Below are 64,770 nucleotides of genomic sequence, written 5' to 3'. Positions count from 1 at the left end.
GGCTTCAAGGTGACAGAGGAACGCAGAAAGAATCTTAAATCTTGCTTTTCAACACACGTTGGTACAAAGGTCAAAGTTGAAGTAAGCTTATAGTACAAAGATCAAAATCGCACAAAGAAAAAGACATCACTAAGATTACAAATATATATTCTTCGCCCAGAATACCTTACCTTGGGCTTCCCCAAATCAACGACAGCCTTAAGCGCTGGGATTTCGAGTTTGATTCAAAATGTCAAAGTGTCGCAGTAGAAAATAATACAAGTAAGTCAGTGGTTAGTTCTTGTTTGTATGGTCAACCATATCCGACAAACACATCCTTCACTTCAGCATCGAGTCTGATTTCTACGTCCATCTTGAATCCAAAAACACTCTTCTGACAAAAAAAGAGCACCTTCGTGGTAGAGCTACGGCGTTGCTTCGCATGTAAAAACGTGCGAAGCGAAGTAGTAGACGAAGTACTTCCCAGTAGCTGAGGGTTTTCGGTACAAAGACTTCGCGAAGTCGACTTCGGTCTCAACTAAGGACGGTCTTTAAGGTGACAGAGGAATGCGGAAAGAATCTTAAATCTTGTTTTTCAACACACTTCAGTACTAAGGTCAAAATTAAATGCTCACATACTCTGTTGGCTCTTCTTTCCAAAACGTTCGGTACAAAGATCAAAATCGTGCACAGAAAAAGACATCACTTTGATTACAAAGGGCACTTGGATCTATAGGGTTGAAGGTTTTTTTTCTTTCTCAACAGTTACTTTTAATGAGTAGAAAGAAGTGACGCTTGTGGATAAAAACAAAAAGAAAATAAAAGGATTTTTACCAAGAAGGGGGCGACACTTTAGTACGCAGCGAAAATCGAAGGCAGACGGTAAGAAGAAAAACTCCTTTTCAAGAGACTTAAGTACTGAGAACAAATCGAACTCTGAGCAGACAGTGCTAAGGGAACGAAGGGCAATGGGATTTGGTGTTGTCAAGTTTTCCATTCAATCTTCAAAGTTACTTCTCAAAAGAAAAAAAAGTTGCTTGAAGTGCAATCAAAACATTACTCACTTTGTCGGCCTGAAACTAATAGATCAACACTAATAACAGTCATCAACGAGACTACATGTATTAAGGCTTGGCTAGCAGAAGACCGCCGTGACGGGTCGAAAGTTTGATTTTAATTAGATGTTTTTCGAATTTGAATGAAATGTTTAAATTTTTGTTTCAGTTGCAGCTGAACTCGCTTTTGGAAACAGTTAGTACAGTCTTATGCATGTCGTTTGCAATATATCCTAAATGTTAACAAAGTCGTACTGTGAACAAACCAGAAACAGCGGCGAAATGAAAGGAAAGTGTGCTTTTTTGTCCGGCCAATGGAGGGACGATAACGAGTTTCACTCCGTTCGTGTCTTCTTCTTCGTCCATGGGCTGAAACGCCCACGTTGGTTTTGTTTTACGTGCATGACCGTTTTTACCCCGCCATTTAGGCAGCAATACGCCACTTCCGGAGGATGCCTGCTTGGTATTTTCGCGTTTCTATAACCAACCGAACCCTGACATGGATTACAGAATCTTTTCCGTGCGCACTTGGTCTTGTGTTGCGTGTACACACGAAGGGGGATAATATTAACTGGGAGATCGGAAAAATCTCCACTCTTACCTTAAGACCAGGCGCGGCCGGGATTATAACCCACGACCATCCGCTTTGAAGGCCGGGGTCTTACCCACTGCGTTACCCCGTCCGTGTCAATCTCCACAAGCTTGGTTCATTCAATACGCATCAATCACGCTTTCAAGAGTTTACTGAGGGCGAAGAAGGAAAGCGTGAGACATACTTAGTATCAACACACTTTGCTACTAAGGTGTCAATCCAACAAAGGAGGGAAGACGGGACTCTTTTCTCTTTTAACACATTTGGTACATTGGTCAAACTCGAGTGAAAAAGCAACTATATATATCGTTGCTCTTCTTTCCACAGATTTAAATACTAATGTCAAAATCGAACGCAGAACCAGACAGTAGAAAGGTTACTCATGGCTCTGGGGTTTAGTGTTGTTAACTTTTCCGCCAATCTTTAAAGTTACTTTTTAGTGAGTAGAAAAAGGTTGACGGTTGTGAAGAAAAAACAAAGTATGTTGGGGAGAAGGGGAGGGCTGGAGGGGGGATACCAAGGGAATACTTTGTACTGAGAAGGAAATTAACCGGAGAAGGAAAGGAGGGCAGATAGAAAGAGAGATGGAGGGAATCTTTCTCCTTTCAAGAGAATGACATTTAATACCAAAGGTCAACATCGCATACTGACTTGGACAGTGTTGTGAAGTTTTCCTCCTTTTTATATTTAGTCAAGTTTTGACTAAATATTTTAACATCGAGGGGGAATCGAAACGAGGGTCGTGGTGTATGTGCGTATGTGTGTGCGTGCGTGTGTGTGTGTGTGTGTGTAGAGCGATTCAGACTAAACTACTGGACCGATCTTTATGAAATTTGACATGAGAGTTCCTGGGTATGAAATCCCCGAACGTTTTTTTCATTTTTTTGATAAATGTCTTTGATGACGTCATATCCGGCTTTTCGTGAAAGTTGAGGCGGCACTGTCACGCCCTCATTTTTCAACCAAATTGGTTGAAATTTTGGTCAAGTACTCTTCAACGAAGCCCGGGGTTCGGTATTGCATTTCAGCTTGGTGGCTTAAAAATTAATTAATGACTTTGGTCATTAAAAATCGGAAAATTGTAAAAAAAAATAAAAATTTATAAAACGATCCAAATTTACCTTTATCTTATTCTCCATCATTTGCTGATTCCAAAAACATATAAATATGTTATATTTGGATTAAAAACAAGCTCTGAAAATTAAATATATAAAAATTATTATCAAAATTAAATTGTCCAAATCAATTTAAAAACACTTTCATCTTATTCCTTGTCGGTTCCTGATTCCAAAAATATATAGATATGATATGTTTGGATTAAAAACACGCTCAGAAAGTTAAAACAAAGAGAGGTACAGAAAAGCGTGCTATCCTTCTCAGCGCAACGAATACCCCGCTCTTCTTGTCAATTCCACGTGTTCTGTGAGTTCGACAGCTACTTGACTAAATATTGTATTTTCGCCTTACGCGACTTGTTCACATTTAGTCAAGTTTTGTCTAAATGTTTTAACATAGAGGGGGAATCGAGACGAGGGTCGTGGTGTGGATGTGTGTGTGTGTATGTGTGTTTGTGTGTGTGTGTGTGTCTGTGTGTCTGTGTGTGTGTGTGCGTGTGTGTGTGTGTGTGTGTGTGTGTGTGTGTGTGTGTGTGAGTGTGTGTGTGTGTGTGTGTGTGTGTGTGTGTGTGTGTGTAGAGTAAACTACAAGACCGATCTTAATGAAACTTTACATGAAAGTTTCTGGGAATAATATCCCCAGACATTTTTCATTTTTTCGATAGATATCTTTGATGACGTCATATCCGGCATTTTGTAAAAGTGATTGAAATTTCGGCCAAGCAATTTTCGACGAAGGCCGGACTTTGGTTTTGCATTTCAGCGTTGAGGCTTAGAAATTAATTAATGAGTTTGGTCATTCAAAATCTCAAAATTGTAATTACAATTATGTTTTTTATAAAACGACCCAAAAACAATTTTATGTTATTCTTTATCACTTTCTGATTCCAAAAACATATACATTTGTTACATTCGGATAAAAAAAAATTATGATTAAAATTAAATTTCCGCAATCAATTTAAAAACAATTTCATCCTATTCCTTGTTTGTTCCTGATTTCAAAAACATATAGATATGATATGTTTGGATTAAAAACAAGCTCAGAAAGTTCAAAAGAATAGAGATACAGAAACTGAAGCGTCCTGTCCTTCTCAGCGCAACCACTACCGCGCTATTCTGGCTTGTCAATTTCACTGCCATTGCCACGAGCGGTGGATCGACTAACGATGCTACGAGTATACAGTCTTTGCGAAAAAATGCACTGCGTTCTGTTTCATTCTGTGAGTTCGAGAGCTTGACTAAACGTTGTATTTGTTTTACTTTATAGTTATATATAAAGTTACTTTATAGCGAGTACAGAGTGCAGAAGCTTGTAGAGGAAGAACAGAGGACGTTGAAAAAAGGATATAGGGATGGGACGTTTGTGTGGGTGAGTGGGGGGTAGACGTGGGAGTAAAGAGGTAAATTTTAAGGGGCTTATTGTCCGTCAGGTCTTAATTGCCTATATTGGACATGAATTGGTTTATACGATTCGAGTTTTTACGCCCTCACGGCTTTTGATGTATGCGTGTTTAGGTGGTATCAGCCATCTGCACTTATGGTAGAATGACCAAGATCTTTAACGTGCCATTGTGGTGACACGGGGGTGGGAGATGGAGTAAAGAGGGAGAAGGACAAGCTCTTTATTTCGTGTTTTTCCAAAGTGTGTTTCCTCGTTTATTGTGTTAGTGGCTGGTTTTGTTCTTGTATGTCTTGTGGTAATCTTATTTTCTTCTTGGTTGTTGTGTCGTAGCTTTTATTTGTGTGTCAAGTAGACACAGAAATTGTATTGTGCTTTCATTCTTTTCTTTTTGTTATTTCCCTCTTCCCCTGTCTCTCTCTGATTCTTTGAATTCTCTCTCTCTCTCTCTCTCTCTCTCTCTCTCTCTCTCTCTCTCTCTCTCTCTCTCCCCCCTCTCTCTCTCTCTCTCTCTCTCTCTCTCTCTCTCTCTGTATCTCTCGCAGTATCTTTTTGTATCTCTCTGTCTCTGTCTGTGTGTGTGTGTGTGTGTGTGTGTGTGTGTGTGTGTGTGTGTGTGTGTGTGTGTGTGTGTGTGTGTGTGTGTGTGTGTGTGTGTGTGTGTGTGTGTGTTACAGAGAGAAAAAACAAGAAGGGCAAAGCCCATACGACTCACATGCTTGACCTTTACATGACCTTGACCTTCAGCTAAACCTAGCAATGACATCATACACTAAGAACTGCTTTACACATTTTTCCTACCAAAATACATGTGACCTTGACCCAAGGTCAAGGTCATCCAAGGTCATGCAACACTAAGCTGTTAATTCAAGACATAGGAAGTACAATGGTGCTTATTGGCTCTTTCTACCATGAGATATGGTCACTTTTAGTGGTTCACTACCTTATTTTGGTCACATTTCATAAGGGTCAAAGTGACCTTGACCTTGATCATATGTGACCAAATGTGTCTCATGATGAAAGCATAACATGTGCCCCACATAATTTTTAAGTTTGAAACAGTTATCTTCCATAGTTCAGGGTCAAGGTCACTTCAAAATATGTATACAATCCAACTTTGAAGAGTTCCTGTGACCTTGACCTTGAAGCAAGGTAAACCAAACTGGTATCAAAAGATGGGGCTTACTTTGCCCTATATATCATATATAGGTGAGGTATTAAATCTCAAAAACTTCAGAGAAAATGGGAAAAATGTGAAAAATAGCTGTTTTTTAGACAACATTTATGGCCCCTGCGACCTTGACCTTGAAGCAAGGTCAAGATGCTATGTATGTTTTTTGGGGCCTTGTCATCATACACCATCTTGCCAAATTTGGTACTGATAGACTGAATAGTGTCCAAGAAATATCCAACGTTAAAGTTTTCCGGACGGACGGACGGACGGACGCCAGGACGGACGGACGGACGACTCGGGTGAGTACATAGACTCACTTTTGCTTCGCATGTGAGTCAATAAAAAGCAATCGGAACATTTACCATCAATAATTATAAAACAGCAAATCGCCACACAGTCTGGCTAACATAACAAAAAAAATATCTGCCTCTAAAACCTGTAACATAACTGATTTGCCAAAACGTAGTTAACGAATTTCACAGCATGCTTTTTTAACATCCAGCCCTTGCCCACGAGAGCGGCTAATCTAATGATTGGAGAGACATACAGACAAACACAGAGACACAGAGACTGCGAAAAAAACCCACTCAAACCATTTTTGCAACTGGTCAATGACACCAAAAACAATGGCACTGTGAACACGTAATTGAGCGTAACTAGGCAACAGAAAAAAACCACCTGCAGAACAATGAAAGACAAGTGAGATATTGCTTTCTGGATGACTTCACATTTTGATGTCTGTTGATCTTCTTCTTCTTCTTCGTTCATGGGCTGCAACTCCCATGTTCACTCATGTTTTTGCACGAGTGGTTTTTTTACGTGTATGACGTTTTTTATCCCGCCATTCAGGCAGCCATACGCCGCTTTCGGGGGAGATGTCTGTTGATCACAATGTAAAGCGTCTGCAGGAATATTAAATATGAATGCGGTGATGTAGCACTTAAAGCAATTGTAAGTTTATAATTATGGATTTGTAAAACGCCATGGGACTGTTATCCGGCGGTGAACAGCGCTATAAAAGAATGTGTTATTATTATTTTTATTATTATTACTTCGTTGGACTCACGTAAAAAGCTGAACATCCTCTGAGAATGTGACCACTGACGATCATAGTGTGAGACGTTGTTTTGCATTGTTGGGTTTGTTTCCAAGAGACTTCTTTCTCGACTGAAAACACAGGTACAGATGTTATAGAATTTGCGTTGATTGTTGTACCGTCAAGAAGTTTGTTGTTGTTGATTTGTTTTTGCAAAGTTGGGGGGGGGGGGGGGGGTTTATTTATCACAAAATGATGTTACAGTAAGAGTAAATTTTAAGGGGCTTATTGTCCGTCAGGTCTTAATTGCCTATATTGGACATGAATTGGTTTATACGATTCGAGTTTTACGCCCTCACGGCTTTTTGATGTTTGCGTGTTTAGGTGGTATCAGCCATCTGCACTTATGGTAGAATGACCAAGATCTTTAACGTGCCATTGTGGTGACACGGGGGTGGGAGATGGATACCGTCTCTGGGTCTGCACATAAAGTTGACCCGTGTCCGTCCCGGCCCGGATTCGAACCAGCGACCTCTCGATCACAAGTCCAGTGCTCTACCACCTGAGCTACCCGGGCCCCCTGATGTTACAAACTAAAGCATCCGTTTATGTATTGTCAATCTGCAGAACGTCAATGGCCTACAAAAAGGACTTTGACCGCATAGCGGTGATCCCGCTTACCTCTGAGCCACCTGAGATACAATCGACATCGATAATCGACACGCGACATGGTTCTGTAACCTTTCGCAAAAAAACATTATGTCTTCCGCTCAGGAAGCAGGCTGTCAGCTGGCAGAGGCAATCTTACAACCTTTGGCTTTCATGTCTGGTCACATTTTCGTCCTCTCTGTGTGCAGTTCTTCGGAGTTTTCTGGCGGTATTACTGTGCCCTTCTGTGGAGCTTTCCGTTCGCGATACTGTGTCGTTTTACGGAGCTTTCTGGTTTTGTTAGCGCGCGCTTCTGTTCCAATTTCTGTTTGCCAGCGGTAGAATGACATCAAGACTTGGCTTGAATGGCGGGGCAGATGCGGAACAGTGATAGTGTCCGTCTTGCCAATCCTTGCGGAATCTCACGAATTCACTGGTACATCTGAGGATATTGGCCATAATGTCAAGTGGCATGGTGACCATAAGTTTAGCTCTGGACGAACATTAAAGGGACACCCCTGATCACGAAACGTTCTTGAATCGTCCCAAGAGCTGCGCAGTTCGGGCTGGTATTTGCGAAAATGTAACACACCAGGAATACAACTTCAAGTATTCAAACTGTAAACCCTATATTTGGGTAACTTTTGCAGACTATTATTTCCCATGTAATCTGTCCTTAATGTTTTCACTCCGTCCTGACAGCAGTGAACGTTGCACGTCGCATTTTTCAGATCAGATTTGAGTTTTTCAATTTTCATTGGTTTCCATTGCTGGATGTATGGGTCTTCACCAGCACTGAAAAAATTAAATGACGATGAATTGAATGACTGCAAAGCAGAAGAGCTTGGTAATACCCCGTTCACACAGAGACGCCGCTTCTACTCCGTTGTACAATTTGTGGAGAGCGTGGCCAATCGTGGGCCAAACGTGGGAGGATCTTCATGAGCGTGGTTTGGTCGGTGTAGGATCTGCTAGATCGCGAAGCTGCGCGCTCTTCCTACGCTTATTTTGAACTGCACAAAACAAGCGTAGCCGGGTGGTGGCGCAGTACAGTCGTGATGTAGGTTTTTGTATGGCTCCCGTCACACAGCTCTTCGTTTTTACGACGACCATGCCGATCACTCCGATTTGAAAAAGTTATCAAGTCGGGGCTCGCCGTCAAAATCCAGCAAATGGCAAATCAAAAAACTACATCACGACTGTATTGCGCCACGAACCGGCTACGCTTGTTTTGTGCAGTTCAAAATAAGCGTAGGGATCGCGTGCAGCTTCGCAACCTGGCAGATCCTACCCCGACCAAACCACGCTCATGTAGATCCTGCCACGTTTGGCCCACGATTGGCCACGCTCTCGGACACTTTTTCGTCGTAGCAGAAAGGGCGTCTGTATTATGTGACTGGGGTATTAATGCCATATGCTGAATTTTGACGGCGATATGCCCCGATTTATAACTGTTACAGATCGGCGTGGTCGTGGAAAGGACGTAGCGCTGTGTGAACGGGCCCTAAGAAAGCCGTTCCCTGTTTTCCAGGGATGGTATTACCATAGTTATGGAGCATTTTCCAGTTTATCAGTGCAGGTATGTCTAAACTACAGCATACCGAATGTCCCTTGAACTTCCCTGGCTAAACTCGCAAGAACAATTTTCTAAAATGGATTCTAAAATACTAAATTAATATTTAATAAATTAATGCATGTTTCGGAGCGCAAATCTTGTTCACTTTGTCCCCTTCCTCCCAGTTAGCCTACATTTGCAACGTTCTTGAAACGATGCCTAATCTTTAAATAGCTTTTAAGATCTTCTTTTTGACTGATTTTCTCGTGCTTTTTGGGTCAATTTAGAGGTTTCTGCAAAAAATGTGAGGGATGTTCAGGACAGCCATATCAGATGGTTGGCTATTTCCCCAGGATGTCGAGTAAAGGCGAACGGGGACCAGGGAGTTAAGTAGTTTTCCTTTCGAAAATATGTGACAACGTTTGGGAAAAAGGGACATACGTCGCAGGACATTCTTTCGAGTTAGAGCTCTAAACCGCCGGGAGGTAACAAAGATCATACCGAACGGTTTTGCAAAATTACAAAAACTGAATAGGTTAAAGTCGCTTACAGCTCCCCATGCGAGTATTGTGCGAATGAAGCTTGGCATTTTTTAAGTAAGAAATATAGAATATTTTGGACGTTGTTTAGCACCCTTTGCTTCAGCTCATCACACTAAAACGCATGTCACACGTACAACCACATCCCGTGTGACCCTTTTTCTCATCATCAAAATAGTCATTTGTTTTACAATCGGAATGGCCTGGCCTTGCTTATGTGGTGTCAACACGGTCCTCTTTCTCTTCTGTCTCCATCGTTTCTCCCATCATCATCATCATCATCATCATCATCATCGTCGTCGTCGTCGTCGTTCATCATCATTGTCGTCGTCAACATCATCATCAGCAGCAGCAGCAGCATCATTAGCATTGTCGTCGTCGTTATTATCATCATCGTCATTATCATCGTCGTTGTCGTCATCGTCATCATCATTATCATCATCGTCGTCATCACCAGCATCATCAAAACCACCACTGTTGTTGTCGTCGATGCCGTCCTGAAGACACACAAACAGACACACAGACAGAAAGACACACAAATAGACACACAGACAGAAAGACTGAGCAAAGTCCGACTCTTCCACAACCGACTGGTAACGCCAGACAAACTGTCAGACAAACAGACAAACAGAAAGACAAGACAGACACACTGAAAGACTTATTAAGTCCCACTCTTCGATTCCACCACAACTGACTGGTAATGCCAGACAGCCAAACAGTCAGACAAACAGACAGACAGACAAACGGACAGACCGATAGACAGTAAAGTGTCACTCTTCCAACCCGTTCAGTCCCACACCAGACTGGTACCACAAGGCTGGCCCGCATCAGTCACAAAAGTCAGTACAATCACTCCTCACCACACATCTAATGACCCTCCCTCCCACCCACCTACAGTAATCCCCGCCTCCCAAGGTGAGAGAGTTTGAAGAACAAAGGGGAGACTAAGCCGCTCATTTCTCGATCAAAGCTTTCACCCGGTGCTCGCTGTGGTCACACATTTCTCCTCTATTTCTTTATAATTGGCTTTCAGTGTTCTGTGGTCAAAGACTGTTTTTACATTTAGTCAAGTTTTGACTAAATGTTTTAACGTAGAGGGGGAATCGAGACGAGGGTCGTGGTGTATGTGTGTGTGTGTGTGTGTGTGTGTGTGTCTGTCTGTGCGTGTGTGTGTGTGTGTGTAGAGCGATTCAGACCAAACTACTGGACCGAGCTTTATGAAATTTGACATGAGAGTTCTTGGGAATGATATCCCCGGGCGTTTTTTTTCGTTTTTTCGACAAATACCTCTGATGACGTCATATCTGGCTTTTTGTAAAAGTTGAGGCGGCACTGTCACACCCTCATTTTTTAATCAAATTGATTGAAATTTTGGCCAAGCAATCTTCGACGAAGGCCGAACTTCGGTATTGCATTTCAGCGTTGTGGCTTAAAAATGTATTAATGACTTTGGTCATTAAAAATCTGAAAATTGTAAAAAAAATAATTTGTTTTTAAAACGATCCAAATTTACGTTCATCTTATTCTTCATCATTTTCTGATTCCAAAAACATATAAATATGTTATATTTGGATTAAAAACAAACTCTGAAAATTAAAAATATAAAAACTATTATTAAAATAAAATTTCCGAAATCGATTTAAAAACAATTTCATCTTATTCCTTGTGGGTTCCTGATTCCAAAAACATATAGATGTGATATGTTTGGATTAAAAACACGCTCAGAAAGTTAAAAAGAATAGAGATAAAGAAAAGCGTGCTATCCTTCTCAGCGCAACTACTACCCTGCTCTTCTTGTCAATTTCACTGCCTTTGCATCGAGCGGTGGACTGACGATGCTTCGAGTATACGCTCTTGCTGTAAAAATGCAGTGAGTTCAGTTTTATTCTGTTAGTTCGACAGCTTGACTAAATGTTGTAATTTCGCCTTACGCGACTTGTTTGGTTGTAGTTTTTACACTCAGCCAGTATGTGTCTCTCTAGGTGTGAGCAGTGTGTGTGTGTGTGTGTGCGCGTGTGTGTGTGTGTGTGTGCTTGCTTTTATTAAGGGGACTGATATACCGCTCCGATTTGATTCTCAACGTAGCTGCTGTCCAGCTATTGTCCATCGGAGTAGCGTCCAGCGAAATGTTTTCCCTCTTTATTGGCACGATAACGGTTGTGGTGAACCAGTGTTTGCGTGTTACAATGACTTTGACCGCTGGTACTGTGGTCCTAACGGTTTTTTATTGACGTTTTTTTTTTTATACGATCTCTTTCCTGTGTGGCTTTATTGCCAAAAAGAAGCTTTTTTGTGAGCAACGGGTTGCGTGTTGCTGTCGACTAGAACGATTTAGTCCAGTCAAAGATTTTGAGTCTTGTAGTTTTGCTATCTGTTCCCTCTGTGGTTTAAGGGTTTAAATACACCACACAGCTTTTGTTGCATGCGACTGGTTACGCTGCTCTCGTTTGAAAACAAAAAGCCTAGGGCCGAAGAGCATGCAATATTGTTGAATGCAACTCGTAGCACGGACAGTAAAGTAGGAGTTGTAGATCGGGTTGTTCTCCATTTGTTCCACGTGACTAGGGCAGTTAAGACCCTGTTGCATGGTGGGTAAAGTGTACTCTTATTGTCGGCCTTGAAGATACCATCGTTAACCATTAAAGAATTGTCCGGGTTTTGACGTTGACTAGAAGCACCCCTTCATTTTGATGTTGGCTTGGAGCACCCCTTCATTTTAATGTTGGCTAGGAGTACCCCTTTATTTTGATGTTGGCTAGGAGCACCCCTTTATTTTGATGTTGGCTAGGAGCACCCCTTCATTTTGATGTTGGCTAGGAGCACCCCTTCATTTTGATGTTGGCTAAAAGCACTCCTTCATTTTGATGTTGGCTAGAAGCACCCCTTTATTTTGATGTTGGCTAGGATCACCCCTTTATTTTGATGTTGGTAAGAAGCACCCCTTTATTTTGATGTTGGCTAGGAGCACCCCTTTATTTTGATGTTGGCCAGAAGCACTCCTTTATTTTGATGTTGGCTAGAAGCACCGCTTCATTTTGATGTTGGCTAGGAGCACCGCTTCATTTTGATGTTGGCCAGAAGCACGCCTTTATTTTGATGTTGGCTAGAAGCACCGCTTCATTTTGATGTTGGCTAGAAGCACCGCTTCATTTTGATGTTGGCTAGAAGCACCGCTTCATTTTGATGTTGGCTAGGAGCACCCCTTCATTTTGATGTTGGCTAGGAGCACCCCTTTATTTTGATGTTGGCTAGAAGCACCCCTTTATTTTGATGTTGGCTAGAAGCACCCCTTCATTTTGATGTTGGCTAGAAGCACCCCTTTATTTTGATGTTGGCTAGAAGCACCCCTTTATTTTGATGTTGGCTAGGAGCACCCCTTTATTTTGATGTTGGCTAGGAGCACCCCTTCATTTTGATGTTGGCTAGGAGCACCCCTTTATTTTGATGTTGGCTTGGAGCACCCTTTCATTTTGATATTGGCTAGGAGCACCCCTTTATTTTGATGTTGACTTGGAGCACCCCTTTATTTTGATGTTGGCTAGGAGCACCCCTTTATTTTGATGTTGGCTAGGAGCACCCCTTTATTATGTTGACTTGGAACACCCCTTCATTTTGATGTTGGCTTGGAGCACCCCATTATTTTGATGTTGGCTAGGAGCACCCCTTTATTTTGATGTTAGCAAGAAGCACCCCTTTATTTTGATGTTGTCTAGGAGCACCCCTTTATTTTGATGTTGGCTAGAAGCACCCCTTTATTTTGATGTTGGCTAGGAGCACCCCTTTATTTTGATGTTGGCTAGAAGCACCCATTTATTTTGATGTTGGCTAGAAGCACCCCTTTATTTTGACGTTGGCTAGGAGCACCCCTTCATTTTGATGTTGGCTAGGAGCACTCCTTTATTTTGATGTTGGCTTGGAGCACCCCTTCATTTTGATGTTGGCTATGAGCACACATTCATTTTGATGTTGGCTAGGAGCACTCCTTTATTTTGATGTTGGCTAGGAGCACCCCTTCATTTTGATGTTGGCTATGAGCACACATTCATTTTGATGTTGGCTAGGAGCACTCCTTTATTTTGATGTTGGCTAGGAGCACCCCTTTATTTTGATGTTGGCTAGGAGCACCCCTTTATTTTGATGTTGGCTAGAAGCACCCCTTTATTTTGATGTTGGCTAGAAGCACCCCTTCATTTTGACGTTGGCTTGGAACACCCCTTTATTTTGATGTTGGCTAGAAGCACCCCTTCATTTTGATGTTGGCTAGAGGCACCCCTTCATTTTGATGTTGGCTAGGAGCACCCCTTTATTTTGATGTTGGCTATGAGCACCCCTTTATTTTGATGTTGGCTAGAAGCACCCCTTTATTTTGATGTTGGCTAGGAGCACCCCTTTATTTTGATGTTGGCTAGAAGCACCCCTTTATTTTGATGTTGGCTAGGAGCACCCCTTTATTTTGATGTTGGCTATGATCATGAGCACCCCTTCATTTTGATGTTGGCTAGAAGCACCCCTTTATTTTGATGTTGGCTAGAAGCACTCCTTCATTTTGATGTTGGCTAGGAGCACCCTTTCATTTTGATGTTCGCTAGGAGCACTCCTTCATTCTGATGCTGGCTAGGAGCACCGCTTCATTTTGACACTGATACGCCAAACATTTCCACACTGACTTCTTCCTGCGTTTTCCTCAATCTATTTCAAAGATAAGCATAAACGTCAGTTACGTGTGTGTCAGTGTATGTTTGTGTGTCAGTGTGTGTGTGTGTGCGTGTGTGTGTGTGTGTGTGCCTGTGTGTGTGTGTCTGTGTGAGTGTGCGTGCCTGTGTGAGTGTGTGCCGTGCGTGCATATACGTTTGTGTGCGTGTGTGTGTGCCGAGTGTGCCTGTGTGGTGTTGTTGAAGTCATCAGCTGCTGTCAGCACAGTGTTGAAAGTGTTCAGTACTGTGATGTTTTATTGAGCTGGTCACAAAGCGGTACGGTGAACGATCCAACGAGGTGAACAACCTTTGTATCGCATTCTGACATTGTTGGCCTGCCATAGCCTGCCCGGAAGTAGAAAAATGAGCGACTGAGGGGAGAGTAACTTATTACCAATCGGTGCAAAATGGAGAGAAGAGCAAAAAGAAATAGATATTGCACTGTTCTTTAGTCAATCTGTTCCTTACATTCAGTATGACAATCTTTATAGCAATGTATTTTTTTTTCAACGATAAAGTGTACTTAGTTTGGTATAAAAACTGGTAGCAGCCACCTTGTAGAGTCCTACTTTGGGTGTAATCCACCCTTAAAAACACGCGATGAAGTTGCGGCACTGATGGCTGACAATCAATGTGGCAGGCCACTTCCGTTTTCTGCCGCCAATGTTTTGGTTTTTGAGAGCAGACGCATCCCATGATTTGACACGTCATTACAACGCTCATGTAGGGAAATGTCACTCATCAGTCAGCTGTTGTGTGGATAACACACACGACTCCTGCCAAAGCAAGGTTAGAATGGAAAAACAGAGCAGTGTAGCGATATTCTGTCGCGATTCGAGCGCGTGCTTTGCCGTCACGTACACCGCTTGACTGCCGAACCCATGTCGCCGAGTGAAAAAGTATGGTACGCGACTTTTGACATATTGAGAAGAGAGCAAGGTCACAAAACAGCTTCGTTTTTTTTGGTAAGGATAGCATATTATACTGAAAAAACAGTTGGTTTTGCTTCCCAGACTCTACGGCTTTCAGTGTCAACGTTCGTCTTTCATTGTTTATTTATTTATTTTTGTTTTTCTGTTTTTAGGAGCAGTTCTATAAACGGAGTGCGTTTGAAAAAAAAATCTTGTCTATATATTTTTGTTTATTTGTTTGTTTAAAGACCCTTTTGCTCTCAGAAAAGGCTTACACCATATTTGAGAAATACTATTAATTAGTTACGTTAACTTTTTTTTCTGGCGAAAGACTACAAAGATGTTGATCCATTTTGTGAACCCTCAACTTCACAGTCACCTGTTTTTTCTGTCAGAACAAGACAACAGAACATCTGAACTGCCCAGCAGTGGGTACAAGGAGTGGCGAAGGATACACTTTGTTTGCTGAAAATGTCCAACAGTTTCTTGCATGCGGTTTTGACCTTCCTGTAATTGTGGGGGTATCTCAACTAAATGATGGATCTGGGATTAAAGAGACTGTTCAGAAAAATAGTGCATCGTGGCGTAAGTCTTGCAGAGAAAAAATGGACAAGCGAAGTTTGGAAAGACTTCAAAAGAAAGCTGAGAAACGGCAGGCAGAGGACAGAGCAGCCACCTGCAGCTCAGCCAAAACAAGACGATCTGCTGGCACTCCGGCGTCATCCAAAGATAGTTGTTTCTTTTGTAATGAGAGCTCTGGCAAGTTGTACAGCGCAGCAACATTTGGACTGGACTATAAGGTGAGACATGCAGCTAACCTTCTTCAAGACAAGGACTTGCTTAAAAAGCTTGCTGCTGGAGATATGATTGCTACAGATTCACAATATCATCTGAAATGTTTGATTTCCCTGTACAATCGTGCCAATAAATACGAAAAGGAACTGAACTGTGACCAGAGCAACAGTTCTGTTTGTCATGGCATTGCTTTTGCTGAGCTGGTGTCATATATCCAGAGTTTTGAACATGACGAAACAACAGCCCCTGTGTTCCGTATGTCAAAACTTTGCACACTGTACAAAACTCGACTACAGGAACTTGGAGTTAGTTGCAGTCTGCATACCACAAGACTCAGACAGAAACTACTGGATGCATGCCCTGAGCTTCAAGAATGCAATACAGGTCGCGGAAGAGATGCTACTCTTGTCTTCAAACGTGACCTGGGATATGCAGTGAGCAAGGTTGTTGATCATGATTCTGACGCCTTGCTGCTTGCAAGATTGTCCGCAGAGAGATTTTCTCGAAGCAGCAAAACTTCAATGGGGATTTCCTTGAAAACTGCCAAGAAAATGCAACACCATCTTCGTTGAAAGCTCTCGTCAGTATGATTTTGGATGGGCCAGGAAACTCCATCAAAACAAGCAATCCATCACAAGAGGAGGCTGCATTAGGACAAAAGCAGTCAGTCACAGGCAGCGCTTACCATTTCTCAGCTCCTCGTATTTAACAGCAGAAAACATGCACCAAGAGATCCCTTGAAGGACACCCGTCGTAACCATGCAAAAGAGAAGGAAACTCTGCTTCCTGTTTACCTTGGACTGAAAATACACGCCGAGACCAGGAAGTATGGTATTATTGATATTCTGTACAATCTGGGTCTGTCAGTGTCCTATGATAGGGTTATAAGCATGTCCAATGACCTAGCCAACAGTGTGTGCACAAAGTTTGAGAGAGAGGGTGTGGTTGTCCCCCCACAGCTTGTAGGAGGTGTTTTCACAGTTGCTATGGTCGATAACATAGACCACAATCCAAGCTCCACTACAGCTACAGAGTCCTTTCACGGAACAAGCATTTCTATGGTTCAACACCCCTCTGATTGTGACGGAAAGCCAGAGTTTCTGTCTATCGACAAAGCAGTTCAAGGCCGAAGGTCTGTTGTACCCTTGCCCATCACCTACACACTTGTGTCACCTGTGGAACTGAATCGAGAAGCTGAAGTCCCTGTTGTGTTCGGACCTTGCAGGCCTCCTGTTTCTTCCGACACAACATGTAAGGCCGAACAGTATCGTTGGCTGGAAACGGTGAAAAAACGTGTTGATACCTCTGAAGAATATGATGGAAGGCAAGCAGTATCTTGGGGAGCTTACCACGTATAGGTGTGAAGCAGCAAGGAGACGAAAGGGTTGCCCAGATTGCACTGTTGCCACTTCTGATGGACAATGCACACTCTCCAGCACTCATAAAACATGTGATGCAAGTGATAAAGAACGGCATTACTCACCTCAATCCAGGTCAAACACCTGTCTTGGCAATGGACCAGCCGCTGTATGCACTGGCTAAAGAAATTCAGTGCTCATTTCCTGAGGAACTTGGAGAAGACAAATTTGTAGTCATGCTTGGAGGACTCCACATTGAAATGGCTGCACTGCGACTTCTCGGCGACTGGCTCGAGGGAAGTGGTTGGACCGCCATGCTTGAACCAGCAGGTATTGTCAGAGGAGGTGTTGCTGACTCACTTCTCAAGGTTTCCCATGTCCTAAGAACACGACTTGCCCACCAAACAACTGCTGCAGCACTCTACATTCTCCAACACAAAGCATTTGAGAAACAGAAAGCCACAGAAAATGCCAGATCAGACTTTGAACAGTGGTGCCTTGAGACAAGTAAAGAACAACCAATGTTTGCCTTTTGGGGGTTGGTCCTAGATCTGGAACTCTCTGTGCTGCAGGTCATCCACGCACTCAGAACATCAGACTTCGAACAGTTCAGTCTCATGCCATGGTTTTTTTCTCTTGACCATGTGCACTATGCACGCTGGATCTCTGTGCATCTCCGAGATCTGTTTGAAATGAGGAGGCGACATCCTTGTGTTCATCAAGCTTTCTGTAGTGGAGCTTTCACTGTCAAGAAAACAAAACGCCCTTTCTCTGCAATAACCTTGGATCATGACCATGAACAGTGCAATGTAACAGTGAAGGGTGACGGTGGTGCTGTGGGACTAACCAACAATCCAGGAGCTTTGCGGCGGTGGGTGACAGCAGGTCCTGAAATTGCACGTTTAGTCAGCAATTTTGAGCATGAGATGTCTACCTCAAAGTTGTTTGCTCTAATAACAGTTACACAACCGAAGGATTGGAGCCGTGCACGCATGAGGAGGCAGACACAAGGCTCTTTCTGCATGCTGCGGACTGTGTCAAACAGGGCCAAACAAGGATCATCATCAGGACTGCAGACACTGACGTCATCGTACTTGCCGTCTCCGTTGCACGTTAACTTCAAGCAGAGGAGATGTGGGTGGCGTTTGGAACTGGGAAGCATTTCAGGAACATCCCAGCGCACGAAATTGCGTCAGTTTTAGGCCCGGACAAGTGCACGTCGTTACCAGTATTCCACGCCCTTACAGGGTGTGATACGGTTTCCTTCTTTGCAGGGCACGGAAAAGCTAAGGGATGGCAGACGTGGAGCGTGTATCCTGAAGTCACAAAAGCATTTCTTCGGATCGCATCCTGCAGCGAGCAAGTGACTGCTTCAACCTTTGAAATCATAGAACGTTTTGTGGTCTTGATGTATGACCGCAGCAGCTCTTGTTTGAAAGTGAACGAGGCACGAGAAAAACTCTTTTCTCAGCGGAACAGATCCATCGAGTTCATTCCACCAACATCTGATGCTCTCAGGCAACATGTCCTCCGAGCAGCTTTTCAAGGACGCGTCTGGAGCTAGTGCCTTGAAAAAACTCCGGAGCTTCCTTCTCCTTCTGAGTATGGATGGAAAAAGGAAGGCCAGCTCTGGCAGCCTGTGTGGATGACACTGTGTCAGGCCCAGGATGCCTGCTACGAACTCATAAAGTGTGGTTGCAAGAAAGTGTGCAGAGGCCGCTGTAAGTGTGCATCAGTGCATCTGAAGTGTACTGCGCTTTGTGGCTGTGGTGGGGGATTGTCATCAGGATTAAGTGCATACTCGGGTGAGTGAAAACAGATGTACGTCATGCTCAGTCATTGTAGAGTTAAGAGAGATCTGACTGGGTAAGAGCTATAACATATTTCATTTTGTCCTAACGAGTGTGAAAATTCATACTCAACTTGTTTGTGAAAGCCGAACTCACGAAAAAAAAAAAAAAAAAATTGGTTTTTGTTTGGGGGGGGGGGGGGTAGATTTTTATGGGGTCAGGCCAGACACTTAAAATTGTATTCTTGAATCTTGTTATCTGTGTGAAGTAAATGTTTACCTCTTATCATTGTTAAGCTGTATTAGCATCAAACGTGTACGAAAAGTAATAACCTGTGCTCTTGATTAGAAATAGGAGCATTCTAAGGGTATTTTATTTGACCTAGATTGCGGACACAGCCCTGTCTAACTTAGAGTGTTGAAGATTGGCTGCTACCATTTTTTATATTCAGCATGGTGTTAGGTATCATCACAGCAAATTTCAGATTGCTATATAAAAATGCCTTCTGATGGCATTTTTTGGTGCTAAACAGATTGACTGAGTCGAAGAAGTCGCGTCTGCACACCGTCTTTTCCTTGCTATTTATATGACACAAAAATAAAACAACTCTTTTGGGCCGTCTCCAGGTCTTCTCATTTTCAATGTGAAAAAAACACGCCGATGATGAATAAGCCTTATCTTTCCTGCTCTCTCTCTCTCTCTCTCTCTCTCTCTCTCTCTCTCTCTCTCTCTCTGTATTTATTTCTTATGATTTTTAGTTGATTTATTTATATAAACATAGCAAGACCGTTGATAAATAACACATTTTAGTTGCAGGGAAGCAACTCCTTTACAAAATTATACGAACGAAAGTTACACCATCTTCTACAGTTACTTCCCTTGCATTGGTTAGGTCTGTCCGTTAGTAGGTTCTAATGCGTGTTGGTGGAAAACTATGGCACCAACAAAATAAGATGAGCTTTCAAAAGGCTATCGATTTCTTGATCTTTGACATATCAGGGTTCTGCTTCATTATGAGAATGAATCGCCGGGTTAATGGTCAAGAATAGTGTCCCAACGTCCATAAAGCTGTTACAAGCTAACAAACTTTAGTGGGCGAAGAGAAGGGCAGAGTGTTTTAAAACTGGGCCAAATCATCTTGTGTGTGTGTGTGTGTGTGTGTGTGTGTGTGTGTCTGTCTGTCTGTGCTGAGTGTGTGTGTGTTATCATTCATCGCGACATCTCAAACAGACACGCTAAAATTGTGTGTTAGTGTGTGTGTGTGTGTGTGTGTGTGTGTGTGTGTGTGTGTGTGCGTGCGTGCGTGCGTGCGTGCGTGCGTGCGTGTGTGTGTGTGTGTGCGTGCGTGCGTGCGTGCGTGCGTGCGTTATATTTCAATATTTGAAAAATGTCTGTTTGTTGCACTCAGATAATAAAGTTGTATGGAACTGAATTGAATTGAATTGAATTGAATATCCGATTCATCGCGACATCTTGCAGGCAGACACACTAAAATTGTCCTTAAACATTTAGCTCAGTGATCAGTGGACATCTGTCTGAATGAAAAACTACGTTTTACGCTTACAACAAAAGATAAGAGACAGTGACAGGTGATGAACAGTTAAGATTCTCACAAAGTGCACCTCGTTTAATCTGAATCGCGATCAAAGAGAGCAACAGTATGTGTTCTGAATATTAGCAAAAATGTACACCATTGGTTATACACAAATGAAACTTCCCGTGAATATTGCTCAAATACGACTTCTTGTTCAAGAAAACTTGCTGTAACAAAAGATATATTTCTGTTATTAGGGTTGCTACTCTATCAGCGAAAATCATATGAATTGTAATATTACACAATGCAGATGACAAGCAAAAAAACCACCACAAAGACAAGATATATACCTTGGGAAGAATCAAACACTCTCTTTCATACTTTAGAACACAACTTTTTGATATATTTACTAGAAGACAGACTGTACTGAAATTTGAGATAGACAATCAATATGGCACAAGATTTCTGAAACATCAGAAGATCAATAGATTCGTTGCTTATGTTCATACAAGGCAAGGTTCTTCTTAGTCTCTGCTTATTTGCTTCCAGTTAATTAAGAAAAAAACTTGCATACTTAATAAAAGAAAAAGCTCATTGTTACTCAAACCCTTTTCGTCCCCTCAAACGCACACATACACACATGCACACAGATAGCAAAACCACTTATACTATGCATTAATAAAAGCTTACAACGAATATGGAAACATACATCAAATAAATGTGTGATATGATCTTCAGACTGATCACAAAGCTCACAGGTGAAAATTTCCTCAATTTCCAAAACAATCTCAACTCTGCACAGCAAAATTACAGCACTGTTCAAGGTATTCACCAGATATTCCGTCAGCAATTAAATGTATGTCTCAAATTATTGTTTCTACTATATAAAATGCATAAAGACAAAAAGACATTAAACATGAAAAGGAAAAAAATTGTCTTAAATATACTGAATGATTTTATGTTCATGTTAACAAAATACTTCATTAGCATAACAAGGCTAACACATTTTTTTAATTATCAAGATAATTGTGACAGGGTGACGCGGTACGCTCTGCAGAGTTGTCTGCCGGCGAAGAGCGCTACAAAGATGAGAGTAGGATATTTCGAGATAAGTTGGGTTTTGTAAAGACGTCGTGATTTTAACCTCCCTAAAGAATGGATTGTGATGCGTAGACAGGTTAGAAGCGATATCATGGGTTTCGTGTGATTCACGAGGAAATGGCCCTAGCTTGACAGTTGTGTTTACGAGTTTAAGCAATATAGCTGGTTTTGAACTAAAAGCTTCACAGCAAAATAAAGCAATTCAATTAAACAATGCAGCACACACACAAAATAACCATCTTCCAGAAAGAATAAATAGAGGGACAAGTTCAAATAAAGATGTGAACATCTGGAAGAATTCCGCATGGGTTGTTACATGCTTATTCATCAGATTGGTCCTCTCTTCTGTTTTCTACCATAGCAATTATGTTATTGATACGGGTTAGTTTTACTTCTCGTACCCTGACTTGAATGATCATGCAAACTACTGTTTTTGCCAAGAAGCCCGCATCCCCTTTCCTCTCCGAGTATTTGCAGGACTAGAGCCCAGGCCCCACTCCCATGAGTCAAATGATCCACCAGAGTGATCTCCCTGCCCATCATCACCGCGTCTCCTTCCGTCCCCAGCAACTTTTTTCCTGGGCTCCTCGGTCTCCACAGGCCCCAGTATGCTGATGATGCCTGTCGCTATCTCCTCAACGGCGGCTTGGCGGCGTTCTTCACTGTCAGAGAAGATGAAGAGTGACACAGCGTCCTGCCTGGTGGGGCCCGGCCTGTATCCTCTTTGCCACACGGTCTCCCATGCTGGTGTTCTTGGACTCAAGTTGTTTTCTTTGAGAAGAAGAGGACCGGGCAAGTATCAAATCATTAATGAAAAAATAACACAAAAGTATTCACAAGCACCCTTGCCTTAGAAAGAACGGTCATTTTCAACAGACCATCAATACAGAGATGAGAGATGAACACATTGTTAAAAGTAGGGGAAAGGCTCCTAATATGGACCGGCTCCTAATATGGACCACCTCCGGTTCTGACAAACTAACGGCGCTAGAGCGCTCAAAACAATTCCATTCGCTTTATTCACCCTCTCTGGATAAGTTGCACATGTCAAAACAGTTGCAGAAACACAAACCTCAAAACCGTTAGGCTTTTTCGCTTTTTTGGACTTTTGGCAGCGTTCACTCTAAATTTGCCGCCTAAAACGGACTCGTTTCTGTCCACAGCCAAAGCTTTTATCACACAAAAATGGCTATATATGACAGCTAAGACCGTATTTGTTACATTTTAGCAGTGTGTACCCCGGGTTTTTACTGCAAACAAAAAATAATAGCAAAACCTCAAAGTATGTGTGAGTCCCCTAATATGGACCACCTTCAACAAATCGAAGAAAATAAAAGCTAAAGGCATTTTTAATTAATTCATTAAGAAGCTTGCTGAAAATAACCTATAACTAGCCCTCGAGATTTCAAAAAAATATAACAAATAGTCTTTTTTTTGTGTGGAAGTTGATAATTTCACTTATTTTCACTCTGTTTTTGATAAGCTTCTTCAGTTTCCTGGTGTGCTTCAAATAATGCTCTCATCAACCCGAAACAGCTAAATCTAAAGCATATTTGAATTTGTCTGACTTGCACACTAAGTTGTATCATGTTATTTTGAAGTATAGGGGGCTTTTTACAGTGATTCGTGAAGGCCGCTTCACTGGTCCATATTGGGCGCCCAGGCTCCTAATATGGACCATTTGTGATTGTTTCTGTATTTAATTTTTGCTGAATGTCTATCAAAGCTATTTCACTCTAATTAGGCCTAACGGTTAAACTAAGAGAGAAGGACTACCAACCACAAAATGAAACTTCTTTGCAAGAAAACAAGCTAGTTATCAGCAATAAACAAAAAGTGGTCCATATTAGGGGCCCTTCCCCTAAATCCCCTCATTTTCATTGTCTGATCAAGAAAACATCAGCTGAAAAGTTTCTTACACAAACATGCTCATCATAACTTTCGGGTCTCTCTCTCTCTCTCTCTCTCTCTCTCTCTCTCTCTCTCTCTCTCTCTCTCTCTCTCTCTCTCTCTCTCTCTCTCTCTCTCTCTCTCTCTCTCTCTCTCTCTCTCTCTCTCTCTCTCTCTCTCTCTCTCTCTCTCTCTCTCTCTCTCTCATGGAAATTTATTTTTAAATTTGTATCTCTATATACAGTTATAATGTGTTCAGTTGTATGTGATAGTTCTTTGGTTATATTGTTTTCTGTTCCTGTTGACCCTGTATTAGGGCGAGGGCTGGATGTAAAAAAAAAAAAAAGCATATATTCTTGCTTATAATCTATTACTCTCGATAATAAAAGTCTCGTCTCGTCTCGTCTCGTCTCGTCTTGTCTTGTCCCTCCCTCCCTCCCTCCCTCCCTCCCTCCCTCCCTCCCTCCCTCCCTCTCTCCCTCTCTCTCTCTCTCTCTCTCTCTCTCTCTCTCTCTCTCTCTCTCTCTCTCTCTCTCTCTCTCTCTCTCTCTCTCTCTCTCTCTCTCTCGCATCCATGATTCTGAAGCCTCCAGATTTGTAGCTGACCCACTGCTGACTCGTCACGTGTATACAGTCTGTCTTCTGTAGCACACGAGAAGTGACAGTGAAGTTCACTTTACTTACTTTACGAACCACTCATACACAATAACAGTAAGTGCGGACTTGTCCATACCTCTTCCTCTTCTCCGACCAAATGCACTTGGTTCTGAATAGTAGCTGTGTCTGTTCACTGTTGGTTGGGTAGCGTTCTGCGGTTGCATTTGACCACCCTTCGCACATACTCTCTGCCGTTGCCATTTGCTCTGTTCTGCTCTGAAGGCCTGAAAAATACATAATGTATATAGTCCGACCAGCACTGGAAAACTAAGTTAATAAACAAAATCGGGACTCTGACAAAGTAGAGTTTGCATTCGGAAACAGTTGCACTATTTACACTCATTAATTAATTAGAACAATTCCGAATCATTTTCGAGTCAGTTTTCATCGCAGGTGTGGCTAAATTATAGCATAGAAAAATACCCTTGGGCTTTTTAAGATTAAATTTTCCAGAAAACGTCTCCAAAACGGGGTTTTCAATACATTGTCCTCAAGTTTCTTTTGTTAAGTTAATATTCTATGTTCGGAAATAACTCTGTCCGGATATTTAAGCAGTGTGGCGGAGGAAGAGCCCCTTTTACTGACCCAAGCTGCTTTTCAACTAGCAAACAGCAACTAGATCGCTACTGGCCGGCTTTAACCTGTCATGGCGACGATCGATTAAGTTCGATGTGTATGTTATGCAGCTTGCGCCTACAATAAAACTTTTCTCCTTCGAAAAATGTATTCAGAGTTCACGATTCATTGCGGCAATGATTGCTGGCCCGCAGTGATCACTGACAACGTGTCTTGACAGAGGTCACGTGGGTTTGGCTTGAGGTCATGTGTAGTTTAGGAAAACAGCTGTGCTTAGTTATTACTGACAGTGATTGGCAAGCCATCGGCGGCAATTTGTGGCTCCCATATGCATATTTTCGAAAGAAAAGGGTATCATATCTGGCGCACACTGCATAACATACACATCAGGGATGGCTGTTAGTCGCGATGACAGGTAAAAGCCGGCCGGTAGCGAGAAAGTTGTTGTTGCTAGTTTAAAAAGCTTGGATCAATAAAAGGGGCTCTTACTCTGCCACAACGCTTAAACATCCTGTCAGAGTTATTTCCTGAAAACAGCTATTGGTCTAGGTGATGGTCTCCCATATCATGACAGCTGAGTTCTCTCCCTCTTTCGCACAGATAAATTGATTTGGGGTGACATTTAGGAAAACTGCAATTTATACTAGAGAATCACACTATATTATCTGCTGTCAAACATACATTTTACGTGATCATATCATAACAGATGCGCGTATTTCATGTCTATCGTTCAACAGGAGCGAACATCCAAAAAATCACCATGATGCAAAGTCTGACATGAATCTGAGTTTTATAGCTTGTCTCTAAATGACATGTAACAAGATCGGCCTACCATGGCTGAATAGTTGCATTTGTTATGAGTGTCAAACCCCGCACACACGCCCAAGCATAAAGTCATCCCTGCTTTGGCTGCTTTTTATCCCAGAATGTTAACTTTGTGTTTGACATAAAACTAATCTCACTACTGGTCCTGCCAGGATGATGAGACTGAAAGGAACGTGGTCAGGTCCAGGACTTATTCTGCACTCAACAAGGACTGCTGTATTTTGATATGTCCCTTCTTCATAAAGGCATAGGATACCTTTTTCTCAAAGTTCATTAGTTAGCCTGCAATCAACCTTGATTTGACTGCGTTCGGGCTTCGAAGATAAATCGTGGGTATTTTTACCACTCAGTTACGAGTTACCATTTACCTGTAAAGTGCGGAAGTCACTTGGAAGCATGACAAAGTTGATGTTTTCCAGGCTTGTCTTCCCTTGGTCCATGAAATCTGCCACAGCGGCGATGCTAGTCCTGGCAGCAAACTCCACCGGGTATCCCAGCTTGCCCACACCCAGGGCCGTCATCGCCACAGTCTTACAGCCTTTCTCTGCAGCTTTCCACAGACACTTCTGCACACGTTCTCTCAGCATCTGGTCAAAATAAAACACAAAACATGTGGACATAGCACCATTAGACACAAACTCTCATGCAAAGAGTAACTATAGTCGCGTGAAGCGAAATTAATACATTTAATCAATCTGCCCAACCCAAGAATGAAAGTGAACTCACGGCATTTTTTCACTAAGACAATGCTCAACAGCTTTGTCGATTACATACATGTAGAGGAAGGGCCCCTAATATGGACCACTTTTTGTTTATTGCTGATAACTAGCTTGTTTTCTTGCGAAGAAGTTTCATTTTGTGGTTGGTAGTCCTTCTCTCTTAGTTTAACAGTTAGGCCTAATTAGAGTGAAATAGATTTGATAGACCTTCAGCAAAAATTAAATACAGAAAAAATTGCAAATGGTCCATATTAGGAGCCTGGGCGCCCAATATGGATAGTCACCTGGCTGGCTATAGTGGGAGGGTTACTTTTGGTGGTCACATTAGATATTATGTTTTTTGGAAAGTTCGTTTTATTTGCAGCCACAGTTCGGTAAACGACAAATGGCTAAACCCAACCACCTAAGAATAAGAAGCGTTTGTGTAACATGACCCATATTCTGCAAAAATGCAGCCATGACGCAGGGGGTAGGTTACAAAAAAACGTCATGTACCGCTTGACTGCATACGGATATAAGCAAATTATACCTTAAACGAAAGCTAAAGATTGTTGCCATCAGACAGCAAGTAAAATGCCTAATTCGTATACACAGTTTTATTTTTAACAACATCTGTATAACATGCGGACGACAAAACAGGAAATGCCATTTTCTCAATCGATATGTATAGCTAACTGAACGCCTGGTTGAAACCGCAATCAAAAACATCTTGAAAATTGTTTATTCTCACAGCTAGAATTATTTTACATCAACAATTGTTAATTTACCGAGGAAAACAACAGTCATATAAGATAAATAATGGATGATTCTGAATCAACTCCGAAAACCGAACCGGGTCGAAGCAAAAAAGAGTTTACACATACACAGGCTTGAAAAAGGATAATTTGGTTCAATATGTTAGATTTTTACCCATAACGTTAAAGATCAGCTCAATATAAAAGGAAAGTGATCATTGTAAAAGGATTTTGCTATCGCAAAATAATTCAACTTCCGGTTTTACCACATGGCGTCCATAATATTATCACTTTATTACATAGCGTGCATTTGTCAGAAATTATACTAAATGTTAGAAGCGATCTTAAAGTGAAAGTAACGTTTAATAAAAGTATGCGCATTTACTTATTGATTGATATATGACTAAAATAATGGACATGTAATTTAAACGTACAATACGACATTTTGTACACTACCTCTCTAAAAAAAACGCGACTATGACCGACCGATATGTATGTGTAAATTAGGTCATTGTTAGTGATGAAAACGGGGTTTCTTTAAAAGATAACACGCAAACTGTGAAGTTCAAGGCCATAAATGATTTTAGTACGACTTCTTCAAAACAGGTCTGTTTTTCACTCCACCAGTTTCAGTTTTAATAAAATATATGTATAGCTGTCATTTTCAAAAAACCTTATCTGCAATTCACTTAACCAAATACACCATGAACCCAGAAGATATTAGAGTGAGACACTTTACAGTGAAATATGTTATGATTCCCCTTATTTCAAAATATATGCATTTTAATTGGCAGACACGATTCACGTCGTAGGTACGTGTCGTCTGGTGAGGCAACTGTTAGCATTTTTGTCGTAAGAATTGACATTTTTAAACATAAATCATGGACAAAAAACTAATTCTACAAAAAGTGCAGGTTTTCTTGGTATAGTCAGTTAAAGCATCTTAAAATTCAAGAAATTGTGCAATTACGTGTATGTATTTGAAATGGCAGACAATATTGAATGAAAGTGATTTTTGACTGATTGAAACCCTACCCCCACTAACAAAATGGGCCCTGAGATTAGGGGTGTTAGTTAAAGATGACTGAATAATGGCTATGCTTTTCCCCTAAAGTATTCAAAACCTAAACATATTCATAGGCAAGATGTTCTACATTAACACAATTAACTTTTTAAACATATACATATGCTTAGTACACGATACTTCCGGTTTTTCTACCGGATGACTTATACATTTAGGGGGTAAACACCTTATCGTAGAAAAAGCTTTATTTTCAAAAAGTGCAAGTAATTATTAAAAATCATACATAATATTTATATATAGGAGTTAATTTTCCTTCGAAAGTCATTTGTTTCAAGTGGCAGACAATGTCAGTTGGAGAGTTACATGTACGTAAAGCGTATAACTGTTGTCTGTGATTAGTGCATTGTGGACACATTGGCACCATTTGATCCTAAATGCTAAACGATGTCGTGATCATACCACAGTTTTAGGATAATTTTACATCGCATCGATTACTAAATTGATGGTAGAATTTCACTGATAAATTCTATTTCCGGTAGCGTCAGTGCCGTTATCTTTTTCTTTTTGTAATAAGGTAATAACGAATGAACCACGTGTCACACTCTTATGCTAGTCTTTAAATGACAATTCCAATTCTAGTAAGTTAAAAGGCATGTATTGCGCGTTACATACATTTATACCCCCCCCCCTCCCCCCCAGGATTACAATGCAAGTAAACACATATAAAGAGATAGTAACGTTTTACATGGTTACACGTTCAGTAGTGAACGTAACGTGTGGTTTAACAAAATTACTTGCACATACAATAGTGAAGTCTGTCTGTGTGTCTTTGTTTGTGTGTTTGTCTATGTCTGTCTGTGTGTTCGTATGTTTGTCTCTCCCTCTGTCTGTCTATCAGTCTGTCTATCTCTCTCTTTCTCTCTGTGTCTCTGTGTCTCTGTCTGTCTGTCTGTCTGTCTGTCTGTCTCTCTCTCTCTCTCTCTCTCTCTCTCTCTCTCTCTCTCTCTCTCTCTCTCTCTCTCTCTCTCTCTCTCTCTCTCTCTCTCTCTCTCTCTCTCTCTCTCTCTCTCTGTCTCTCTCTCTGCGAGGTAGGTGCACTTAAAGAGAAAGCAATACAGAAAGAAATGCATTTCTCTACCAATAATGAAGTTTGTCTGTCTGTGTGTTTGTGTGCGTGTTTTTTTGGTTGCGTAAGTGTTTCTCTATAAGCATCTCTACGTCTTTGTTCGCGTACATAAGTGCGTGCGTGCACGTGTGGGTGTTTCTGTGTCGGTTTGTCTCACTGTGTATATGTCTGTCATTTTGTCGGTATGTTTGTGTATGTGTCTTTGTGTGTGTGTGTGTGTGTGTGTGTGTGTGTGTGTGTGTGTGTGTGTGTGTGTGTGTGTGTGTGTGTGTGTGCGCGTGCGTGCGTGCGTGCGCGCGCGCGTGTGTGTGTGTGTATGCGTGCGTGCGTGTGTGTGTGCATGTGTGTGCGTGTGTAAGTTTGTGTGTGTGTGTGTGTGTGTGATTGCAATTATTCCTCCTTTTTACATTTAGTCAAGTTTTGACTAAATGTTTTAACGAAGAGGGGGGAATCGAGACGAGGGTCGTGGTGCGTGTGTGTGTGTCTGTCTGTCTGTGTGTGTGTGTAGAGCAATTCAGACTAAACTACTGGACCGATCTTTATGAAATTTGACATGAGAGTTCCTGGAAATGATATCCCCAGATGGTTTTTTTCATTTTTTGGATAAATGTATTTGATGACGTCATATCCGGCTTTTTGTGAAAGTTAAGGCGGCACTGTTACGCTCTCATTTTTCAATTAAATTGGTTGAAATTTTGGTCAACTAATCTTCGACAAAGCCCAGACTTCGGTATTGCATTTCAGCTTGGTGGCTTAAAAATTAATCAATGACTTTGGTCATTAAACATCTGAAAATTGTAAAAATATATTTTTTTTTATAAAACGATCCAAATTTACGTTTATCGTATTCTCCATCATTTTCTGATTCCAAAAACATATAAATATGTTATATTTGGATTAAAAACAAGCTCTAAAAAGTAAAAATATAAAAATTATTATCAAAATTAAATTTTTGTAATCAATTTAAAAACACTTTCATCTTATTCCTTGTTGGTTCCTGATTCCAAAAACATATAGATATGATATGTTTGGATTAAAAACACGCTCAGAAAGTTAAAACGAAGAGAGGTACACAAAAGCGTGCTATCCTTCTCAGCGCAACTACTACCCCGCTCTTCTTGTCAATTTCACAAACATAAACAGATAATGACGTCATTTTAAGTGGCACAAACGTGTACATGAATGCCTTCCCTTTCGAATGATTTACAGTTATAGAATTTCTGTCAAGCGGTTTAAGTTTTATGTCCGTTTTATGAACCCAACCCTCAAAACAAGAATAGTAACGCCAAAGAAGGAAAACATACACACAAACCAACGTTTTTCTCACCGGTGGTTTGGAATATTGCCCCAAAACTTTAGATTTAGTGTTGTGGTGTTAAAATCTATCAGAAAAATGTGTTTGCTAACGTGACGCCAAAAAGTAACCAAAACGGTCCTTAGCCGACTGACTAGGACCAGTGAAGCGGCCTTCACGAATCACTGTAAAAAGCCCCCTATACTTCAAAGTAGCATGATACAACTTAGTGTGCAAGTCAGACTTATTCAAATATCTGTTAGATTGAGCTGTTTCGGGTTGATGAGAGCATTATTTGAAGCACACCAGGAAACTGAAGAAGCTTTTCAAAAACAGAGTGAAAATAAACACAAAAAAGACTATTTGTTATATTTTTTTGAAATCTCGAGGGCTAGTTATAGGTTATTTTCAGCAAGCTTCTTAATGAATTAATTAAAATTGCCTTTAGTTTTTATTTTCTTCGATTTGTTGAAGGTGGTCCATATTAGGGGACTCACATATACTTTGAGGTTTTGCTATTATTTTTTGTTTGCAGTAGAAACTCGGGGTCAAAACTGCTAAAATGTAACAAATACTGTCTTAGCTGTTATATATAGCCATTTTTGTGTTATGAAAGTTTTGGCTGTGGACAGAAACGAGTCCGTTTTAGGCGGCAAATTTAGAGTGAACGCTGCCAAAAGTGAAAAAAAGCGAAAAAGCCTAACGGTTTTGAGGTTTGTGTTTCTGCAACTGTTTTGACATGTGCAACTTATTCAGAGAGGGTGAATAAAGCGAATGAAATTGTTTTGAGCGCTCTAGCGCCGTTAGTTTGTCAGAACAGGAGGTGGTCCATATTAGGAGCCGGTCCATATTAGGAGCCTTTCCCCTACATACCTCGCGGCCGCGGTGACATAACACGTTTCAATCCATTTAGTTATTCAACCCTAAGAATAGTCCACATATATATAAACTTGCACCACCCAACCCCCCTCGACTCCCTTCCCACCACCATCACAAACCTGACATGCTCAACATCCTCCACATTTAAAACAAGAGGCGAAGCCTTCAAGGCTCACGTAAGAAATTGACAAACAGTAACACAAACTCAATCACTCCGTCACACATACACACACACAGTAAGCATAGGTGACACGGTGCAAGAGTGCGAGACACTAGATCTAGATCTGTCTGTCTGTAGCCTACTTACGGGGACACGACTGCCAGATGGCCAGATCGACACTGCGCTTTCGACAGCGCTTCCTCGCGCAGACACTGGAAACACGCTGTGCAGATTAACCTGTAGGAAATCTCCTTTGGTATCTTCTTTATCTATTTTTCTGGAGCTACAAAACCGAACAATGTGAAATCGTCTTCTCCGAATCGGCGAACTGCAGCTCGGTGATAACTGTATCAATACCACAATCCTTCACGCGATCTGACCTAACCTTGACCCCTGACCTGGTCTACATACCACACACGACACAAACCAATCAGCTGTTTTTACCCCCCCCCCCCCCCCCCCCCCAAAAAAAAAAAAAACCCCACCACCCGTTTTCTCTGGATACACACTTTAACTAGGCCTACATACGTGCCGACAAAATGTTGATCATTGTTTCAATACTTTGAAGCTGTTGCTTGGATAATAACCAGGTAAAATTAGTATTTCGGTGTTCAGTCAAATGTGAAAGTTTCTATCACAGACATACATACATACGCACGCACGTACGCACGCACAGACAGACAAAAGTTAGCATCGCAATAGGCTACACTTACGTGAGCTAAAAAAAAGAGTTACTACATTTTTTGACTACATTGAGTTTTGGCAGGCTGAGACAAAATATGTGTACACTAGGGTGACCTCATTTCTGACACTATCATCACCGATAATCTAGCCTAGACTAAAATACCCCAGACACTAAGCTGTGACCAAATCAAACAATGACATCATAGCTTGATGAGCTCAGGACTTATTTTCTTGAAAACTCAGTGGATATTTTCAGGGGTGAAAACGTCTTCTCAAGCAAACATTTTCATGCTGTGACTTTGACATTTGACAAAAAACATGGTACACATTGGTCATGTCTGCTGATTAGCAACACCAACAATTGTGTACAATTTGGAGGCTTTTGCTCCCAGAATATCCGAGAAAACCTCAACTTAAAGGTTTTATGAACATGACCCTGCTGTGAACCCAAAATGTGATGAGGGTCAACCATACTAGAGTCATATTCGCAGATCATCAGACCCTTTAAGTTTGCAAAGTTTCAAAACACTGAGATAATGTCAATGTGAAGTTTTTATGAATCGAACACGACCCCGCTGTGACAAAAATTTGCCGAGGGTCAACCAAACTGGGGTCGAGTCGGGCGATCATCAAACCCTAGAAGTATGCAAAGATTCAAAGCTCTAACTTCAAAAACATCCGAGATAACCCCAACGTTAAGTTTTTCGTCCACTGACGGCCGGATGGCCGGCCGTCCATACAGATGGACATAGCTCATTACGAAAAAAAATGAGAGAAAAAAACTTCTGGGGATATCATTCTTCCCAACTCTCATGTAAAGTTTCATGAAGATCGGTCCAGTAGTTTTCTCTCAATCGCTCTACATATGAGACAGACACAAACACAGACACAAACACATACACCATCACCCTCGTCTCGATTCCCCGTCTATGTTAAAACATTTAGTCAAAACTTTTTTTTTTAAACAGCCATGAGATGGTTTAAATTAGGACTGCTGAAACAAACAGACAAAGTTTCTTTGTTTAGGATCACATAAATAAGGGTAATGGCTCACACAAATTTAACAAAAGCTTGAACTCAGACAAAGATTTAAATAAAAGCAAAGCTTTGATGGCTAAATACACTTTTACCTTGATCACGCCGGGACCCCAAGGAGGAATGTAGACGTAGAAAATGTGCTTGGCATTGAGTTGTCCAGGGCTTCCTACCAGAAGATGTTGATCAGCAAGCTCCTCGTTATTCTCATCAATGCATTTGACAGTCGTCCGGTAATTTCCAGTTCTGTGCTGAATGCTGAACTGCACAAACTCTCCTCCATTCATCACCAATGACCTTGTGACCTTGCTTTTATCAAGGTCAAGGCCAATGTCAATGTCCAACGGGACAATCAGCACATCAGCCTGAAATAGAGCAGTTACCTTTGTTAACACCAACAATTTCTATTCATTCATATAAACTCAACTTGTTGGTACTTTTATTCATGTAGTAGCAATTGCACACGAGTAAACACTGACTTACCAACACATGGGTTCAAGCACATGCATGCATGCATGCGCAAACACATATATGCTCAATTGTTAAATAGGAAAGTATCAAAACAATAGATTCAAATACAATCCAAGATATTTTAAGCAGAGTGAAATCTTTTAATTTTTTTCATTTTTAATACCTTCAGTAACTCTCATGCACACACATCTTGGATGGCTACTGTGAATCAGTGAAGATATGTGCTTACCTTAATTCTTGATATGTCACCCATAGAAACAGAAATCGTGTTTGGGGGAGTGTGTCTGCTACCTGAAACACAGACAACACTTTGAAAAGTTCAAACAGGCAGAAGCACACTTGCGTACATTCTTTTCAGAAACATATCCTCTCCAAGTAGGAGACAGAAAAAAACACTCAGTTAACATGTTTTCAACTTTCTTAAGCATTCACAATTATTTCAGGCAAACATTGTATGTGACAAGTATTGTTCACACTGGCATGCTGTCTTCATGGGATTTATTATATCTTTGTTATTTCTCACACACCAAAGATAAGCTGAGAAGCTTAATTCATGCTATAACTGTCTTAAGAAATTGTCTTATTTTTCTTTACGTGCCTCTTTTCCTTTTCTTTCCTCTAAATTCCAACATCTTTACTAGTCTTACTCCAAATGAATCCCAGAGTGACTCCTATAACTGGTCTGTGCTAATCTCTCAGTACATAAACACACAGAGACACAGAAACCAACACACACACACACACACACACACACACACACACACACACACACACACACACACACACACACACACACACACACACATGTTTACACACTATCTCTCTTGAAGCAAACACTATCATCACTTCATATAGAGAGTAATACAATGTAATTTTTATAAGAAAGAATTGTCCAACTTTTTGTGTAATGTCTCACCGATTGGTTGACAAGACAAACGCTGAAAGGTTGCAGGGAAGGGCGACAGCTTTGGCAGTGAAGGACCGTCCTGATCCTCCAAGGCAAAGGTGAGTCCATGCAAACAGGCTGCCCGGCCAGAACACAGGAAAACATCGCGCACACTGCTGTTCTCGCTAATAAACACAAAAATAAATAAATAAATAACTCAAACAAGTATACACACAGATAACTATTCACATAATCACACACAGCAATTAACAACAATATGTACACCCGCTGTAAGCGTGCATAAACATTGATATTAAGGTGTCATATCCAACTTCATCCCCTCCAAGCAAAACAATGAAATATTATGTAACAGTCGTAATAACTTTCTCCCTGCTTTACATGCACAAATAAATTGACAAATGTGCAGTACACCATCGGAGTTGTCAATTGACACTCCAACTCACCACCACAACACACAAACACACACCTTTTGTGCTCGTGATACGTACCCATTAAAGCCAAGAGCATGGCAGCAACACATTGCAATTCCTTTGGTGGCCGCACCAACGGGTTGAGGGTCATGGCTGCCACATACATCCACACCAAACACAGGCAGTGCCAGGCTGCTGAAGTGGTGGCGATCACATTCCTGGAAGATATCCGTCATCAGGGCTTGCAAGGCGGAGTCAAAAGCTGCGGATGATCCCTCAGAGAAGTAGTGAGAGAGGTCGACGTAAATCACAGCTTTGCAAGGAAGAGCGCCTGACTGGGTGACGTTGATACCTCTAGGTTGGTCTGATGACTGACGTTCGTCCCTATTGCTGCTATTTCCATGGTTCTTGGGGCGTGCACCTGTATACATTAACAGTAGGACACTGAACAGAAATCCTTGTGGTCATTCAGCATGACCATTATTCAGCAGCATATATTTAAAGGTACTGAACTTGTCAAATCTAGGTGCACGGAGCCCCTGGGGCTTTTAGTCATACCTCAGGCAGCTATCCATTAGAAGAACTACCAAGTTTTATTGACTTGCACCCAAAGAGTCAAGAACTGCGATTTTTTTACGAATTAATTTCGTACTCGGACCCGGCTGGTCTTGACCTATTTTTGGATCTAAATTTAGATCAGGTAGATCACCACATCATGCACAAAAAGACACGTCACTGGCAAACTATGTCAGACATCATCATGAGTTTGTGTAAAACAAAATGGAGGCCGGAATCACTCAGTTGAATCGAACTCCGACCAAACACCACGTAATAACTAGGTTAATTTATGCACTCGCGTGAACAAGAAACTGTCGAGCTTCACAGATGTTGTCGTTGGGTAGTTTTGGGTTTGTTTTACTACCGAAGGAGGATTTTTGAACTGTAAATGCACTCAGCTGCAACAAAAACGCAAAACGAAGGCTGTGAGCTGCACTGTGCCTTTAAGAAAATATCAACTTTAAGCTAAGTTACAAAAACAAAAGAATTCTGTACTCACCAATACAAGGACAGCTCATACAATACTAACTCAAATGTTCGCTTCTGGAAACTTCGTAAAGAATTTTTTTAATTTTTTTATATATGGTTGCCAAGCACATCATTGTGGGGCGTTAATCAATTAACATGCATCCGTCCTCACAAAATGTATTTTCATTCATCCTTCAACAGTTACAACTCAAGGAAAAACTAGAATATTAATTCTTTTCTTTTTACATTTTGTGAAGTTTTGACTAAATGTTTTAACATAGACGGGGAATCGAGACAAGGGCCATGGTGTATGTGTGTATGTGCGTGTCTGTGTGTGTGTGTGTGCAGAGCGATTCAGAGAAAACTACTGGACCGATCTTCATGAAACTTCACATGAGAGTTCCTGGGTATGAATTCCCCAGATATTTTTTTATTTTTGCGATAAATGTCTTTGAAGACGTCATATCCGGCTTTTTGTGAAAGTTGAGGCCGCACTGTCACGCCCTCATTTTTTAACCAAATTGATTGAAATTTTGGTCAAGCAATCTTCGACAAAGTCCTATGGGATTGAATTTCAGCTCCGCAGCATAACAATTAGTTTGCTCATTAAAGTTGTCATTAAAATCGAACAGATTCAAACATGATTGCATCGAATTCCCAAATTTCTCATGATTTCAAAAACATATACATATGTCATGTTTACTATAAAAAATTTGCTCAGAATTACAGAAAATAGGTTTAAGTAAGTACTGCGTTCGCGCGCGGATATGAGCGTGACCCGTCTCGGTTTTTCTGTGTGGTTTACAGTCGAGACTATCTTAATATGGTCTCGACGATGACTGTTTTTTGGTGTTAATCTGTTACTTTGATGCCGACAGTTTAACTAAATGTTTTTATATCGTTTCACGCGACTTGTTTAACTTTGTTCATCTCACCACAGTCACATTGTTGTTTAGAGACCCTCTTCCCACACAACTCTACTCTGACTGTCTTCCTGAACTCCTCCCTTCTATTCTCAAAATCATCAACACTTCTCTGCACTGAACAGGCACTGTCCCCAACTCCTTTAAGACTGACATTGTCAAACCTCTACTGAAGAAACCATCGCTTGACCCAAACACTCAGCAACTACCGCCCTGTCTCAAACCTTTCCTTCATCTCCAAACTCCTTGAAAGAGTCGTCCTGAAACAACTCAACTCAGTCTCACCTTCTTTGCAACAATCTTCTCTCTCCGCTTCAATCTGCCTATCGTCCTCACCACTCCACCAAAACTGCCCTTCTCAAAATCACTAATGATCTCCTCTTTGCCACTGACCAAGCTGAAATCTCTGCCGTCGCCCTACTTGATCTGTCAGCGGCCTTTGACACAGTCGACCACAACATCCTCCTTCAACGCCTTCAGCACACCTTTGGTATCCATAGCACAGCAGTCTTTCTTGGTTCTCTTCTTATCTCACCGACCGCTACCAGACTGTTTCGATTGACAAACTGAACTCTGACCCCATCAGGCTTGAGTGCGGAGTCCCTCATGGCTCAGTCCTTGGGCCTGTACTATTTACTCTCTACACTCAACCTCTTGACCACATCCTTGACCGACACAACGTTCTCCACCACTCTTTTGCCGACGACTCTCAACTTCACAACAGCTCTTCCCCTGACCAGTCTGAATCTCTTCTTTCCTCTATCTCTGACACTATCACTGACGTGCAGAATTGGATGACAGAAAACAAACTTCAGCTCAATAGCAACAAAACTTCAGCTATTCTAATAGGCACTACATCCAAACTCTCCAATGCCACCTCCGACCCTCTTCAACTCTCTGACTCTTCTGTCCCTCTGTCTTCTGCTGTCAAAAATCTCGGAGTCACTCTAGACAACACCCTTTCCATGATATGAAACAACACATCTCTTCTGTCTCTCGCACCTGCTACTTCCAACTCCGCCGCATCGCCACTATCCGCAAGTACCTCACCACAGATGCTACCGCCAAACTGGTCACTTCCACCATTCTCTCACGTCTTGACTATTGTAACTCTCTCTTGGCGGGTCTTCCCTCTTCTTCTATCTCTCGTCTCCAACGCATTCAAAATAGCTCTGCCCGTCTTGTCTTACGAAAGAAAAAGAGAGACCATATCACCCCCCCCCCCCTCCTAAATCAGCTCCACTGGTTGCCCATTCCTGCCCGTATCACATACAAAATCAACACTCTCACCTACAAATGCCTCCATGGTCTCGCCCCTGCCTATCTCTCTGACTCTCTCTCTCTCTCTATGTCCCTTCACGAGCACTCAGATCATCTTCTTCTTCTTCTTCTTCTTTCTTTAGACTGCCGCCTTCATCAAAGTGAAGATTCTGCAGACTTTGGAGAGAGTTGCGAAGATGATTTGCAGCTGGTGTCATTAGAACTGCCCGGGGGTTCAGTGGTAGCTAGTGGGGGGTAGAAATAGAGGAGGGAGGTCAGTGGGGAGGAGCGGGGGGAGGGGCGTGGGGGCGGGGAGGGGTGTCTAGATCCGGGATTTGAAGGCTTCCAGAGAGGGGCTGAGAGCCGATTCCCTTAAACACGTCACGGCCGATCCGGCCTCTCCCATAATGCAACAGAAAAAGGGGCGGGGCTTAGCAAAAATAGCACAACGCGTGGCACGCGATGTAAACACGAACAGGCCAAAGTGCACTGGGGACGCGGGGGCACCAGGGCGCTCTAATAAATCAGCTTCAATGTTTTTGTCAATAAAAAAAAGCACAAGATAGTGTCCACAAGCTCTTTGTTTGGATTTCCTTCTCCCAAAAATGTTTTAACCTTTTGAACTTGGGCGTAAATAAGATTAATTTCCTCTCTCTCACCGCTAAACTGAATTTTACCATCTGGCTTTCTGTCTGTGCGAGCAGCATTTCTTCTTTTCAGCTTCTTCAGAGTTTTTCACATATTTTCGTTTCTGAACATTTGTGATATCTTGCATATTGATTGCGTATTTTGTTTATATTTACAATACAATTGAACTTTCACACAGAGAACCTTTGTGTCAAAAAAATCAGTCACACAGAGAGAAACAGAATAACAATGTCAAGGCTGTAGATGTCAGGCTAGTCAAACGGACAAAATGAAACTTAGTCTTGGTTGCTGTAACTCAGTCACCGCTATGATGGTACTTTCGCTGATATTAACAGAAAAACAACACAGAATCAGCCAAAACCGAGAACAATAAACAAGTTTAGTACGTCACAACGTCAATGAACAGAATTCTGGAGTCAATTTTTGCATCAGACTCTGACTAAGTGAGTGGGGCAAGCGTCAAACACCACTAAAATGAGGAGGGAAATCTTGGCGCATTTTTTTGGCGGAATACTTGAACAAACCAATCATTTTCAAACTGACCAAGGACAAAAACAGGCTTGTGAACCGAATGGTGAGGGGGGAGGGTACCTCGAAATGTGTGGGTGATGATTTCACATCACCAGTCTACATTGCTGCAGTCTTAGTATAGTAGCTCCACCGACCACTGTCCCCTCCGCCCTCCCCCCTCCCGTTCGTTCCCCCTTTCAACCCCCTACCACCTTGGAATAAACTGCAGAAGACCATTTGCATATCCTGGATTCTTCCATTTGTGTTGCCAGGGGCGACCCAAGATCCGAGTCCCTTTGTTTCCCATGTCCACTTAGAACAAACCGAGTTTAGATTACCCCTTTCTGTTTTGAAAGTAAACTTGCCCATCCTGTGAGGCACTTTCAGGGACAGTAATTATAGTTAGCGGGACCATGTAGACGAAGTCAACGGTGATAATCTGCGTAGTGTATACGCATACTTTGGAACACGGTCTGTTATTCCACCCAGCGAGAGCCTCTAACACAATCAGTGTTGTCGACAGATGGCGGGAAAACCTGAGTGTTTCACATTCCAACATCCGATGGTGATAGTAACTTAGTAAGGGCCAGGCTGCGGTCTGTAAGCTGTATTGCACTGACATCTCTTTCTGTCTGTGGAAATAAATGGCGAAATTTGATTTAACACTTCTCAACTTTTAAGTGACCAGGAGAACGCAATAAGGAGACTATTTACTGAGAATCAGTGGCCATTTGAAACTCGAAGGTGTGTAATAAAAGATTCGACTTGTGTACCAAGAGGTGCTGGGCCATCATCGTGTGACCTCGATACAGAGGCGCTAGGCTGTCTCTCGTGTGTGTAGTACCGTTAGGGTGCAGACCTGGTTATCTGATCCTGGAGGCAATTGTGAAAGCGGAGACACGGGTCCTAGTACAGTGCTCTCCTCTGGGGTAGGCCAGTGTGCCTTTTGTTTTTGCAGCCCTTGTGTGACAAATCCGGCATCGCCAGAGGTGGCTAGGTACAGGCCAATTGCCACACCGCAGGAATTCCGGCGTTAGAAAAGTACTCTACAAGAAGTATTGGTCCATGCTAGACCGACGCGGTGCTTGGAATTGTGCATTGTACTTGGCGAAAAAGACGTCTTCCTTACATCAAGACAATCCAACACGGGTAAACATTAACCGAGAAAATTTATGATGCCCGACTGTGTGCTCAAATTAGTGAGAGAGCTTTATCCCAACCCCACAGGAATACCCTATCAAGGCCACAACTGGTGGTAAAGGTTAGTTGCATTTCTTTCTTCATATCCGATGTAACAAATACACATGCACCTGAGACAGCATGTTCTGGAACCAAATTGCCGCATGCCACGTGTTTTGCTATTTTTGGAACGCATGGTGTAAATCTGTGACGTCGGAGAGTGTTGACTCCGCCCTTTTCTTTGAACAAGATCCCCATTGAAATGTTTGTTTACAAATATCTTCTTTATTATGGAGAATTAACCTTATCTAAGTGCATAGGGCGGTAAATGTGTGAAAACCAGCTGTGTGAACAAAAAATCTGACACCGTAACTCATGCTTAACTGAGATATTAAAGAAAATGTAGGAGCAGTATTTGTCCGTTGCCTGCAAGAGGTTTGAAATGATTTGCCAACGCAGAAGGTCAGGCTCCTTATATACTCCTGCCGGGCCTTTAAGCTCAACATCCCCCACACCAAACTCAAAACAGCAGGTCAACGCTCATTTTCTTTCCAAGCACCTAGCCAATGGAACACACTACCTCTCCCCCTCCGTCAACAACAGTCCCTCGAATCATTCAAATCTGCACTCAAGACATTCCTTTTTTCCAAATAATCCATGCATTCTACACTGCCCACCCCCATCCCACCCTGAATAACTGTACATATTTAATGGTTGATGGTGTGTGTGTGTGTTAATGACTTTAAGTCTCCGTTTGTGAGTGTATGTGCGCCTTGGGTCGCCTGTTGGTGAGATAAGTGCGCGTTACAAATATTCGTGTTATTGTTATTATTATTAGACTTTAAGCTAAGTGGTAAAACTGGGTTTATTCACTACAGTATTAGGATAGAGCAGATACAAACTATCAGAGCTTGGCACAGAGTCAAGCTTACAAACATAGAACAGATGTTTGAATGATGATACATTTTATGGGACTGGGAAAACATTTATGACCATGTACGAAGAGGCCTTTTCAAATGGCGATGCGCTCACCACCCGTCACGTACAGCCGAAGTCGGCCCCTCTGATGTATACCCCATGAACAACATCTAGTGGGCATCAGAGACCGTAGAGTACTCTACGGTCTCCAGATCCAGATCCAAAGATGATAAAGTCTAGGGTGCATCCTGTACTTCATTACATTATCACTGATGGTGCCAGACTGTAAATCAGTAATAAGAGTTCAGCTGGACAGAAGCTGGGTAGTAGCATACTTGTTAGTACAACAGATCCAGATCCAAAGATGATAAAGTCTAGGGTGCATCCTGTACTTCATTACATTATCACTGATGGTGCCAGACTGTAAATCAGTAATAAGAGTTCAGCTGGACAGAAGCTGGGTTGTAGCATACTTGTTAGTACAACAGAAGGTGCGAAAAATTAATGATTAAAATGTAACAGTACAAGACAGAGAAACAGTACAAGCAGACAGAAACAAACCTGTGTTTTGCACGGATGCCTGTGTAGATTGACGCTTTTGCCTGTTGGTAGATGATTGCACGCTTTGTCCATTGTAGCACAAGACAGCAGCGTCTACCTTCAAATCTTCGGCATTCCCATCTGTGACATGTAAAATCTCCTGCCCCCCTGGCAGAGGAAAGGAGTTGATCACTGTCGCGCTCCACTGGCCCCACTCATCACTGTCATTGTCTGCATCTTTCAATCGAGGATCTGGCAGTTCAGTGATGATGCAGCAGTTTTCTTGTGATACACGGCCAACCATCGGATCCCACATTTCTTTCCTTGACTGCAGCATAGAGGCAAGGTTAGGATGGGTGAAAATGGCTCGTCTGCAGCAGAGCTTCTTGATGATGTCTTTCAGTCTCTTTTCAGCCTTCGTCACCCCGGCACAGTAGCCTTGTATTTCACAGACATTTCTCTTGATCTCTATGCATGCATATTTCAAGCCTGTGCCACGCTGCACTGACTCCAGCTCTGCGGTGCAAAAGTTGTTCAGAAAGAACCTCTGTTTGGAGTTCAGGTCAATAGTTTGATGAACTACTGAGGACTGTTCGACCCTTTTATACAGATTAATCCTTTCCAAGCCCCTGGTGATATCAAGATTTACATCGTTGCCACGCACAAAAGAGTGAGAGTTTTCTTGATTTGGGGGAGCAAAGTCTGCCGCTGCTACACAAAATGAGGTTGACCCTTGTGCTACTGGCCGGGAGGTTGAGGTGACATCCACAGAACGATCGTCTGGGCATGGAAGGATGTTCAGGTCAAGGTCAAACCATTCGAGCTGTAGAGCATGGCCTTCAAGGGTATGCTGTTTTTCTGCCACTCTTTTAGCCACTGCAGAATAAAAGACAGTACAAACTTACTTGACAAACTCTATCTGTCTGTTCGTCAGTCTGTGTGTCTGTGTCTATGTGTCTGTCTGTGTGTCTGTCTGTGTCTGTCTGTCTGTCTGTCTGTCTCTGTGTGTGTGTGTGTGTGTGTGTGTGTGTGTGTGTGTGTGTATGAGTGTGTGTGTGTGTGTGTGTGTATGTGTGTGTGTGTGTGTGTGTGTGTGTGTCTCTCTCTCTCTGTGTCTCTCTCTCTCTCTGTCTCCTCCCCCTCCTACCCCATCTACCTCACTCCCCTCTCTCCCAAACGAAAAGAAAAACATAAATTTGTTCCATTGCTCTGAAAACAAAGCTGGCAAAAGTATTGCAGGTTAGTCCCTTTCTTCAACAATTGGTTTGTGCACTTGTTTTATTGCCAGATTGACATATATTACAGTGCATATATTTTGTTTACCCTCTGTGTCCTTGAAATTTGACGAAAATCAATCAAGCTATGGGTCATGTCTAGAAGTAATCAAAACATGGAAGTGTATGAAGTTTCAAAAATATTTTTTCAAAAGGTTTGAGAAAATGGGAATTCTACTCTTTTTTTTTTTTTTTTTTTTTTTTTTTACCCAAACATGACCTCGCTGTGACCTTCAAATTTGACGACGGTACACCAAACTTTTGTCCTGTTTAAAGATTATCAAAATCTACCATTTGCAATGTACCAATTTGTGATATTTGGAGGTTCTAGCTTGAAAAGCATGCGATAAAACCTCAACGTTAAGTTTGTACCTAGTGAGTCAGAAACAAAAATCGGTGACTTCATTGTGCCTGTTGAAAAAAACATTGTATTGAAAGTATCTAAGGCGTCAGTTAAGTGAACAACAAAGGAACAAGCGTTCCGGTCAGTAAGATAAAGGTATAAATTACATAAGTCAAAGAAGAAAACCTACCGAAAAGAAGGAAAAGAGACAGATTTCAACATACAATAAAACCACAATTACCATCCTTGGAATCGAAGCTCGCCACCAGATACTGGTTGTGAGCATCTCTGTTAATCGTGACACCTTTGCTGCCCCCGCTACGCTTCGTGTTGCGGAGGTAAAACTTGAAGCTGCCCGTGGTGATCTCAGGAGGTGGATTGCGAATAAGAACGGCACCTGTGTTTGCGACTGGTTCTACCCGCAGCACATTGCCATCTTCAGCGTTTTCATTGCAGAAGCTTTGTATCTCATCTGTGTCTGCCATGCACATAGAAATACACTAAGTTACATAAACAACTTACAGGAATTATGCCAGACACAAGACAAACCAGTCAATCAAAAGATATATAGTTCACTTTTAAAATTGATATATTGTAGCTCTTTCTATTCCACTTTTTCTGTTACATTTTCCACCAGGTCAGAAATTCAATGCTTATCTGGACCAACTTTCAGCACGTTTTTGTGTGTCTCAGTAACAGCTCCTCCTCCTCAAAAAAAGGAGAAAAAACCGTGATGAATAAAAAAGCAACAATAACAATAGATAATACTACACGGCTTCCTGTGTACCAGGTTTACACGAGTTGCTTTTTAAAAATATTGAAATGCGAGCGAAAGCGAGATTTTAACAATTTAAAAAAAACAATACAAAAAACTTTCTTCTTCAATCTTACCAACATGTTTTTCAAAAACAACAACAGCTACTCCTTCTTTGGTACCACGTCTGACATGTTTGACTTCGCAGTCATCGGTCGCACACTCCAAGAGGTTTGTCAGGTGATCATCAGTAACAGTGGGTGGGATGCCGGAAACAAGGGCCTCCAAACAAACATGACTGGAAGTAGCACGAGTGGTGACAGGTGCGCTCTGTGCCCCGGATGTGGCATATGCACCACTGCTATCTGCATCTGTACAAGTAAATAAGTTCAATTAATCATTCATTTCATCAAAACTAAATGCAAGTGTTACATGTCTCCCTAAACTCGGTAATTCAATTCAGGTGTGAAAATGCCATTTAATTGAACGACAACTTACATAAATAATGAGACAGTACAACAAAGATAGTGTCCCGTTCCTAGCATGTTTATGGCACTCTTCTATATCCTCCCCGCTCACCCACGTATCACCTCTCTGAAAACAGTTAAATGGACTATATCTATTTCAAGACTAATTCATACTGCAATCATAACTGTTAATAGGCGTAGCCCGGAATGAATGTCAAAACTTACATTAGAACGAATCAAAACAACACACACACACACACACACACACACACACACACACACACACACTCACACACACACATCCACACACACACACACACACACACACACACACACACGTACCGTAGACAAAAATCTACCTTCGAGTCCTTGGGCTGCTTCAATCTGTAATAGCTGTTCCCGTAGAGGGTTACTCTTGCAGATTTCCCGAAGGGCGCCAACTTCTGAGTGAGGAGAGAAAAACATCATCAGGACAAAATTAAATGTTAAAGTGCCCTTTACCTTTTTCGTACTTAAACACACACACACACACACACACACACACACACACACACACACACACACACACACACACACACACACACACTAATGGCGGATCAAGAGGGGGGGGTTCCGGACCCCCCCCCCCCCCAAACAAAAACAAAAAACAAAAAAGAAGTTTTGTGACAGTGTCATATCGAGCCGCACATTGCCGTCTGAAAGATATATATATATATATATATATATATATATATATATATATATATATATATATATATACATACTAGATGATTACCCGCTTCGCCGGGAAGAAGTAGAGCCGAATACCAGGCTGCGCCTGGGACCCGGCTCTGCCGGGTGTACGCCGGCTTTACCGGCGCACGAAGGAAAGAAGATAAACGCGCAAAACATTGGAGACCTTCTAAAAAAAGTAACGTGCAGTGACCTTCTAAAAGTAGTAACGTAGTAACGAGAATATGGATTGACGCCACACGGAGGAAGGGAGATAATCGCGGCTGAAAAATAAGGAAGAGTTACTGGTAGTGGATCCCGACAACAAAAAAACAACAAAAAATCGGTTCAGCGCGCACAGCGCTGCGCGCTGAGAGCACGTGTTGAAATATCTCATCGATGAGGTTGTGTCCGGGGTGTAGCTGAATACGGTGTCCAAATTTGAAAAAGATCCACCGAGAACTTTGGCCGTGCATCGCGAACAGACAGACAGACAGACACTAGTCGTATATATCTATAGATGTTACAGTAAATTGTCAAAACCAGGAAATTTACAAAATCCCTGAAAATGTGTAAATGTCCTGGTTTGTAGGGCAAGGAAAATTGCAAATTTACTGAAAACATATTTCAAGGAAAACGAGTGTTTTTTTTGATTGAATGAACTCCATGTCTTTAGTTTGGCAGCACACTGTTATCTCTATCTCTCTCTTTCTCTCTCTCTGCCCCTGTTTGTCTCTCTCTCTCTCTCTCTCTCTCTCTCTCTCTCTCTCTCTCTCTCCGTCTGCCCCTGTTTGTCTCTCTCTCTCTCTCTCTCTCTCTCTCTCTCTCTCTCTCTCTCTCTCTCTCTCTCTCTCTCTCTCTCCGTCTGCCCCTGTTTCTCTCTCTCTCTCTCTATCTCTCTCTCTCTCTCTCTCTCTCTCCGTCTGCCCCTGTTTGTCTCTCTCTCTCTCTCTCTCTCTCTCTCTCTCCGTCTGCCCCTGTTTGTCTCTCTCTCTCTCTCTCTCTCTCTCTCTCTCTCTCTCTCTCTCTCTCTCTCTCTCTCTCTTACTGTCTCTGTCTCTCTCCCTGACCCCCTCTGTCCGAGTCTGTCTATATCTTTGTCTGTCTCTCTGTCTCTGTCTCTCTCTCCGTCTGCCCCTGTTTCTCTCTCTCTCTCTCTCTCTCCGTCTGCCCCTGTTTGTCTCTCTCTCTCTCTCTCTCTCTCCGTCTGCCCCTGTTTGTCTCTCTCTCTCTCTCTCTCTCTCTCTCTCTCTCTCTCTCTCTCTCTCTCTCTCTCTCTCTCTCTCTCTCTCTCTTACTGTCTCTGTCTGTCTCCCTGACCCCCTCTGTCCGAGTCTGTCTATATCTTTGTCTGTCTCTCTGTCTCTCACTTTCTCTCTTCATCTTTTTCTGTCTCCGTCTCTTCTTGTATCACTCTGCCTCTGTCTACCTTTTTATATTTAGTCAAGTTTTGTGTGTGTGTGTAGAGCGATTCAGACTAAACTACTGGACCGATCTTTATGAAATTTGACATGAGAGTTCCTGGGTATGATATCCTCAGACGTTTTTTTCATTGTTTTGATAAATGTCTTTGATGACGTCATATCCGGCTTTTCGTGAAAGTTGAGGCGGCACTGTCACGCTCTCATTTTTCAACCAAATTGGTTGAAATTTTGGTCAAGTAATCTCCGACGAAGCCCGGACTTCGGTATTGCATTTCAGCTTGGTGGCTTAAAAATTAATTGATGACTTTGGTCATTAAAAATCTGAAAATTGTAAAAAAAAAAAAAAAATTTTTATAAAACGATCCAAATTTACGTTCATCTTATTCTCCATCATTTTCTGATTCCAATTAAAAACAAGCTCTGAAAATTAATAATATAAAAATTATGATCAAAATTAAATTTTCGAAATCAATTTAAAAACACTTTCATCTTATTCCTTGTCGGTTCCTGATTCCAAAAACATATAGATATGATATGTTTGGATTGAAAACACGCTCAGAAAGTTAAAACGAAGAGAGGTACAGAAAAGCGTGCTATCCTTCTCAGCGCAACTACTACCCCGCTCTTCTTGTCAATTTCATTGCCTTTGCCATGAGCGGTGGACTGACGATGCTACGAGTATACGGTCTTGCTGCGTTGCATTGCGTTCAGTTTCATTCTGTGAGTTCGACAGCTACTTGACTAAATGTTGTATTTTCGCCTTACGCGACTTGTTTATTTTGTCTCTCCCAAATCCCTATATCTGACAATGTCTTTCGCACTTACCTTTTCTCCCTGTCTTCCTGTTGCTTCGTATATCTCTACCTCTCTGTTGCCGCTATATGTCTCTGTCTCTCTGTCTGTCTGTCTGTCTGTCTGTCTGTCTGTCTGTCTGTCTGTCTCGTTATCTGTTCCTTTCTGTCTGTCACGTTTCAATATCACAATAAGGTGATTATGAACGGTTAGTTACTTCTAACTAACTAACCACACCACGATCCACTCCCGCAGTCATACAAATAGATAGAATCAACAAAAGTATAAGTTTCAGACGCCTGTTTATGTAATATCACGCCACCTCCCTCGAGACTTCACTCCAAATATGTTCTTTTACGTTCAAAACGTAAAATACCAAGAGGTCACTGACAACAAATGCCAGTTAAGTGTAGAAAATTATAGTAACACGCTGATCCCGTGTAAAGTTAGGAAAATATAGCTGTCTGTAAAATGCTGGTTTATGCAGGTGTCATACACCCCACGCCGTCACCACTTGAGTATAATCACAAATATAGTAGATGACCAGGTGGTATGAAGGGTGCATAAGACATGGTGCACTTAGCTTTGTTGTGCCACTGAGTGGACGGCCTGTAATTAGTTCATAGTCTCCACAACTGCTCCGTAGAATGTAGTGCCGTCTGGCGTGGCTACGAAGCAGGGAAAAGTGGAGACATCAGGCGCCTCACTCAGTCGCTGGTTAACCGGTTAGCTGGTTACGTCTGATGGTCCGGTTACAGCGTCCGCAAATAGGCAGCAAAACAGCCAGCAACAGTAGAAGATGAAGAAAGGCTGCAACAAAAAGCACCGGTGCACTAAACATGCCAAGCTACCCCTCAACCTCCACCTTTAAACATGTCATCTTTACATATATCTCATCGAGCACGTGGGCCTGCACAAACGAACTTTTATAACAACAAATCAGCCATTTCCTTCCTTCTCTCCATATCTGCAAAAAACATATACAGATTATTATTTTAGCGTCACAAAGAGCAAATTATGCGCTAACCTGGAAAGAACAACAGAGAGTATTTCATTCCACAAACACAGACTCGTCAACAGCGTTAAATAATGATTTATTACCTCAAAAGCCTATGTAGGTAGCACTCTCATTGAAGCGAAAACCGCTTCCTCCTTTGAATGGCACCTGTTCGTCAACAGCGATACCCCATTCACCCTCTTGCCGAATCCTTTATGCGGTGAAATTTCTTTCCCGCACAGCGAAGAGAAATTGACGACCCGTTACGTCAGACCGCATGTGAACGGAGAGAAAGTGGTCTCAAACTGAAGTTTTCCTGAAGCCCTCCTGTATATGCAGAGCGGCGCGTTGAATATCAATGCAGAAATCAAAGCGATGAAGTCCATCAAACTCGCAGGAAATATAAGACACCGACCGTTCTCCCCAGCGCTGAGTTTTCGAGTGTCCAGTTAACATGTCTCAGACAGACAACCTTGACGAAATCACGTGACTAACCCTGTCACATACCCCAGTTCAGTTATCGACAATTCTGCCTCGACAGCAGAAATCACCCCCGTGAAATCCGTGCAACACAAAATACCCGTGTACGTTATGTGCTGTCAGCAAAACCCACAACCGTTGACAGAAAGCACAGGCGCTTTCTATCGCAATTGACCAAGAGAAGGCACCCCACAGAGTGACACTTTCTTGATCCATGTCACTAAATCGTGACACTGTCTCTGTCCCTCTCTCACTGTGTTTGTTTCTCTCATTCTCTTTCACTGTATCGGTTCTTTCTCTACCGACTTGTCCCTGTATCTCTCTCTCTCTCTCTCTCTCTCTCTCTCTCTCTCTCTCTCTCTCTCTCTCTCTCTCTCTCTCTCTCTCTCTTACTGTCTCTGTCTGTCTCCCTGACCCCCTCTGTCCGAGTGTGTATATATCTTTGTCTGTCTCTCTGTCTCTGTCTCTCACTCTCTCTCTTCATCTTTTTCTGTCTCCGTCTCTTCTTGTATCGCTCTGCCTCTGTCTACCTTTTTACATTTAGTCAAGTTTTGACTAAATGTTTTAACGTAGAGGGGGGAATCGAGACGAGGGTCGTGGTGTATGTGCGTGTGTGTGTGTGTGTGTCTGTCTGTGTGTGTGTGTGTGTGTGTAGAGCGATTCAGACTAAACTACTGGACCGATCTTTATGAAATTTGACATGAGAGTTCCTGGGTATGATATCCTCAGACGTTTTTTTCATTTTTTTGATAAATGTCTTTGATGACGTCATATCCGGCTTTTCGTGAAAGTTGAGGCGGCACTGTCACGCCCTCATTTTTCAACCAAACTGGTTGAAATTTTGGTCGAAATTTTTTATAAAACGATCCAAATTTACGTTTATCTTATTCTCCATCATTTGCTGATTCCAAAAACATATAAATATGTTATATTCGGATTAAAAACAAGCCCTGAAAATTAAATATATAAAAATTATTATCAAAATTAAATTTTCCAAATCAATTTAAAAACACTTTCATCTTATTCCTTGTCGGTTCCTGATTCCAAAAACATATAGATATGATATGTTTGGATTAAAAACACGCTCAGAACGTTAAAACGAAGAGAGGTACAGAAAAGCGTGCTATCCTTCCCAGCGCAACTACTACCCCGCTCTTCTTGTCAATTTCACTGCCTATGCCGTGAGCGGTGGACTACGAGTATACGGTCTTGCTGCGTTGCATTGCGTTCAGTTTCATTCTGTGAGTTCGACAGCTACTTGACTAAATGTTGTATTTTCGCCTTACGCGACTTGTTTATTTTCTCTCTCCCAAATCCCTATATCTGACTCTCGCTCTCTCTATTTCTCTCTGTCTTCTTGTTTTTGTCCGTATATCTCTACCTCTCTGTCGCCGCTATCTGTGTCTGTATCTCTGTCTGTCTGTCTGTCTGTCTGTCTCGTTATCTGTTCCTTTCTGTCTCTGTCTCTCTCTTGCTGTGTTTGTTTCTCTCATTCTCTTTCACTGTATCGGTTCTTTCTCTACCGACTTGCTTGTCCCTGTATCTCTCTCTCTCTCTCTCTCTCTCTCTCTCTCTCTCTCTCTCTCTCTCTCTCTCTCTCCATCTTTCTCACTCTCTCTTTCTCTCCATCTTTCTCACTCTGTCCCTCTCTCTCTCTCTCTCTCTCTCTGTCTCTCTCTCTCTCTCCATCTTTCTCACTCTCTCTCTCTCTCACTGTGTCTGTTTATCTCTCTCCCTGTCTATGTGTTTGTCCCTGGCTGCCTCTATCTATCTATTTGTCTGCCTCTCTCTGTCCCTTTTTCTGTCCTTCTGTCGCTCACTTTCTTTCTTAGCTGCCTCTCTCTCTCTCTCTCTCTCTCTCTCTCTCTCTCTCTCTTTGTCTCACTCTCTCTCTTCCCGTACCGCCCAGTCTCCGTCTATCTTTTTTTTTATACGCTTTCCCTGTCTCTGCCTCTCTGTGTCTGTCCATCTTTCTCTGTGTCTGAATCCTGTTTCTCTTTGTCTCTGTCTCTCCAAGTTTTTGAACAAACCGTAAACAAATTGACACATTCACCGGGTCAGTTTTTCTCTCTCCTAATTATCATATTTAGTAAAATCTTTCAAATCAGCAGGAAACATTCATCTAATACACAAAGTTCGGAGAAACCTGAAAAATTTACCAAATTAATCAATGTTCCTGTTCATTAAATTCATGAAATGATCAAGTGGAGCATTGAGATTAAGAACTTCACCAGAAATTAGATGAATTTGCCACATTGTCTTTGATTATTTTGTTCAGTTTAGAAAATTCATTAACGATCTGCATGCAAAATGCACACATTTCCAGTAAAACTGTAGAGGTAATTCACAAATGTCATAGAAATTTGAAGAATGTAACATATTTACTAACACTGATCTTCCTAAATAAATTCTATAAAATTAAGGATACAAAATTAATAATGACAAATATTCGTGAAAAATGAAGTATTTGACAAAATATTTTACTTAGTCTTATTTTCCTGTTTAGTGAATTTGGTAGTGTATCGGAACCAAAATCTGAAGGTCTTCGGTTCAAGTCATGCTCAAATTAAAGATAAATGAAAAATTTTAATTTCGTTTTCCACCTTGGCCACAATTTGGACCCCCCCCCCCCCCCTCCATGACCCTTTGATCCAATCCTGCACACACACACACACACACACACTCACACTATCTACGCTAGCATAAACAGCTGGTGCTCTGAAAACTCTTCCATACAACACTCTCACTGACCTACAAGGGCTGCAAAGGTTAAAACAGCCGCACCGTTCCTGCTGGGAAGTTCCTGAAAATCGTCGACAGCACAGCGGACCTTGCCGCTGTTGAGGAAGCTGACCAGCTCCTCTCTTTTGACCTCTGGGTGAATGTTGGACACGACGATCTTCGTGCAGAAAATGGTTGTTGCCTGGAACCTGTGTCTGAGAATAGGATACAACGAATAGTGTTTTTGTGAACTTTATTAAAAGGCTGTAATTAGCACACTTTATTATGCCACGGCAGTAAAAATGATGCAAGGATGTTTGGCCAAAATAACTATATCAATGACTGAGGTTCTCTTTGATAGTATTGAGAGACTGGGTTAGAGTCGTGCATCATAGAATGATTGAATGAACTCACAGAAAATTGCTATTTTCCTTGTTTGTTTGTTTGAAGAAAAGTCAAGATACAAAGAAAGGATAGGTCCTGACGAAGACACTCTTATAGGCCTAACAACAAGTGAAACAATGGGTGTAAAATTAGTCAGTAACACCACATTGTGCTGAATCAGAGCTACGCGATCAAAAGTGAAACTAGATTGGTGAAATTGAAATCAGCCACGTACGGCGTGAACTTCTTCAAACCTTCTATGCCACTGCGTTTCAAGTTACACTGCCGGGTCTCTCTCGGGTCAGTTTTCAACTGACGGCGTCAACGTAGGCTACTCGCAGAACTGTCATCCAGCAGAAAATAAATCCAGTCATTATAAATACAAACAATTTTTTTTTTTAATTCAGTGTAGCGGCTTCCCTTGGTAACGGTGTGTGCAATATAGACTCCTACAGTCATACCTAAACTGAAAGTTGAAAGTAGAGTGACGAAAAGAACAGACAAACACCGAATTGACGGTCCCCACCGCATACTTTTCATCTGATAAGTTGTACGTCGTTCCGTTTCAGGTATACTTACCGCAGTTGCGGGCCAGCAACACCTATCCGTTTCCACTCGCTTCTCGTAGTAAAGTTGCAGTCAGCTGTGCCAAGAGGCTACATTATAATATGATCTCTTCATCGAGACGAAACACAGTCATGTACGCCCTACCTGTCAGTCTTCCCCCCTTTGAATTGTATTGACAAACTTACCTTTTAGGCGCCCGGCCATCCTCTTTTTCCTTGTCGTTCAACTTTTGGCAGGCCATTTTACACGTCACGCAAACGCAGTAGTAAAGTTTCTATTTGTGTCCCCAGAATAAGTTTCTATTTGGGACATGAAGTGGTTATGCGCTAAGTCGCAAACGCAGAATGTCAGGCTCCTTATTATGGGGGCGAGGACGCCCCCATTCTATACGGATAGTTTAGAGGTTGACCATGGGCAGCGCCATTTTGTTGTGAAATACGTCATCAGTTTGTGTACACAGGAAGTTGTGACATCCGTCACCCTATGGGAGGGGTGGAGGCAACATTGTTCATCTGTAGAAAGTTGTGAAATCCGTCACCCTATGGGAGGGGTGACGTCAAAATTGGTCATCACAGAGTTTGTGTAACACAGGAAGTTGTGAAATACGTCACCCTATGGGAGGGGTGACGTCAAAATTGTTCAACAAAAACATGATATGTCGCATTGTGCAGGGTCAACTGCAACAAACTCAAACCGAGCCATTCATACCTAGCTGTATTTGAGAGACTTATATACCCGACATTTTTATTTCTTATTTTTAGCACAGGTGTAGGAAAAATCATGAACCAAAATGTTATTTATTTTCTAATTTAACATTTTTTTTACAAATATGACCATGGTCTTTTAACCATACAGTGACATTAAACATTGTTATGTTAAAAAAAAGAAAAAAGAAATAAAGCTTTTGTGCACAAATCAGAAAATACATTGTACATTTTACCTACAGGCCAAACAGTGTCTGTTGGCGGCAGAGGGCCCAGCAAGTTGCTATTTTTAGATCGATTAAAAGTTGTCAAGAACAGGCGCTTACATTTGGATGTGTCCACTGATAGTAGGTTTGGTTGTGATCAATCAGAATGATGTAGGAATAAAAATGTATGACAGTTTGGTATGATGACATGTAATTCAAATATGCTGAAATGTAATATTATACATGATATAATATTATTATGGCTGTTGCCATGACCATGAACCCCAAGAAAGGTTTAATGTTATGTAAAATCAAAATACCAAAATCAAGCACCTACTAATCTGGTCTCCGGTGCGGCTTGGACCAAAAAAGGATGGACACGCAACTCGCTCAGCCAGCCAGCGCTGCGAGACTTACAGCGGCCAACTTCGCCGCGGCGCGCTCATTGGCTAAGTATTGAACTTGCGTCAAGGCCGATGCGCGTAGATTCCCAGAATGTTTACTTTCGGTTAGATTCTTCGACAGCATTCGCAGAGGTGACTGCCGTATTGTGTACCGCAGTCAGAAGTAATTTATTACTTTTGGGAGTTTAGTAACGTGATATCAGTTTTCAATTGTTCGTTCACTTATATTGCTTTCAGATTTAACACACAAGAAACAGTAGCACGGTTTTCGTTGCGAAAATGTGCATTGGCAGTGCTACGCGATCGAATTGTGTATTATGTACACGCGGTGTTTTTCTCAGGAAAAGACCGAAGCGACATGTGACGTCAGTCGTTCAGCCCGCGAGCGGTGGGATGGGGGGGTTCACATGGTTTGTTTGTTTCAGAACCACACCCATATACACACATTTCACATGTAAACCATTTGTCCGCCCCCTGTCGATATTTATCGACTAAGTTCCTTGTATACTCCTGCCGGGCCTACTTACAGCCAACATGGCGTCTACATAGTAGTGGAGACAGCCTACCAGGAAGTATTACGTAGAACAGGTATTGATTATCACCTGGCCCGTCTGCTTTCGGTTTGAATGAATCGGTGTCACCTCTTGTCAGCGATGTTGTTGGTGCTGCCTTCACAACAAACAGCGCATATGCGTTCTGTAACTGATTTATCGCTGTGTGCATTATCGCACACTCGATCACTGTTGTTGCTTCTTTTTTTCAAATAACACATTAACAGCAAGTATACGTTCCGCCTACTCAGTAAAAGCGTAAGGCACACCAAGGCAGGGGGGGGGGGGGGGGGTGGCCGGGCAATGCGGCGTGCCAGTGCGTTCGTTTGTGTGCGTATGTGTGTGTGCGTGTGTGCGTGTTTGTGTGTGTGTGTGTGAGTGTGTTTGTCTGAGTATGTGTGTGTTTAGAAGTGTACATGGCTGTTTGTGTACGTGTACTTTAAGGGTGTTTCTGGGGACCGTCGAGTCTTCATCAAGCGTTGTGTTGAAAGTTACATGAATGGTCCTTTACCTAAAACGTAAGGCACGAGAGATCCGTTGAGGTATAGTCGCACTGAGGTTAGTGCAATCAAGTAAAGATCGAGTAGCAGGAATAAAAACTCTTGACAGAGATTTAAAAGGGGTGGGGTGTGGAGTTCACCCATGCCCTATGCTGTTGTTCTGGATCAGATATTACTTGAAAGAGAGTTCAAACACACAGACATAAACTCGCACACACACACACACACACACACACACACACACACACACGCGCACACACACACACACGCACGCACATGCAGTACACACTAAGCATTCAGTCCAAGTACGCGATTTGTTTTAATACTAAGTTTTTGACATCAGAATAACGTGGATCCTTTTGCACCAATCTCATGAAATTACAGGTGCTCCTTTGCATAACGTCTATTCATTCCAGCGCAAAACATAGTAAATTCTCGAAACAAAACATACACAATCTAAAGAACAAAGTGACTACTGTGGTGAGATGAACAAAGTTGAAAAACAACTGAAGGGCAAGAGAAAACACCCATGTGTTTCCTGAGTCTGATCTCATTGCCTTGAGTTCATGGGTGCATTTGTATGTTTTTTAACAGAACATACAGATTATGTATACCTTTACGGTTTTTTTCTCCCCATTCTCTCTATCCGACACATTTCTGTCCAGGATTTTTTTTTTCTAATTTACAGTTAGAATGATGTGTGAACAATGAACTACAGTTGAACCTGTCATTGCAACCACCTCTTAGAAGTGACCACAACAACTTCAAAGTATCGCAAACGAATTTGTGTCCAATATAAATCACCTTTCCATAGCGACCACCTATCTATAACGACCCCTTTGATTGGACCCTTGGATGTTTGTTATAGACAGGTATTACTGTAGTTCTGAACGATTCCTTCCTTCCTGTGTTGATGATTATCTACATCTCCAATCTGCCTAGGCTTTTACATAGCATCAGACCACTTTCATTTGAACATATACCAAAAATCAATGGAAAGAAGAAGTGTGGGGGCTGATATACCGTTTTCCTCCATCCATTTCAAAGATTGGCATAATTAAGTGTTTCTGGGAGAATGCAATTTCCAGTATAAAGGACTTAACATTTACTGATTGACTAAAATCTTTACAAACATTGACTACATTCTATACAAGAAACATTTAACAAGGGTAAAAGGCGAAACAAAATCCGTTAGTCGCCTCTTACGACATGCTGGTAAATTCTTCCCCCTAACCTGCGGGGGGTTTTCATTGAATATGAGATATTCAATCTATATGGCACATGGTTTTCTAAAATATCTGAACATTAATAACTGCTTTTCATACAATACAAGCTCTTTCCTGGTCTTTTCTGATTTGCCTTCATGCAGCAAAGGACTAGCTAGCCTTCTCATGACACGAACATTCTAGCTCAAAGAAATGAAAATTTTGACTCATACTCAATAAAAGGTCGCATTCAGGAGAACACACACACACACACACACACACACACACACACACACACACACACACACACACACATTCACTCAGGTGAAAACAGTTACAATGGAACCCCTCTTTTAAGGCCTTCACAAAAGTGAGAAAATCATGTCTTAAACAGGAGGGAGTTTAAAATATTGGTAAATTTACAGAGGTTATGAACAGAAAATCTGAGAAAAACATAGTCTTAAAAAGGAGGGAGTCTTAAATCGGGGGGTCTTAAAAAAGGGGGTTCCACTATATATGCATGTAGTTAAAGGCACAGTGCGCCTCCCGTAAACCATCACAGATACTGTCAGGCTTTTACACACAGTACAAACACCCTTCCATTTGAACGCTCACCAAACAGGAACATCCTAGGTGTCCTACGTAAAGAGCGAGCAATTTTCAAAGAATTAATTTTGCGGATTGTCTCAGTAGACAATCGGACCGTGGTGCGTTTTGGCGCTAGACCTAACTTTTAAAATCTAAATAATAAATTGACAGCTTGTTACACAAACATTCTTAAATCATAAAAGAATTCTTTTTTCATCAAGACAAGATCAGTACAATTCGAAGTTTTGAAAGTTTGAAAAAAGAAACGCCCAGAAGCAGGGTCACGCAAGGTCGTGGTTCTCGTAGCAGACGACGGTTTATGCCTATCGCCAGTTCCTCTGAACAGTCAAAAGCCATCGCGAGAGTTCTTGTGAACCACAGCCGTTTGTTTCGTGCATAGTCAGAGGTACATAATAACGTGCTATTGCAGATAAGCTCACAGCGAGTCGCATTCAAATTACTAACTGACGACTGCATTGTGAAAAAGGAAAACTGGATCACACGGGTTCACGAAGGCTCAGGGGTAAGATAAACCACGCAAAAATAAATTCTTTGAAAATTGCTCGCTCTTTATGGAGGGCACATAGGATGTTCTCAAGCGGCAGTGTTTCAATGAAAGGGTGTTTGTACTGTGTGTAAAAGCCTGACAGTATCTGTGATGGTTTACGGGAAGCATACTGTGCCTTTAATGTCGACATGCTAATCATTTAAACAAAAAGACATTAAAACAATGTTCAAACAATGAAAAATAGATCATCTTAACTTTGTAAACCAAAATCACAGTTCATGTAGTATTCAAGTAATCAACAAATTAATGGTTGGTCCACAGGTAAATGTATTGCTAAAATCATTGTTCATATTAAAGAAAATGTGAAAAGACAAAAATGCATAAATAAAAGAAAAAGTTTTTCTAAAATCGAATGGGCAATTTTATGTTATGCGTTTTACAGAATACTTCTTTAACATAATTAAAAAGGCTCAATCAAAATGTATATATAAGATCTGGGAAATAAAGGGATGTAAGCGCTCTTCGTGCATAGAGCATGTGCAATAAGTAAGTTTGAGTTATGCAGAACCAATCTCCTGGCACCTGACAGATTAGCAAGAATCGAAGTGAACAAGCTCATATGTTCCTCATTCTCCAAGGCACTGTAACTAACACTTACATACACAGTCATACACAAGAACCAACTTTTATTCTTGACCGGACATAGTCCTTAGATCAAGACTGGTTTTTATAGAACAAATCGACAAACACAAATAGACAAACACAAACATTGATATAGATAATGATTAAATGCACTTCACATTCCACTACACTTACATGTGCAACAGTAAGACAATTGATTCTTGGCCTTTACAGTCTGCTATAGCACATCTTGTGCAGTCATCTGTAATAATCACTTTTTCTCAAGTGACTCAAAAATGTACCAAAAATGAAGTGTGTACAACGAAACACACATAATCAGTCACCATAATAACGTCACGGAAAACAATAACCAATAACAAAGACATGCTGCTACACTTTAAAGTCAAATTTTATCTTGAATTCTGAACTAATTCTAGAAACACATGTCCTTTATATCTGGCATTCTCCAAGTATAAATTCAAGTGCATAATGTCTATACAATTAAGCATCTAACAAATCTACTGCTTATAAGTAATCCAATGAATTTCTGTCTTGAAACCGAAAAAATAACACAAAATGAAAAAACAAAAACATTTGCATGGTTTTATTTCATTTCTTTATGGATGAGCACCAACACTAAAATTGCCATGATCGAGTCAGCTTCAATGCTGCCAAGTAAATTTTGTCCAGATTCTTCTTCTTCTACTTCTTCTTCTTCTTCGTTCATCGGCTGAAACTCCCATGTTAACTCATGTTTTTGCACAAGTGGGTTTTTATATGTATGACCGTTTTTACCCCGCCATTCAGGCAGCCATACGCAGCTTTTGGGGGAAGCATGCTGGGTATTTTCATGTTTCATAACCAACCGTACATGGATTACAGGATCTTTTCCGTGCGCACTTGATCTTGTGCTTGCATGTACACACGAAGGGGGATAAGGCACCAGCAGGTCTGCACAAAAGTTGACCTGGGAGATCAGAAAAATCTCCACCCTTAACCCATCAGGCAGCCGCGGCCGGGATTTGAACTCGTTACCTTCCATTAGAAGGCCGATGTCTTATCCAGTAGGCCACTCGCCCGTCTGTCCAGATTTGAAATTGCTTGTAACTTCTTCAAATCTTGTAGAACTCTAGGCACATGACATAGCCAGGTTTGAAATTGTCTTCTTGAATAAAAATGTCTGCTGCAGCGCTGGTATCCTGCTACCGTTGGTAATAACTCTCGCATGGGTTATTGAAAAGCAGAAACTGCTTGCCATTTAAACTAGACAAAGCAGAAAACATTAACCATCTTCTGGAAAGAATATAGAGAGGAGCAGCTGGGAAAAAAAGCAAGGATAAAGTCAGTGATACATGTGGTGTAATTCTCAACTTCAATACGGTTACTGTTTGTCATATTGTGGGCTTTTTGTTACAATGTACAATCGAACCTCGAATCATGACAAAAAGTGGTGCATTTCAGCTATGACCAAGTGGATATCACATTTCAACCATTAAAGGTATCATAATCTGCATTGAAATCTGGCATGTATTTGCGTGGATCGTACCACGCTCGTTCACCTTCCTCACTTCTTCCTTCATGACCATGTCTGTCAGCTTTCCTGGTGGGCTCACTCTGCACAGGCCCCAGAATGTTGACGATGCCTGTTGCTATCTCTTCAACAGCGGCCTGGCGGCGTTCTTCACTGTCAGAGAAGATGAAGAGTGACACAGTGTCCTGTCTGGTTGGATCCAGGCTGTATCCCCGCAGACACACAGATTCCCATGCTGGGAGTGGGGGTGAGGGTGGAGATGGTTGTGAAGAAGGATATTGAAGTGATGCTGATGTCCTTGTTTCTGTGGCACTGGCAGCGGCTGCAGCTGTCTGCTGCTTGCCCTCTGAGTAAAAAGAGAGTCATTTTAACACAGCAACAAAACACCCACGAATTACAATCAGACAATCCATTGTTGCTCTTTTCATCAAACTCAGTGTTGTTGATCAGAGCAATGCAATCTTATGTGGGCAAAATAAACAATATCATTTAAGATCTTCCAGTTGAAACACACATAATTATATGCCTGCAAGTGGATCCACACCACACAACACATAAACTCATTTAAAGGTTGCATTCATAACACACACACACATACACACATGAACACACACACACACACACACACACACACTCAAACAAACACTCTCTCTCTATCTTTCTCTCTCTCTATTTTGATGTTTTACTAGTTTAATACTTTGATTAGATACTGTTCCTTTTAGGTATGAAATGATAGCATGTGCTTGTGTGTAGATATGCGAGCGCACGCTCGCGCACGCGAGCATGTGTGTGTGTGTATATGTGTGTGTGTGTGTGTGTGTGTGTGTGTGCATGTGTGAGTGCATGTGTGTGTGTGTGTGTGTGTGCTTGTGTGTGTGCATGTGTGTGTGTGCATGTGTGTGTGTGTGTGTGTGTGTGTGTGTGTGTGTGTGTGTGAGTTTATGTGTGCATGTGTGTGTGTATACGTAGGTGTGGATGTGTGTGTGTGTTTGTGCGCAGTCTTTGCTTTTGTTTACAATTATTCTCTGTATATGTTCCAAGGACAGGTTGGAAGATTAGGCTAAGCCTAAAACCTTTATCCTTATGTAATAAAGTTCTCAGTTCTCTCTTTCTCTTTCTCCATCATTCTCTAAATGATACATGAAAACCTGCCTGTACAAGCACTGATTGAAGCAAACAACAACCACTCCATAACCTGCTGACAATTTTAAGTCGTCCTAACAGATAGAAACTTTGTCATTCCAGACATACCGGTATATACTCACTCTGAGACTTTGACTTGGATGAAGGTTTAGAGGGAGCGGGAACCAAGGAATCCACTCTTTCCACCAGACGCTCAAAATGCTTCCTGCCTAGCAGAACAATGCGCACATCTTCCAGCTGTTTGGGTTTCTTGATGTCCTTAATGGCTTCAACCATGTGACGAGCAAGCTCTTCTGGCCCATTCCTGTTTGATTCCCCTGTACCAAAGAATAATCTGGTGTCAAAGCAAATGAAAACACACAGTGATAGATCTCTCCTGAACTGTTCGAACGAACCCTTCCTCAGTTCTTGAATGACTTTCACACTTAAGTGTAGCCCAATGGAATCTCCTGCTTAATATACATTATTAGTGTCTTTGATCAAAATATGACATCTTAGAAAGGTCGAGATAGTCACTGTTTTTCAAGACCGCACTAGCAGTCGAGTTGAACAATGACCGTCAAGATCTGTGTCAAATGTCATATTTCAGTCAAAAATGTATTGATCCACTTTAATTAGAATTCTTCTTCATAGTTTTACGATTGCACACTCACACACAAACAGGGAATCTTTTGAAGTTTCGGCCAACCGCCTAAATTTGAGTACCAGTCGGCCTCTGACATTACATGGCTTAAAGAAAGGAAATCCAATGATATATATTATATATATGTCCTTCATCTTTTCATGTCTACATCTGCACATGCCAAGAAGTGAAATCAAACCTACCAGTGCCAAGTGCCGGGAAGGCAACAGAGGTGAACTTTTTGTCTCGTAGATGGTAAAACAACTGCTTGATGGTGTCTTGAGGCTTCTTCATGTATTTGGCCAAGTCAACATGAAAAATGTTCTTGCAGTGAGGCAATCCTGGTGCATCTGTGATCACCCATCCTGTCTTCTTCATCTTCTTCTTGTTCTCTGGAGTGAATTAGTAGATGAAATAATCAGTCATTCTACAGTTTCCGTTATTTGTGCCTGATCTTTTAAAGCAGTAATCCAAATATGAATGTAACTACTGTAGAAGGGGTCCAAGTCGACCAAAAGCGGTTGCATTCCTGTAGGTGCATTTCCTGTTGGCATTTTTCCTGTATACAGGGAATGCACCTGGCCTAGACCCCTTCTGCATAACTGCTGGTTAAATGTAAATATACACACAGATATGGACACAGACACAGACAGTGAGAGAGAGAGAGAGATACAAAGCTTAAGAGAGAGAGAGAGAGAGAGAGAGAGAGAGAGAGAGAGAGAGAGAGAGAGAGAGAGAGAGAGAGAGAGAGAGAGAGAGTTTGTGTGTGCCCAAAATGTGAAATCAAAGGACGAACGTTTTAGAAGAGTGAGACCTCAACAGGGTGGATGAACATATGTGACAGACTGTACCTTTCTTGTTACAGACGTCCATAAGACTATCACCACAGTGCTTCTTGAACGCTTTGGCAACACCACCTACAGAAACAAGTAAAAAGACTTTTGAGAGAAACTGCTTCTCAACACAAACTAAAAACAACCTTAAAGTCAATGAAATTAGGATCAAAATGTTGCATGCTTTTAAGCAGACAGGCTCTAAAAGCTTACATTAACAATAAGCAGCCAAAACAGACTGTATGATGAAGTAAGGCACAAGCAGCAACTAATCCTATGACGTGATCAAAACTTGTGCTTTAGAGTAACAAGAGTTACCTCCCTTGCATTGAAATCGATGCATCGACTTCATAGAAAATCGGGCTCTAAATACAAAAATAAGGGTGCAAATTGCATGAATCAGGCATGACTTCTAGACATGTCTAAAATTTCAATTTGAAGACAGATTATTTTAGATGGGGTTTTCAGGGGTTTTCTGAGGTTTTCAGGGGTATTAGGAGTAAAATATGTGTAGTACCAAGATGAACAAAGTTGAAAAACAAAAGAAAGCTGTACTCTCCAATAAGAGGACAGCACATGCAAAACTAAATCAAATGTTCGCCTAGGAGCTTCTTCGCGACTAACACACACACAAACACAGAGGGAAACAAAAAAGCAAAAGCAAAGCAGCACAGAACGAAAAAGGTTTGAAAATATGATGGAGGGAAACAAAACAAGTCCTGTAAAGCAAAATTACATTTAGTCAATCTGTCGAACCCACAGAATAAAACTGAACGCACTGCATTTTTTTTCACCAAGAAAAAACAGCTTCGTCAATCCACGCGGCAAAGAAGTCGCTCATTTTTTCCGGGCAACACGAAGTGAAACTGACATGCAAGAATAACGAAATAGCGTACTGCGGTAAGCAGGGAAGCGCGCTTTTCTGTATTCTATTTAACTTTCTGAGCTTGTTTTGAATACAACATAATTTTATATGTTTTTGGAATCAGGAAATGATAAGGAATAAGATGAAATCATTTTTTTTTTTATCGATTTCTTAAATAATAATCGAAGTACTAATTAACCTATTTTCGTTAATTGTGATCACATTTTAAGAGTAAACATGACATATGTATATATTTTTAGATTCAAAATTTAATGAAGAATACGATGCAATCAATTTTAAATCTGTTTGCGAAAAATCGATTTTAATGACAACTTTAATGAGCAAACTCATTAATTAACTTTTAAGCCTCCAAGCTGAAATCAAAAATTTCAAAAATAAATTTTTATTTAATTAATATACTTACCCAACTCACATATATGGCATTAACTTCCGTTTGATGCTTAGACATTGAAGTACAGACCCTGGTAACAGGGGGAGGTAACTCCCAAAACAAAACAAAACCTTGTAGTCAAGGCCCTGGTAGTTACCTCCCCTCACCGGCAGCCCGCACATGCGCGAGACATACTGCCGGTATAGTCATTCCCATTGAAAACACCACCTTCAAAACATTAATAACGTTTGCGGGGTAGGTAGGGAGGGTATTTACTATGTGAGTTGGGTAAGTATATCTTCTTCTTCTTGTCGATCACTCAGTGGGGTAAGTATATTAATTAAATGAAAATTTATTCTTGAAATTTTCGATTCAATAACATATTCTTACGCCAACTCACATATATAGCAGATTGCTACATAAGGTGGCGGGAAACTCACTTAATTACTGGTAAGAATCCGGCCTGCTTCAACCATGACTGGTAAGGTACTAGAGATATCCCGCAGACAGTAGTTTAACAAAGACGTCTTAAGGGATCTGCCTAGTTATGGTCAGAATAATTAGAAGTTGTTAATACTTTTGTGTGAGAAAGAACATTCTGTCTACATTACATATCTGCAGAGAACTGTTCTAGTCCCATGCACTTTTAATTGTGTGTGATTTTTTTAAATAACCTTGTGTCTTCTGACTTTGTGAAAATGGGTACATAAAGATAACGGCTAATATTGGACAGTACGCATGTAGTAGCCACTTGCTAGATAATTGTGGGGGGAAGTGAATGCTATACCTATTAGAACATAGCAAGAAATTACATTTCAAAGCACTTTGGTATGTTTTATACCGTCTTTTTTAATTAATTTTACTTAGCGCAATTACATTTTTCTTTATATAGAGAAGAAAGAAAAAAGCCTATGAATAATTCTGATTTCCCTACAAATTGATATGTTGTAGCTCACTCATTTCTAATGAGTGAAAATTTGAATATCAAGTCCCATGCCAAAAAATGAAACTGCAGGCAGTTTCCCAACCCTACCCCCTAAATTTCGCAGTCGCCATTTTACATTCTCCACTTTCATAGACATCAACACATTTCAGAGCTGAAAAGCTTTCATATTGCACATACTGATAGCCAACGGTATCAACAATATGTTTACCAAATTCCATGACCTTGACCTTCACACAAGGTCACTGGCGAGTTCCAAAACGTGATAACCAATTCAGTATTTTGCAAAAGCACAAACAGAAAAAGATTTAAAATCTGTACCAAAAAGGTTGTAATATCTGTTTAATATCCAAAAACTAAAAGGTAAGTGTTGTTTGAATGGAATGCAGCAAGATTGTCACAGTACAAAGACGTTTGTGATGTTTTATAGAGTCTTTTTATATCCATTTTTCGTTGCGCTATTGCAGTTTTTCATTTGAAGAAGTAAAATCAATGCCTCGGAGATATTGAAAATGCCTTATAATGTAATATGTTGCAGCCCACTCATTTCAAGAGCTGTGGTGAAAATATG

General features: G+C 41.5%; 3 protein-coding genes across 5 annotated transcripts in view; all 3 read right to left on the bottom strand.

Moving 5' to 3' along the window:
* Positions 1-20,236: 20,236 nt before the first annotated feature.
* Positions 20,237-35,112, bottom strand: LOC138982027 (protein mono-ADP-ribosyltransferase PARP14-like). Its single transcript, XM_070355242.1, has 7 exons — positions 34,745-35,112; positions 34,266-34,420; positions 33,579-33,640; positions 32,974-33,243; positions 25,592-25,810; positions 23,899-24,046; positions 20,237-22,046 (listed from the first exon to the last, which is right to left on the bottom strand). The coding sequence occupies exons 1-7, from the start codon at positions 35,095-35,097 to the stop codon at positions 21,700-21,702; spliced, it is 1,554 nt and encodes a 517-aa protein (XP_070211343.1). The 5' UTR covers positions 35,098-35,112; the 3' UTR covers positions 20,237-21,699.
* A 1,932-nt stretch (positions 35,113-37,044) lies between these two features.
* LOC138983108 (uncharacterized) lies at positions 37,045-54,405 on the bottom strand. The gene is made up of 7 exons (XM_070356515.1): positions 52,770-54,405; positions 51,664-51,848; positions 44,868-44,951; positions 44,179-44,412; positions 43,529-43,765; positions 41,692-42,546; positions 37,045-37,100 (listed from the first exon to the last, which is right to left on the bottom strand). The coding sequence occupies exons 1-7, from the start codon at positions 52,823-52,825 to the stop codon at positions 37,045-37,047; spliced, it is 1,707 nt and encodes a 568-aa protein (XP_070212616.1). The 5' UTR covers positions 52,826-54,405.
* A 4,397-nt stretch (positions 54,406-58,802) lies between these two features.
* LOC138982026 (uncharacterized) overlaps positions 58,803-64,770 on the bottom strand; it is a 38,400-nt gene continuing 32,432 nt past the window's right edge. For all 3 annotated transcript variants that reach the window (XM_070355238.1, XM_070355239.1, XM_070355241.1), the window contains exons 15-18: positions 62,019-62,084; positions 61,371-61,559; positions 60,668-60,862; positions 58,803-59,748 (exon numbers count right to left, since the gene is read on the bottom strand). In XM_070355238.1, the coding sequence (XP_070211339.1) occupies positions 59,357-59,748; positions 60,668-60,862; positions 61,371-61,559; positions 62,019-62,084 (842 nt within the window). In that variant the 3' untranslated portion in view covers positions 58,803-59,356. The remainder of the gene's footprint in view (positions 59,749-60,667; positions 60,863-61,370; positions 61,560-62,018; positions 62,085-64,770) is intronic.

This window comes from Littorina saxatilis, linkage group LG12 (genome assembly GCF_037325665.1).
Source record: "Littorina saxatilis isolate snail1 linkage group LG12, US_GU_Lsax_2.0, whole genome shotgun sequence".
NCBI lineage: Eukaryota > Metazoa > Mollusca > Gastropoda > Littorinimorpha > Littorinidae > Littorina > Littorina saxatilis.
Note: the sequence above shows the minus strand (reverse complement) of the source record. Positions and strands in the feature narration are given on the sequence as shown.

Excerpts from the sequence above, each read along its gene's own strand:
- LOC138982027 (XM_070355242.1), bottom strand. The coding sequence starts at position 35,097 with ATGTATACAGGTGCACGCCCCAAGAACCATGGAAATAGCAGCAATAGG. Across the intron at positions 33,244-33,578 it reads GTGACATATCAAGAATTAAG|GCTGATGTGCTGATTGTCCC; the intron begins GTAAGCACATAT and ends GCTCTATTTCAG. Across the intron at positions 25,811-32,973 it reads GGGGTCCCGGCGTGATCAAG|ATGCTGAGAGAACGTGTGCA; the intron begins GTAAAAGTGTAT and ends TATTTTGACCAG.
- LOC138983108 (XM_070356515.1), bottom strand. The coding sequence starts at position 52,825 with ATGGCCTGCCAAAAGTTGAACGACAAGGAAAAAGAGGATGGCCGGGCG. Across the intron at positions 51,849-52,769 it reads GATGGCCGGGCGCCTAAAAG|ACACAGGTTCCAGGCAACAA; the intron begins GTAAGTTTGTCA and ends TCCTATTCTCAG. Across the intron at positions 44,952-51,663 it reads AACCTTTGCAGCCCTTGTAG|AAGTTGGCGCCCTTCGGGAA; the intron begins GTCAGTGAGAGT and ends CTCCTCACTCAG.